The sequence below is a fragment of the Ochlerotatus camptorhynchus genome, unplaced genomic scaffold (assembly GCF_037179485.1).
Source record: "Ochlerotatus camptorhynchus isolate MF236.1 unplaced genomic scaffold, CSIRO-AGI_Acam_v1.1 ptg000151l, whole genome shotgun sequence".
Taxonomy (NCBI): domain Eukaryota; kingdom Metazoa; phylum Arthropoda; class Insecta; order Diptera; family Culicidae; genus Ochlerotatus; species Ochlerotatus camptorhynchus.
The window spans coordinates 1,107,228-1,179,316 of record NW_027040641.1 but is presented as its reverse complement, the minus strand read 5'-3'; the positions used below and the strand labels follow the sequence as shown (position 1 = coordinate 1,179,316).

Below are 72,089 nucleotides of genomic sequence, written 5' to 3'. Positions count from 1 at the left end.
TGGCACCAAAGATGATCCTTGGACAGCCCGTGTCTTTGCTGGTATTGATCGGGATCGTTCTGGTTCTGCGTCAGAGTGAACGTTTATAAATCCGTCATTCTTTGCTCCACGACTTCTTTGCGTGCTGGATACAATTGGCATAACTGCACTAGCATCTTCCGCTATTGAATACAGCCACTGACTGAAGTGTAATAGGTTTGGTGCTGGGTTATTCCTAGAATATTTTGCCCAATCCAGCTTCAACCTGGGGGGAAGGCGTTCCACCAGTTCAACTTTCAAAGCCACATTGTAGATGAAATCCTCGACTCCACATGCCTCAATCGTAGCTACCAAGTTTTCAACCGTTAATGCAAAATTGACCACCATGTCAAGCTTCTCTACTTGTGGCGATGGTAACGAACGGATCTTGCTGATTGATGCCTGAACGATTGCTTCTGGTCTATCATAGAGCATTTTCAATGTGGACATTACACTACAAACGTTTGACGGATGTAGTAGTCGGCATCGAACGGCCTCTAAAGCCTTTCCCTTCAGACATTTCCGAAGCCGAAGCATGTTTTCCTCGTTAGAGAAGCCGCACATTTGCGTTGAGGAAGTGTACATGGAAAAGAATAACGGCCAATCTTCAGGATTTCCGTAAAACTCCGGTAAATCCTTGGATACAGCCTGACGTGCTGCCACCTGACTACGGTTGAGGATGCATATATTCTCTTCAACATCGCGATAGTCTTCGTTAGGATTTCTGAAATTGTGGTGTGAAGTTGAATCTCCATGATGAATTTAATTCGCTGGCACTGAAGGATTTCGATACTGGTTTTCCGTGGTGAATGACGGTTCAGGGCAGAAATGGCTATTTGGAGCAGCAGCTACCAGTCGAGTACCCTGGATTCCTGCAGCTGTAGCTACTTGAGGAGCAGTCGAATGATGGAATTGGACTCTTTGATTTGGAATCGACCGAGGGTCCTGTCGCTGATAATTTTGCGCTGAAGCAGCTCGAGGAGCTTGCGGCTGGAGGAACTGGTTTCCTGACGCTGGAGCTGGCAGTGGAACCTGAGATTGGTAGAACTGGTTTTCTGGAACAGCAAGTGGGGGCCTTCGAAACAGACCTTCTGGAATAGGTGCTGGTGGCCGATATAACTGATCATTTGGAACAGCAGGCTGATGAAATTGCTTCTCTGGAACTGGTGCCGGTGGTTTGTGGAACAGGCCTTCGGAAATTGGTGATTTACCTGGAGCTTGAAATACTCGGTTTCTCATTCTAGAATCCATTAGAACCCCCAACTAACAATTTTAGCTGCAGATTAGCTTATGCAGCCAAAAATTGGCTTATACAGCTAATTTTTGCCTGTATAAGCTAGTCTGCAGCTAAAATTGTTTGTTGGGCCGCCTCTTGAGGTGTCGACCGTTGATTGGGAGCAAAACCGTGTAGAGTTGATCGCGGTTCTGCCTGCTTAGCAATCGGTGCCTGTTGAACGTTGGGCTGCAACAGATCGTCGTTCATGTCTTCTTCAACAAGCCCTGAGTCATAATCTTCACCACAATTATCGGTATCTCTCAGCCATCCTCGTACTTTGGAAATCTCTTCGGATTCCACGTCATCATCACTAACCACAGTTTCATCGCCGTCATCCACTTCATCCAAAATCCGGTATTTTTCATCCAAAAATTTCTGCTCCAACTGCTTCTGCTCTTCTAGCTTCTGCAACAGTCGATCGACCTTCCGTTGATTACTCCGATTGCTGGTGGACTTTCCAGTAGACTTCCTTGAGTTGAATAGATTTGGGGGTGGATCTACCGTGTAACCAGTTGGTTACAATCCGTGGATTTTCGTTTGTATGAGTTGTTGTTGTTTGGAAAATTCACGTATTTTAATTTAAAAGACAGAAGGCAACACACAGCAGCGAGAGGGTTAGTACCGCTGCAAAAACACTCGAACGATACTAAAGGGAGGACAATTAAGCTAAAAATGGAGAATGATCGACAAAAGGCATGCGAGTGGCCATGTTGTAAAAGAAAAAAACCTTCTAATTGGGAGAAGTAACCAGGCGTCCGTGTAGACCAGTTGAGTGTTAAGTGTAGTGCATATTTAATACAACACCCCCCCCCCCCCCTTGTGGGGTTTGGGCTAGAAAGCCTACCTCCGTTCAGGACCTCTTGTGCTTTTGTACAACATGTACACCTCGTACCGTAAGCAAAACGGTTTTACACGGCTCGGCTCGGAAGTCAAGATGGCTTCCGAGCCTAATAGTAAATGATCCTCGATCGTCCGTCAGGGACGATTCCCTCAGGCCGGTGGCCTTAATTGCCAAGGAGGGTCCCGTCTCGGCTCGACCAAGGTGGCCATGCCACGGTCAGCCGATTTTGTCAACGACGGAAGACGCCTGCCAGCCAAACGAGCCAGCAACGCCTGCTGAGCCGTATGTGGCTGATGAACGCCACCAGATCCGCCATTCTCCCAAAGCGGCAACTACACTGTCTGCAGCCCGCGCCGCAAGTTTCCGGCCACACGGTAGTGCAGGAGCAGCCGTGTGGGCCAACGCCAGCGTCGCGACGCCGAAGGAGAATCTGCTGCAACAGTGAGTACCGTACCGTTAACTCTCGCATACACGCCACATTCATGTGAAAACCCACACCCACACGCCACAGAAAAGGGCAAATAAATATGTTAGAAAATGTGAAGATTCCTGTGTTTCATACTTTGTCCGCGTAGCCCCTCCGAATACCCAGTAACATGCCGGCCCTGCGACACAGTTCAAGGGTCTCATGCTACTGAGCTAGTTACCCGGGAGTGTCTGGTTATGCCATAGTCACAACCGGTTGAGCCTGTTGGGGTATTGGTGTATGCTCCACTTGATTACTGGCACCGAAATGCATATATGGACACTTTGGACATATCCAACTTTGGTTTGCTACGCCACCAGTCACTTCCACACAAGACAAATGATACCACTTATCGCAACCATCACACTGCACCATTCTACTAGAATCACGTTCACTACACAATTCGCAATGATTGTACCGAGTTATGTGAATGCGTTGGTTCACATCTAGTCGCGCGTTGGGTCTCGTGTTTATGGCGATATTCGTTGACCGGACGGGTTTGACATTAATATTAGCACCAGCCTTTATTTTGGGTTTGGCTCCCTTTACATGAGCCTTCATATGATTGGCAACGTCAACATTTACCTGAGAACTTGGGTGGGGAGGTACTTCCTTTACCGCAGACGCATGGCTTTTTGCACTGGCTACCGTTTTCGTCGAGTCCTTCGCTCCGCGTTTCGCGTTGGTCACGATTGTGAGACTGTTGATCCCGGTAACTACATCTGTATCGGTTGTTGGAACTCCCGTGTTCTTGTCTGTCGCACCACCAGTGGTACTTTCAGCAAAGAGTCGACTCACAGCACCCGTGGCAGAACTCAATTCCGACCTGGAACCAGTAGTTGACGCCTTGCCAGACATTTCTCGATGTTCTTAAAGAATTTTGTAAGATGTTGGGTGGTGGTTGAGCAAATTTGTAAAGATTCCGTTCCGAGTTCCGGTTTATTGGTAAATTACAAAATTCCTATCGAAATTTCAACATATTAGCTTATACATGGCTCCGACGAGTAGGGTTGGTAAAGAAGTTAACGTCATCGGTAAACTGCAAGATCTCATCTTGTAGCTGCCTGTCCCTTATGTCCCTTCCTATAGGATGGATTGTAAAGAAGGGGGCGTCAATCTCACTGAAACTGTTGAAGTAGAATTCACACCACCACAATCGAATCGGTAGGATAAAAAAAATTATAGTGTTTATTCCCCCCTAGACTCCGGTTATCATACCACTCCATCGTCCAGTTCCAGGTCAAATGATACCCTGATGCTCCCTCCCAACCCAGTATTTATTTATATAATGAAAATATATGTTATGGAGAATTGAAATATATCAGAACATTAAATATGAAATAATGAATATAAATTTATATAGATAAAATAGTTGATCTTGGGCAATGAAAATAATAATTATTTACATATAATAAGATACAGCTCTATGTACAATACAATAATATAATATATAATATAATATAATATACAATATCAAGTGGATGTAACATTGAAATTTCAAGGTTATATTAAGCAAATTTATATTTTTAGCTCTAATTACTAATAATGTAAGGATGTAGATGTAAAATATAAAGAGTGATGTATGACTAATATGACTTACAATAAAATGGGATTACGAGAAAAATAAAGGAAAGATCTCACCCGATATGTTGCAAAGGAATCAATGGCATCACGATGATTTCAAAGAGCTCCAATAGATATGCTGCCGCTACTTCTTCAACCGGTGTTAAAACAGCACTCTCGTCGTTCGGTTCTCACACAGCAGCGCAAACCCCATCAACCACGAAATACACTCTAGCTGCTCCAACTAGAGGGATCTCAGCAGAGAAAAAAAAAGACTGCATCCACTTTCCATCAGCAATCACTCGTGACGCCAGCTCCTCACCGGCCGAATCAACTCGCGACAAACGCCGAAATCAGAACCAAAAACTCCAGCGACCGTTTTTTTTTTTGCCATTTAAATGATCTTTATTTCTAGTGATTGTGTGGTTTACATGTATGAATTTGTTAAGTGACACAGATGCGTCTTTTCAACTTTGGTACATTTGAGATTTTAATTATTATTTACAGTTCCTAGTCCTATCAGGCCTATTTTAAAGTATGACCACCTTGGTGGGATTGGTTTGATTTGAATTGGAAAAAGGAGACTACTTATAACTACTATTTACAACTACAACTAACCTACAACTACTATATACACCTAACCTACTATATACAAATTGCTTATCAAAGCATGTTCTGATAAATTACATTTTTGTGTAAATTTAGTCTTAATTTCGTTAATTTTGGAATCTATTTTGGCAATGCCTGCCTCTTCATGTAAATTTGTTATTCTAGTGTCGAAAGGACGATCAAGAACCATCCTCAGCACTCTATTCTGAGCGACCTGAATTTTGTTCCTGTGAGTCTGTGCACATGATTCCCACACCGGAGCTGCGTAGAGGATCGCAGGTGCTACGATTTGTTTGTAGACGGCCAGTTTGTTCACCCTTGAGAGGCGGGATCTGCGGCAAATCAGCGGATACAGACTCCTAACCAAGGCGGAACACTTGACTACGGTTTTCTCCACATGCGAGCGGAATAGAAGCTTTTCGTCAAACAACATCCCGAGATAGGTTACTTCGGCGGACCACTCAACCCTTGTGCCATCCATGATTACAGTACAAGAGGGAGTCGGTTTTAGTTTGGGTGATTGCCGATGGAGGAACATGATTGTTTGTGTTTTGGAAGCATTGATTTTGATTTTCCACGTGGTGGCATAATCAGCAAAGGCGTTAAGGCATCGTTGAAGTTTGTTCGTTATTTCGCGAGGCATCCTTCCTTTGACGGCTATTGCGGTATCATCTGCGAACAGGAAAAACACGCAACCGTCTCCAAGGGGAGGAATGTCGGAAGTGTAAATGCTGTAAAGCAAGGGTCCCAGCAGACTGCCTTGCGGGACTCCTGCTGGGATGGAAAACGTGTCGGAAAGACAACCATTCAACGATACCTTAAACGACCTTTGCTGGAGGTAGCTACGGGTGATTTTAACCAGATGTAATGGAAAGTTGAAGTTACAAAGCTTGTATACAAGCCCATTGTGCCAGACATTATCAAACGCTTTCTCAACGTCTAACAAGGCCATGGCTGTGGACTTGGATACAGCTTTGTTACTTCGGATGTTATTCATCACCCGCACTAGCTGGTGATTGGTGGAGTGCCCCTTTCTGAACCCAAACTGTTCCGGAAGGAGAATGTTATTTTCCTCGACAAACTTGAGCAAACAATTGAGAATGAGTTTCTCGAACAATTTGCTCAGCGCTGAAAGGAGGCTGATTGGTCTGTAGCTTGAAGCTAGCGTTGGGTCCTTCCCGGGTTTGCGGATAGGTATGATTTTCGCTGTCTTCCAGATACTTGGAAAGTAGTGCAGTTCCAAGCATCTGTTGAAGACAGCAGCCAGCAGAGAGTGAACCTTCATGCTGAGATTTTTCAACACTAGGTTGAATATTCCGTCAAACCCGGGGGCCTTCATGTTTTTGGTGCATTTCAGCGCTGAGCAAATCTGTTCCACTGTGATTCTATCCTCCGGAGGGATGGCACAAGGGGAGGAATCAAGGTTGAGTACGCATTGCTCAACCTGAACTTCGAGCGGACTTTGGATGTTGGAGCCAAGCAAGTGCGATTTGGCAATATGCTCACCAATCGCATTTGCTTTCTCCTGAGGGGTGATTATGAGCCGATCGTCATCATTTTCATCTTTTAGTGGCGGAATGGGTTTAGGGTGCGTCTTTAAGACCTTGGCAACTTTCCAGAATGGTCTGGAGCGGTCGTCCAGATTCTGGACAAGCCGCCCGAAACTTTAGTTCCGGAGTGAGACCATTCTGGAAGCAATCTCCTTGTTCAGATTGGCCATTTCACTTTTCCTCGCTAGATCTCCAGTCCTCTGAAACTGGCGTCTACGAACATTTCTCAGGCGAATTAAGAGTTGGGTGTGGGAATCAATAGCAATAAACTTACCCCTCACAGGAACTCGTCGGACGCACGCCTCGTCAGCCACGGTTATGGCTTGGTGGAGTACTTCCAACGCTCGGTCGATGTCCTCCACGGAGTCAAGCGGCGGGTTGTCGATGATGTGCCTGTCTACCACGCGTCCAAACTGGGCCCAGTTTACGCGATGGTAGTCCTTGCGCAGGCTTGGAGCAGCAGCTACGTTGTATCCCAGTTCAGCCACCACCGGTTGATGGTCGGAGCTGAGTTCGTTTAAGGCTACCGGCTTGGACAAGCCGGTATTTGAAAGAAACAGGTCTAGCGTCGATGGGTTGCCTGCCGGTGAGATGAATGTTGGCTCGTCCGAGAACCAAACGGAGTACAGCCCATGCTGCGAATGGTCGAACAGCAGACGACCGTTCTGGTTCTGCTGGTAGTTCCGCCATGCCTCATGACGAGCATTCAGATCTCCTCCAACAACGAAGCGGGAACCGGTACGGGTGATGGTGGACAGGTCCTTCTTAAATTTAGCCGCTAGTCCACTGCTGGCGGCACACTGTCGAGGGCAGTAGACGGCGATGAACTGGACGTATCCAGTCGACGACTCCACCTCCACACCAAGGGCCTCGATGATAGAGGTGCGAATATGGGACAGAGTGTGGTATTTTATTCCTTTCTTGACGACGACCGCAACACCACCCCCCCTGGAGCTGGTGCGATCAAGCCGGATAATGTTGTGGTCAGGCAACCAGAAGCTGTCGCCGGACTTTAGATGGGTCTCGGTTAGAAGGCCCACGTCGATGCTGTGCTTGCGGAGGAAGTCGGCAAGCTCAATCTCTTTTGCTCTTACAGAGCAAGCATTCCAGGTGACGATAGTTAGCGGTTTAGACGCCATACTGGATGATGAACTTACCGAGCACCTGGATCTGTTCGGGCTTATTGCGGCACTTACGAAGAGCACCGGACATGTTGACGAAAATTTCCATCAGTTCATCCGCTGAGAACAGATCGGGGTTGTTGTTTTGCGCTGTTGGTTGTCTCCAGAATCCAGGGGGGGATGGAGAGCTTTGGCCAGCAAAATCACCGGAAGCTTCTTGAGGGGGGGCGGGTTGCACCCGCGAATTCGCTTGCCTTTGCTGGGGAGCACGAAGAGGCGGAAAATCCTCCGTCCTGAATAATGGGGTTTTGTCCTTCTTGCGTCCTGGTTGATTGTTGCTTGACGCCTGTTTTCGGATGCGTTTGAAGTCCTCGCGTTTGGAGCACTGTCTGTCGGAACCTTGATGTGCACCACCACAGTTAGCGCATTTTATCGCCACGGCTCCATCCGCAGGGCAGTTGGAAGTGGCGTGTTCTTGAGCGCAGTTGCTGCAGCGTGGCTTGATGTTGCAGTTGCGGGTACCGTGTCCAAAATTGAGGCACCTCATACACTGCGTTACGTCACGATGGCCGCCACGGTATGGCTCCCACCGTACGATGATGGAGCAGATTGATCGGATGGCTTGTAGCGCATTGAGCGTCACTGTCCCTTTCTGGAAGTGCACCAGGAAAAGACAATCCGGGTACGTCTTCACGTTTTCGTCTCTCCTTGTCATTCGGAAGACAGCGATTGGGGCAAGCTTGTACCGGTTGATTTCAGCTTCGACCATCTTGGGGTCGAAGTTTGGTAGACCCCTGATGACTACCTTGAAGGGCTTCTCACCGGGGATGTCGTGCGTGAAGAATTCCGCCTTGGTATCCTTCAGATGTTTCACGGCCACTTCGTACTCCGCTTTTGTTCGGAGCATCACCTTGGTGCCGATCCTGCCGAGCTTAAACTCAGCTGCAACGCCCAGCGATGAAAGATCGCCAATCAGCGTGTTGAGTGGGACTTGCTTCACCACCAGTGGAGGAAGCTTCATTTTTGCTGCACTCGGGGTGGCAGCAGTTTCGTTGTCGACGGCGTCGGCAAAATCACCAATGACGCTGACGTTCGTCGCGGTGGCATCGTCCCGTCCACTCGCACCATCGGACTGGCCTTGATTTTTCTTCCTCTTCTTAGACCGTTTCACCGTGGCTGAGGTGGGATTCCCTACATCGGTGGGAAGAGTAGCGTACCTATTCGAAATAGGTACACTCAAGCTACCCTCACCGCTGTTCTTCTTCTCCGTTTTCTCTCGGAGCCTGCTCCGGGAGCGCTGTCTTCCCATCACACGAAGCGACCGACACTACTCGACAGAGCGAGCAAAGACCGAACTGTACTGCTTGACGTTCAAGCAGAGAATGATGATGGTTGGCTCCAGCGACCGAAAACCCACGCGTCTAATAGCGACCACGGCACACTTCGATTGCATTTCTGAAACACAACCTCAACGCACTAACACGACGATGACAACATTCGTCCGGGAGGCGGAACGCCAGCACTGCTAACGTTGAAACCCAAACGCGAACTGTGCTAAGTACGTTAGGGTGGTTAGGCATAAAATACAGGATGCAGTGCAGTCTGTCGTTGACAGGGCAAATAATGTTGGGTTTGTGATTTCCCCCAAGAAATCCAAACTGTTGCACGTCTGCTTTGGTCACCATCACAGACCGAGTCTGCCATTCGTTAGCATCGGTGAGCATGCGGTCGAGGCCGTGCGCGAGATGAAACTGCTTTGTGTGACTATTGATAACAAACTCCGATTAGTTAAGCACGTCAAGTTGGAGAAGGATAATGTCAACAGCAAGTTGAATATTCTTCGGACCTTTCTTGATTATTTCAGGACTTACCCGAATTTCTAAGAATTTTTATAAAATTCCTGCAATTTTCCTGAAGTTATTGGAATTGCTCACCCAAACGATCGCTCATAAGGGTCATGGGAAGGCTGGATGTTTGTTGGTATCCAGAAAGAATAAGCCAATTGTTAAACGTTATTGGCAATTTCACAAAGTTACAATTCTCTCAAGTGGCTGTAACCTGAAATTGAACTCACGACCGTCTGCTCGTTTGACAGATACTCTGAAACACCAAACCCATCTAGGAGCGCATGAGCGATTATGAATAAAATATAACTGTTTCTTGATTACTTTTTCGAAGGGACGTAACTGGTAGCTCGGCCATGCATGCTAGCAATACCATCAGATAGGGGAAATTTCCCCTACCTGATAGTGGTGTTATTTAGTATTTGTGGGTGAGCTACCAGTTACGCCAAACCGACGATCAAATGCATAATTTACAAAAGCTGATACGTCGCTTCGAAAAAATAGTCTAGGTTTGGATCTTATGGGGAGCGATTGGGTCAGGATCGAGTCGAGGGGAAAATAATTCTCCACTCTGCGTTGAGTCTAGAGCAGAATCGACGTTCTAAGTGAAATTTAAAGCTCGCCGATACTAATTATGATCGACTTTAATAGCACACCGAACATGAATTGCAAAACCCCCCACTATCGTCAGGGCTGCAAGCCATGCAACATGTTTATCTTTCAATAACATTCGTTGGCCACAAAACTTAACATCAAAACAATCAACCGTAATTAACGCGTCCGAAACTGCCCGTGCTACGTGCCTACGCAGGATGCAGTTCGTTGACCGAATTCGCTTCTGATAAGTCACGTGCTTTTTCAAGCCCCAAAAATTTCCATTTGCAGAACCTCTTTGGTATAAATAGAAACAGCTACCCAGCTGGAGTCAAATTTCAGTATTCAAGTGTATTCAATTCGGTCAACATGTTCCGGGAGCTTTTCGTAGTAATTCCGCTGTTCTTTATTGGAACATGGTCGTTTCCAATGGAGAATATCAATTGCACTAGCTCATCGGAAGTCAGCAAAATCCACATAGTGATCGAAGTTCGGACGCCATCGAATCGAACCTGTGCCAATAAGGAGATCCGCGTGTTTCAAGCTGTTGAAGCATCTGAAGAATCGTCCGGCGAAGCAACTGAAACTGACGAACTTAAATCCACAACGCTTGAGGCGACGTTCCCATCGACGACAACGACGGAGACGCCGACGACGGCGCCCACCTCGACTACCTGTCCGGAATATTCGGAGGAATTGCGCAAGGAAAGTGATTCAAATTACCTGGAATCAACCGAACGGCAATTAGAAAGTAGGAAGCCAGTGGCAGTCCCCGTGTCTAGCACTAGAATCAATGCCAAGCCGCTGCCAAGTGGAGCGCCGACTAAGGTGGACTTCTTGAAGCGTGATCTGCCTCTTCCTGCGTTTGCTCCGCCCAAAGAGAATTCCATCCGGATGGTTCGTCGAACTGCGGCGGAGGCTGCGGCGGTGGCAGCAGCAGAGGAAGCAGAATCATCGTTTGACTCGGGATTCGAAGTGGTCGGGACATTCAAGGAAGCCACTCTTTAACACATAACAGATGGCTGTGCCGTCAAGCTCAAGAGACTATAGTGCATTAGGAATTGTCGTAAAAATAAAGTGAACAGTTTTAACTACATGTGTGATGTTGCTCTTTTCTTTTTTGCTGCGTTTGCATCTGTTCATGGTGCCGATGTCTTCGCGGTTGGTGATGATGCAATTTGTGCAATTAGCGTTGAGTGTATCTTTTTGCAGAGTTTGGTTTACGACTGCATTGACCTGGTGGGGGTAAATTGATTCCCCGCTGCTCGTTGTTTCATCTCAAAGTTGTTGCATTTACTCATCAAATGGCTGTTGCTTTCCGCCGTAATGGAATTCCACATCCCAAACAACATAGACCATCAAAGAGCATAAACTCCCCAAGGGAATCAACTTCCGTCCCTCAATCAGTCAGCTGTCACGGTGCAACTCCGCCCAAATCATTTCACGCGTCCTCTGCGGAGTGTGACATTTAAATTAAATTTTTGCCACATGAACTTTCCAGCAGCAAACATGGATTTGGTCGGCCGTGAAAGTGCGGTTTGCTTTCCCCCAGGGAAAAAGTGGAAATTCCCCCCTCCCGAAACAGTGCTCGCATTCAGAGTTCAGAATCTGATTCATTGCCCTGCGAAATGCGGCGTCAATGACCGCAGAAAAAAAGAAGTTCATCACTCTCGCTCGTCGTATTCTCGGCGTTTGTCACAACAGTTCACTCGCGCTAATCCAAATTGGAAGTGATGTGGGGGTAATTGAAAATTGAAGAAGAAATTGGCCCCTCTCGGTTATTCGATGTGTTGGAGATCTCTTTTGGGCATACTGACAATGTCTTGACGTTCCCATCGAACTGAATTTGATGGGTTTGCTGGCCTCTTTTTGCTCTCCGGAAAATTGGAACATGAGACAATATTTCTTACACGCAAGCAAATCCCCTTTTGGGGGAGGGAGTCGTCATAAAGCATATTGACGGTTTGTTTTCAATGGTGAGTCATTCACCTCCGAGACAAATAAACAACATTTTTACTTGAGGGGAGAACTGGTGACTTTAATGACTGTGTGGATCATCGCTTAATCTTTTCTTATTGGGACTAAGAAACATTTTTTTAACATTTTGACTTGATTTGAAGAATTTTCCAAAATTCTGGTAGGGAAACATAATTAAGATGCCAAACCGTTAACAATTTCCAAGATTATTAATTTAAGATTTTGTACCTTAAAAAATGTCAAGGCTCATGGGAAGATCGAAGTAGGCTATGGTCACGAGTGGAAGTGTTTGTTTTATTTAAACTGTCATTTATTTTCCGTTTGAAACCCTTAAATTTTCAAAGTATTTTAATAGTCTCAACTGGTGTCAACAAGTCAACAAAAATATTTGATTTCGCACGTGGATAAGTGAACATTAAGATCGATCACGTTTTAAGAAGCTTTCTAGTGATATTGTAATTAACGTGAATACTCTGGGGCAAGAATTTTTTTTTCGAGTAACTGTGTTGCTGTGGTGTCGCGTTGGTCGGTTTTTCTTTTCCCTTGTTTTTGGTGCTTTGCCTCCCTCACAAGAAGAGTTTTACCGGGTATTTTTTTTCTTTACTTGGTGCTGGCGTTCTGCCTTCCGGAGGATGCACGCGAATGAGGGGTTAGACAAAAATTCGGTACAAATGAATTACTTCGCATGTGTTTCAAAATGTTCGGTGTTCGGTTGTAAAAACAATGCGGAAGATTTTTTCGATTACCGCGAGTGCTTTTTCGGTGGCAGAATTTGGTGAGATCCATCTGATTATAAATCAATTATGTATGCATATATAACTAAATACGTGCTAGCTTTCGAAACATCACATTTCGAAATCTGGAACTCCCGGACTTTGCTTGCTTTAAATTATGACATCAAGGATTGTTGTAAGCAAATTTCTTCCATAATACCGCTGCCGGCCAGTGGGGGTTAGATTGAATACATACACATTAGACTGCCAATGAATGTATGGGAAATATTTGACCATCAAATTTTGCTAACAAACCATATAAAAAATGTTTATTGCCTCGAAAAATGACCCTATGCAAAATTTGAGCTCAATCGGACATGATTTAGGGGTGGCGCAAACGCGTCAAAGTTTGACTTTTTCACTCTCGAAAATCTCCCAAATGTCTTAAAAATGCATGAAACGTCGAGATTTGGTGTTATCTCGAAAAAATGTTTTTTTTTTTTCGAAAATCGACTTTCTGGGACTTGGAATTTTTTTCATGAGTTCTATATGGAATATAGAAGATTGATGAGTCGGCTTTTAAAACTGTTCACAATTGTCTCCAACCTGCTTATTAGACTGATGCAAATTTTGACATTTTCGCTCCACAGTGCTCATACGGTTCAAAATCGGGTTCTGACTAGCCTCCCAAAATTTGAACTCATTCAATAAGAAACTGACTTGGCACAAACCATTTGACGTTTATATGGAAATAACTATGGGAAAACCTAATGTTTTGTTCATATCCATCAAACAATTTACCATATCGCTCTGCTTTTAAAAATGATAGCAGCAAATTTTCTCAGCTACAACTTTGTGCAAAACCACTTTTCAATATAATGTAAGCATCAAAAGTTATCAATTTTTTTTTTGGTGTTTCTGGCGCATAGAATACAGCACAAAAATCATGGCTACTATGTCACACTGCAAGATACAGTGTTGCTCACAAAACAGCTGCTTGATCATGCCATAAGATTATCAATCTCTTAAGCAATTAATAACTGTTTTATTTGACGTTTGGCTCATCAACTATATTCTGCAAAGTTGTAGCTGAGAAAATTTTCCATAAGTATAGTTTTTGAATTTTTGAACAGTGCAATATGGAAAAAGGTAAGAAGACAATGAACAAAAAGTTTGGATTTCCCATAGTAATTTCCATATAAATTTCAAATGGTTTGTGCCAAGTCAGTTTCTTATCAAAGGAGTTCAAATATTGGGAGACTTATCAGGACCCGATTTGGAACCGTTTGAGCACTGTGGAGCGAAAATGTCAAAATTTGCATCAGTCTACTGCTTATATATCGAATTAAACCACCATTTAGGATCTAATACGAAATAATTCACTAGGGTCGTCCAATTATTCTTCATTAGGGTGGTCCAAAAATCAAAATAGGTATGTGTTCAAACTTACTCCTACGTTGTGTGTCACTTTTCTAATTGTGGCCACAGCACGGCCCAGTGTGCGCACAGAGAAGAAAGTGCATACGATGCACTTCAGAATAGCAGAGATGCCAGTAATCCGAATGTCACTGACAAGACGACCAGAGCGATACACACACTTGCAGTTTTTGGATTGCACAAAATTGAACAAACAAGAGTTCTTCCACACCTTTTATTTCACCAGAAAAATCTTTAATTTAATTTAGTTTAGGTTTATTCACTTCGAGCTACTGATAATGACTGACTGATCTAAATAAATGATGATGCTACCAAAAACTTAACATTATGTTTCATCAGTATGTAAAAACCATTACTTTTTACCAAACGCATGCATCTGAAAATATCATCATGTTGTGTTTTGGAATTTTTAAGAATCCAAACTTCAAAACATTTGATGAGTAATCTGAGTATCTGAGACCACGTAAAATAGAAGCATAGACAGACATAAATCGTAGAATAATTCCGAAAATTGTACAGGACAACCGTTAGTGCTGTTTAGTTTACAGTACAATCTGACGAAAGTACAATGACTTTTTAACATATCTACCTAATACGGGACAACCCTTTAAATGTGTTTCTTTTTAATTCCTACCCTATAGAGGTGCCAAAAAAGTACCCGCATAAAGCATATTGTTTATCTGGCTTCCTTTTTAGTATTAATTAAAAAACACACACTAACAGTGTTCTCCTACAGGCAAGCAACGGTCTCAAGTACTTATTTCTACGTAAACTATGCTGTAGTATAAAAAAGGATGCGATCTGAGGATGTATGATCAAACAGTAGTGCGTTTGAAGAAGACAACAAGCAGAGAACTGATAGAGAATAGTACGACAGTTTGTTAAAAATGGTTGACATTTGGCTAGTTGGAGAATATCTGCCGTCGTTCGGCCATTCTGTTAACTTGTCGACGTATAGTGAAGTTTTTTCGTAAATATATGTTTCTTTGCGTGCTGAAAAAAAAAGTTGTAAGCTTAGTGCCTTCCTAACAATAAAGGAATTAAAGGATGCTTAGAAGAAAAAAAGTAGAAGGGTCTGTGCCTAGGAGCACCAACGGAAGCTTGACGTAGGACCACTAGTGGACGGAACAAATGTGAACATTTAGTTTTTTAATTGATTCAATCATCAATTATCTTAACTCTTTCTGTTTTTTATTTGTAAGCGTATCAAATTTGTAGTATTTATTTCAAAGAGATAGTTGATTAAGAGAATCCAAGGGACTGTCAACTTGAGTATTTTCGATTCATCTACCCCGACTTTAAAAGGTGTATTTTGATTTTTTGTTATTTATGAATTTTTAAGTTTTGTGCATTTTGGTATTAAAGTGTATTCAATTCACCCCTCACAGGATTTCCTTCCGAATTATATGAATGTGGCTGGGCGGAAAGTATCGTTTGTGCAGAATATGTAAAAAAGGAGGAACTTCGAGAGATTGAACTCGTGGGAGCTTATTTTCTCACAAATTTGATTTTATTGGCTTTCTGGGGACTGAATATACACCCAAAGCGAATTATTCCCACTTCTCTCAAATTCTATATGGATTTTCAACACTTCCTACCAGCGTGTTCTGGAAAATGGTCGGAAGATGATTAATCTCACCAATACATTTGGGCCTACAATTCCACACCTTATATAGAGACCAGGTTGAGCCTTGATAGCTAGCTGCTTGCGGGAACTGATGACCTTGACAAATGTCCAAATAATACTCTTAACAAATTTATGGTGGTCCTGAAAAGGACCGTTTTGTAGTGATGGTTGAGTAATGCTGAGCTGAGCACGACGAGCTAACTGATTCCGATCCTAGCCTAGTGGTGGGACTTCTTCCTCCTTCTCTATGGTTGCTCATATGAGCTCTGCAGCTCGCTGCTTGCAGGCAGCCTTTCGTTGTTGTTGTTGTTGAAAGCACTCCTGCTGCTGCTGCTACTGGACTGGACACCACCACTTACGTTCAGTGGAACCGCATCGAATTCGATTTTTAAGTCTGTGTTAGGGAATGCGCTGTTTTCAGACATTTGGTGAAAATTTTGATCACCATTGCAACAGTTGGACGTATGGTATTTTTCAATAGTGACCTATTGAAAATTAACTAAATCTTCATTTAAGCAGGTTGGTAGATATATTTTCAACCGTTAGGCTTGTTTAGAATGAAAATCTATCTGCTATTGATCGAAACCTGACCTCTTTTCGTAATGCTGTGCATTTTGGTTTTTTTGAAATTGCGTGGATTCTATAGATCCTGTGGAGATCTATCTAACCCTGATGTATGTGTTGGTAGAGGGAAAAATGTAAACTTTGCGGGAGACGATGTCTTAACACTCGAAAAGCAATTTCACTTATTTATTTGTAAAGTCGCCGGGAAATACCAGCGGGCGATTTGTTTTTTATGATTACTCCTTACTTGAAAACAGGCAAACACTCACAAACAGGCTGCTTTATCATGGTATCGAACATTTAGTGGCAAACCATTCATAAATTTTGGTAACATACAAAAAAAATCTACAATCCAAATTAAATTTCATATGTAAGCGCCGATTGAAACAATCTTTTCGACGTCACTACAAGGGCGATTGATTAAACGAAAGAAACGAATCGTGCGCAATGAAAGCCGAGGAAAAACTAATTGCACCAATATATTCAGGATTACAATTCCACACCTTCTATAGACAGGTTGAGCCTTGATTGCTAGCTGCTTGCGTGAACTGATGACCTTGACCAATGTCCAAATAATACTCTTTAACACATTTTTGGTGGCCCTGAAAAGGACCGTTTTGTAGTTCTGGTTGAGCTGGGTGTTCAATACGGATAAGGCTGTCGAGCTGTATGTCGTTTGGAGCGAGGGTGACACGCTTGGCATAGATGACCGACCCGCAGCGACTCACGAAGAGCTACTGATTCCGATTCATAGCATAGCGGTGCAGCTTCTTTCTCCTTTGATGGTTGCTTATGTGAGCTCTGCAGCTCACTGTTTGCTGGCAGCCTTTCGTTGTTACTGGAGAACAATTTTCAACGCCACACGCCGAAAGCACTGCTACTGCTACTAATTTCGACGACCGAACACCACCACACAGTGGTGCGGTCGTTGGGAGCGTGTGGTTCTGAGTACGGCGATGAGTGTGCAAAATATTACGCAATTCCATCCTCCCTATTCGCACGCGCCCGAGGATCGGAGGCGAATGCCACTTCGACTTGTTTAGTCTACTTACTACTCTCTGACGACTGTGCTGGGGAAGCAGCATATGCATGTAGGTAATTGGTAGATTTGTTACTTAATTCGACGCTTTTGGACAATGCTAGACATTTACCAGTTTTTCAATAGTTTATTGTTGAAAATCAACATTCAGAAGCATTAATATCGATGCGTAGCCATATTTCTGATCGATTGGTGATAAAATTATTGAAATTGGACCAGGGGCAGCTGAGTTATTAACGTTCAAAATCTTTCTTAATTTGTTACATGTTCCATTTTCGGTTTTAACAAAGTGTACCCCCATATAGAAATCAAAGACGTAGTCCTACGTCAAAAACTTAACACATTTGGTAAATGACATAAGCATAAAGAAAAAACTGTTGCTATTTTTCAATACCTGGAAAGCCTTATTAAAATGCAAACTTAGAATGGCTAAGAAAGACGTCGAAAAAAGGAACACATTTCATGGATCATTGCGGAGTTTGTTTGATATCGGGAAGAATTTTAAGGCAAAAACCCGTGAAGAAAAGCAGGCGATGCAATATTTGCAAAAACAGCGGGAACAAGCTCATCTTCAAGAAGAAACTGAGGTTCTCCCTACCAATGAAACAATTTCGTGTAGCGATTTTGAGGAAGAAGAGTCAAGCCAAAGACCGGATCAAATTTGTAGTGCAACCTCAATTGAAACATCATCACAAAACGACAGCCAGGCTGGGTCAGTGTACTCGCCTAGTACATCCGAAAGAGCTTCTCCAAAAACAGGTACGTTGTGATGTTTTACTAATGTTTTTTTTTCTTTTCGGTTATAGGGTTAACTACCCCATTTCCGGCCTATTAAGCACAACTTCGTTCGGTAGCTTTTTAACTAAAGTATCGTACCAAACGCATAATTGACTTGTTGACTCTGAAATCATGGATTTATTTGAAGTTTTCTGCTCGATAGGCCCAAAATGGGCGATTAGGCCGAAGTAGTTCTCTACCCTACACCCATATTAATATATTTTGAACGTTCCAGGTTCTCCAAAACAAGCTTTGACACCAAAATCGCAACTGATACGAGTTGTTACAGTTGAAGTAGCTGCTGCATTGGACCGCTGTAAAGTGAGTGATCGAAATGCTGTGTTTCTAATATCATCGATCGCTAAAGCTTTAGGGCACGATGTTTCATCATTATTGTTGAACAAGGAATATGTCAGAATCGCCAGAGCAGGAATTCGCTTACAAATGCAACATGATTTAAAAGTGTCGTTTAAGCCAGATATAAATTTAACAGTACATTGGGATTCTAAGCTGATACCTAACATATTACCATCCAAATCTCTACCAAAAACCGAGCGCTTGGCCATAGTTGTATCAGGCGAAGGCATTAGCAAATTATTGGCTGTTCCACCAATCAAAAACTCTACGGGGGCACAACAAGCAGAAGCGGTGTACAATGCAGTCGTCGAATGGGGGCTTGCGGACAGGTATGATCTTAAATCTTGTATGTTCACCTCAGAATTCTGACTATTTTATCGTTTGTTTTCAGAATTATGTTTACATCTTTTGATACTACTGCATCAAACACCGGTAGAAAAAAAGGTGCGTGTCAGTACCTGGACAAATTGTTTAAGAGGCAGCTTATAGGCCTCCCTTGTAGACATCACATACATGAACTGCTACTTGGCAAAGCTTTTAAAATTCTGAAATTTGAATGTTGAGATTTTTAAGGAATTCCAATCAAAATGGCACATTTTGGAAAGGACTTCATTCCACTCAGGTATGGATGATGATTTTTTTTAAATAGCTTTTTCGGAAATATAAAGATTGGCGTTATTGGAGTTTTATGAAAAACAAATTCGAGAGCAACACCACCGTGGTGATTACCGAGAGGTTCTACAACTTGCCATTTTATATTTGGGTGGAAAAATCGATGAAAAATTACAAATAAGAGCTCCTGGTGCGTTCCACAATGCAAGGTGGATGGCCAAAATCATTTATTCTTTGAAAATGTTTATTCTTCGGCATGAATTTGCTTTACCAGATAAAACTAAAAATCAACTAGCTCGATTTTGTGTGTTCATTGTAAAAATTTATTTGAAAAGTTGGTTTCTTTTTCCGTGTGCTGCGATGGCACTCAACAACGATCTGAACCTGTTAAAAATATTGAAGGAATATGAAACTGTTGATGAAGACGTTGCGAAAGCAGTACGTAAAGGAATTTTAACTCGCTTGCAATATTTGGACAACAGCCTTATCGGACTATGTCTGTTCGACGAAAATGTAGACCTCCCGGTTAAGAAAAAGGTCATCGAAGCCTTACTTCTATCAGGTAAATGATTTAATTGATACATTTGCATTTAATTTTCTAATGATTTTTTTTTTACAGATACTTATAAAAATATTACAGCCAGATCCATTGGTGAATCCAACGATATTTCAACGATTGAACTACACTCGTTTGTACAAGGCAGCAGTGGTATTGAAAACTTATTCAAAGCTCTCCAAATTCCGAAGTCGTTGCTGAATGTCGATATGGAGCAGTGGAGTAGTTCCATCGAGTTTAAAAAATGCCAAAAGACGGGTTCAATGTTTGGAAGTAGTTAATGATAATGCAGAGCGTGGTAAAGGATTTATTAAAACATACAATTCAAAACTATCAACGGATGAAGATCAAAAGCAGTGCATTTAACAATTAGTTGAAGATCATCGAAAAAATTATAAGAGTACCAGGAAATCTGATTTGGTGTAGCTAATAAGGAAATATATGGCAAAGTATAAAACAAGTATTTGTTCATCTTTTCCGGCAAATGTTCTTCTTGTGTAAAACTCATGATTCCCAAAAAAAAAACAGATTAACACAATTCAAGATATTTTTACAATTGATTTTCGGAATTTCTGATGAAAAGTTGTGGTTTTCATATATTTTTGAATTTTGGACCACCCTAATGAAGAATAATTGGACCACCCTAGTAAAATAATTTCGTATTAGATCCTAAATGGTGGTTTAATCCGATATATAAGCAGGTTGGAGGCAATTGTGAACAGTTTTAGAAGCCGACTCATCAATCTTCTATATTCCATATAGAACTCATGAAAAAAATTCAAAGTCCCAGAAAGTCGATTTTTGAAAAAAAAAACATTTTTTCGAGATAACACCAAATATCGACGTTTCATGCATTTTTAAGACATTTGGCATCAAAAAAAATTTTGATTTCCTTGGGGGATTTTCGAGAGTGAAAAAAGTCAATCTTTGACGCGTTTGCGCCACCCCTAAATCATGTCCGATTGAGCTCAAATTTGGCATAGGGTCATTTTTCGAGGCAATAAACATTTTGTATATAGTTTGTTAGCGAAATTAAAAATAACCATTTTCGCTGGCAGTCTAATACACATACACACACACTGTTGATCTTAATCGATGGAAGTATATTTTCGATGCAATTTCACTCGTTTGAGCTGTGTTTCGGTTTTCCGCTGTTGTTAGTTCCGCTGGAACATTTCATTGTCGTATCGCATGTGCTCCATCTTGCATCTCTTCTTTCACTTTTACTTTGTTGACTCCATGGTACCGGAAAAGATATGCATATATACATTAATAGCAATGATGTGATATAACCAAAACGGGATGGCCGTTCAGAATGGTTCAAAGGATGTAAAGACCTTATGCCTTATGAGTGTACGAGTGACGGGGTCTTCCAACCTTCTACCTCAGGCAAGTATACATGTTTTCAATCAAATTCTTCGCCTAATCCGTGTCCACGTTGCAGCATTACGCCTCCAGTATGTGACTGTTCTGAATCTGCCAAACCAGAACGCACTGCCTGCCACCTCAAGGAAGTCCCTGAACCTCTCAACCCAGTCATGCTTGCTGGTTCCTGCCGTCGAAGTCGTTCTGGCCATGTGGTTGAGAATGGTGACGGGTTCTTCCAACCTTCTACTTCAGGCAAGTATTGATCCATTATGGGCAATTCTCTTCCTGATTTGTTTAAGCTCCATAGTTACGGGAGATCGCGGCTACAAATGAGTTATCGCCACTCATTAGTGAGCCGAGTTCAGCGTCCAGCTCTTCAATAAGACAACAACTGACAGATGGCATCACCCCGGAACGCTAGCAACAAGGCATCATGGGAGCCCTCGTTCTCTCTGATCCAGTCGAGTCAATTTCCTACTCTCACCAAGCATCTATCGCATCCTGGCATCAAAGTCGTTCTGGCCCTGTGGTCAGAGATAGGGCGAGGGTCTCCCGAATTGTAATTCTTCTACTGACGATTGTCTGGCTTTCTGCTCAACACCCACAATCACTCAAAATGCATCTTTGCCATGTGACGGACTAAATGCTACTGGAACCGCTTCGAACTGCGGACGAAGATCGACTCCTTCATTCTAGCTGCGGATGATTCAGAGTATGATGTTATCGTATTAACTGAAACTTGGCTCGACGATTGCATCCTATCTACTCAATTATTCAACGGATCATACACGGTATTCAGAACAGATCGAAGCCCATTGAAAAGTCGAAAAACTAGGGGCGGCGGATTGCTGATAGCCATATCATCTAGTTTGTGCTGTTATATTGGTCCGGCTCCGATTAGTAAGGCTCTTGAACAGCTTTTGGTTAAAATCATGCTTCCCATGTCGTCAGCGTTGGAGTGCTTTATCTGCCACCAGATCGTAGAGATGATCTGTTTCTCATCCAGCAGCATATTACATCTATCGATTCCGTTTTATCGTGCTTGAAGGCTCATGATGCCGCTTTCCAGCTCGGTGGCTATAATCACCCTCAATTGCATTGCATACTTTCAGAAGATGGAGGTCGCAAAGTAGGTCTCGACTGACGACATCTAGTAGTATGTTGTACGATGCATTCTGCTTCCATAGCCTGACACAGGTAAATGGCGTTGTGTATTCCAATTCACGGATTCTCGATTTGGTACTCGTTAACGATACTGGGTTACAAAACTTGTTGTGTTACCGATGCAGCCGAATGACTCGTTGATACTGACACCGCACACCCTGCTATTGATGTCACCGTATATATATCGTTACCGGTGATTCACAAGCCACTTCGTAATTCTAACCAGTTTGATTTTCGTCGGGTAGACTACGACCTGCTAAACGATGCACTGTCCTCAATCGATTGGGAATTTGTGGATTCTGAGCTGGATCTGGATGAAATCGTTGGTGTTTTCAACACGGAAATACGTCACGTCATCGAAGCTAACGTGCCTCTTCAACGTCCTCCATTGAAGCCGCCTTGGTCAAACTCCAGCCTTCGCCAATTGAAGCGCCGTACACGATCTGCGCTTCGCAATAGGTCTCAACAGTTGAAGCATCGCTTTGTTCTTGCTAGTAACAAGTATGCTCGGTACAATCGTATTCTGTATGCTCGGTACATTGATCGAACGCAAAGGAACTTGCGTGTGTATCCGAAAAAATTCTGGTCGTTTGTTCGTACTAAACGTAAGGAAGATGGATTACCTACATCCATGTACTTTGATCTAGGTCTAGTACCTAGACCTTGTCTAGTAAATGTGAGATATTTGCCGATCACTTCAAGAATGCCTTCTCGAACACATTGACCACGCAAACGCAGATCGATGCGGCCCTCAGTAATAATCCGTCGCACAGCTTTGAACTTGGTATTTTTCAAATCACTGAGGAGCACGTCCAAAATGCTCCACGTAAGTTAAAAAATTCGGTATCCCCTGGTCCTGGTGGGATTCCTTCAACCGTACTGAAAAAATGTTCAAGTGCACTGCTGAAACCATTAGTAAAACTGTTGAACCTCTTGTTTCAAAGGAAAACATTTCCTGCTGGATGAAAAACTTCATTCCTGCCTCCGATTCACAAAAAGGGGGACAAATGTAATGTTGCCAACTACCGGGGAATTACTTCGTTGAGTGCCTGCTCTAAACTTTTTGAGATTATCGTTAAATATATTCTGTTTGAGGCTAGCACGAACTACATATCCTGTTCTCAGCATGGATTCTTCCCGAAACGATTCGTCACTACAAATCTCACAAGTTTACTTCACTCTGCATACGCTCGATGGACGCTGGTACGCAAGGAGATGCCGTGTACACAGATTTCAAAGCTGCATTCGACCGAGTGAACCATGATATCCTACTTGGAAAACTTGAGAAACTTGGACTTTCCTCCGACCTAGTAAACTGGTTTAGATCGTACCTGACTGGAAGGTCTGTGAAAGTAAGAATCGGCTCTTCATATTCAGATGAATTTTTCATTCCTTCCGGCGTACCGCAAGGAAGTAATCTAGGTCCGCTTCTCTTCTCGTTATTCATAAATGATGTTTCATTTATTCTGCCACGCGGACAGCGAATATTCTATGCAGATGACGTTAAGATATTTATGGTAATCATTTGTATTGAAGACTGCTTGGAGTTGCAATGGTTATTGGATTTAGGATTTGAGGACTGGAGCAAGCGTAATCATCTTGATTTGTGTATAGCCAAATGCAACACGATCTCATTTAGTAGAAAGCGTCAACCGTTATATTTCAACTACAAGCTATCTGGGCAAACTCTCGAACGCATGGATCAGGTGAGGGACCTTGGTGTGATATTGGACCGTGAACTCACTTTCCGACCGCATTGTGAAGATGTGTTAGCAAAAACTAACAAGCAGCTCGGGTTCATCTTTAAGCTTGCTGATGGATTTCGCGATCCTCTCTGCCTGAAGTCCCTCTACTGTGCCCTAGTATGCTCTATTGGGGAATCTGCCGTAGTAGTATGGTGTCCATACAATAGAAATTGGATCGATCGCTTCGAGGCTGTACAGAAAAAGTTTGTGCGCTTAGCCCTCCGACACTTACCCTGGCACGACGCACTGAATCTTCCTCCATATGAACATCGCTGTATGCTGCTGGGAATTGATACCCTGGAACAAAGAAGATCGACTATGCAAGCTGTATTCGTGGCTAAGGTGTTGATCAACGATATTGACGCCCGAGATATTCTCGCTGAATTGAATATATATGTTCCAGAACGAACCAGAACTCGTTCAATTTAACAAAGACTGCGTAGCCGTTCAATAAAATATATAGAATAAATAAATAAATAAATAAATAAATAAATAAATAAAGATATTACGAGGTGGCTTTAAGTTTAACTTCATCTCATGAGCCAACTGAAAAGGCCTTATATCAGATATCTCTTGGGCCAATCAAGACGGGGCTGATGAGTTGAATTCATAGAGCTGCGCATAGAGTAAAGGCTGACTAAAAGTAAATTGGTACCCACAAAAGACCTGTAATTCGTGATTCAACAAGTTTAAAAAGTCCATTAATGGTTGCTTTTCAGTACTTTTTTTAAAACTTTAACGTTAAGTTAGATGGTTAAATTTCTCCAGTTCGAACGAAATCTCTAACCTTCCTCTTGATGGAGCTCATCAGCGCCCGCACAGTGGAAACGGACACGGAATCAGCGCATTTCTTCCATTTTGCCCGCATATGTCCTGGATGTCCTTGACTGCCCCGCCGCTTCGTTGAAGTCGCTTCTTTGAAATTGCCCAGTATTTTTCGATTGGTTGAAATTCCGGGAAATTCGGAGGATTCATAAGCTTGGGGACAGAATCGATCTTGGTGGTAGCATACCACTCCAGAACCACCTTGGAGTAGTGGCAGCTGGCCAATCGGGCCAAAAGATGATTTTGCCCCTATGCTTGCGGATGAATAGCAATACACGCTTTTTCAGGCATTCTTCGATGCAAACTTAGGATGTCATCGTCAAGGATGTGATGAATGGTTCCGTTTTCAGGCCACAACTGCAAATCGCTTTCCAAATCATGGAACTTGTCGGAAAACACGAACTTGAATCTTCCCGGCACATCCAACGTCCAGTCGCGATGTAAAACATTTGACCGGGAAGCTGCTTAAAATCGTGTTTGACGTATGTTTCGTCATCGTTCAAAGTGCAGCTCTTGTGTTTCTTCAAAACACGGTCGTACAAGAGCCTTGCACGCTTTTTGGCCACGGAATTTTGCTTCATGTGCCGGTTCGGATGTTTACTGGCTTTGTACGACTTGTATCCTTGTTCTGCACCGTTTGAAAGTTGGCGTTGAACCTTCTGGCCACATCTCGGCTCGAAAGACGGGGGGGGGGGTCGTTAACGTACCTCAACACCTTGCTACGCAGCTGACGATCCCTGGTTACAGTTTTTTCGTAGGTCCGGTGATTCCTTTCCACACTCAGGGTTTCCTTGTAAGTTTTGAGCACTTGACAAATTGTTGTTTTCGGCATCTTCAGCAATTCAGCAACGGATTTTCCAGGTGTTTGTGCACAATATTTTTTCTTCTTTCGAGTTCCATTTGACGTAATTTCTGAACGCGATCGACTACTTTGATCAAACTTGCACCAGTTGTTCTCTATAGAAGTGTAAACAAACCACTGTCAAATGTTTTCGATTTCCAATACTAGAGACGTGCTAGCGGCGCGCGAGGGGCGTACCAATTTACTTTTAGTCAGCTTTTACCAGACGACTTAAGAGGCCATTCCCAACAAACAATTCGAGTTGATAAAAATCTGAATTAGTCTTTTTTTAAGCTAAAGAAGCAAATGTTTCGCTGAATACGCCGAGGGGGGCGACACATCTTAATCTCAAGTTTAGATAGTCAACAAATCTCACTCTAGCGAATCAATCTTCGAACAATCTTCTTTCATTTGTCACATCTACTTGCATCGCTCATCAATTTTTTGCAGGAAATCTTCAGAATCGTCATCAATCTTCTTTCTATCTACTCAGCGTGCGCGCAGCTAGCCACAGCAAAACACAATCTTTTTTGCATCTTAGATAGAGTCGCCCCCCTCGGAATACGCCCACATTCAGCTTTCAATGTTTGTTGGGTTATAAGCCAGGGGTGGTCACTCTACACACTTATTTTGCGCGAACATTTTTCTCAGTGTACCTCAGTGTGCCGCAGCTGTACCGGCAGTGCCAAGAAATCATTGAACTGACTTTTGTTTGCTTGTAAATAATGCCTTGTTTGGAGTTCGTGTTTCGCGTTCGCGGTAGCATAGTAAAGTGCTTATAAAACGTTTTGTGTGGTTTTGGAAACGACGGAAGTAGGTACTCGAGTTTCACCGGAAGTGTTCCTTGAATTGCGGTGATCTGTAACAAAATAGTGATTGCATTGAACAAAGGCAAACACTTGCTATTGATGGATAAAATAAATCTAACCTGAAAAGATATAATCGATAACGGCGTGCCGGAAGGACTCCTTTTTAATGAAAAAATCAGCATTTTGTGGCAGGTATATTATTTAATGGAAAAAAAAAATGTATCTATAGATAGACGGGGCAAGATAAGCACCCTTTAAATGAACATCTATAATCTTAAATATGTTTAAACTACTCATACGAGACCTTACAACAATGATCCTAAGTTTGTAGCGTTCTAAAAAATATTTAGAAATATTCAATTAACTGATTAAAATTTGATTAGCGGATAAAATTCTCAATTGTACAACATTTTGCGGAAAGCCGCAAGTCGATTTCGCGGTATGTTCCATTTCGTGGAATTCCGTGAAATGAATTTCATTTCATACACATTTTGTATTAAAGATTACGAGTACAGGAAAGGAAGTGTGCCTTGACCGCGATTAAACGTGTTTGTTTTCTATTGTCGGGATTTTTTTTGCGATAATCTTCTGTCAGCGTTTTGGCTGGTGGCGCTACGCCATCCGGAAGAATTTTCGTTTGAATTATTTCCAAATGTATAGTCCAGTTCAGTTTTTACGTATTCAGTAACCGTGTTGTACCAGTGTTAGTGATTTAGACCGTGAAATCAGCATGGAAAGAATAGATTCCCATTGGTTAAACCCTGTTAAGCCATGCCGTTCTTTTCTGGATACTAATTTGGTGAGCTCGTTCCTTAATTTTTGTGTTAATTCTATCGTAAATATTTTTTTTAAATCATTAAATACGCGTCAATCAAATTTTGCGCTACTGTTTTATAGAAAGTTTCAGTACATTATCAGCATCGATACTGTACCGGAGCGGGGCTTATTGTAAGCAAAATCTTCGGAAGCATGCGATCTTGAAATGGGCTAATGGGTATACGGTAAAGCTATCACCTTCGAACTCCAGAGTTCAAACTTTTTGCAGTCATAAAAAATGGTTACAGGTAGATTTTATGCATAATACCACTGCCAGACAGGAGTGTGATTGTAGATACATACAGTACATACAATAAATGAACGAATGAAAAATTGCATCAGTCGAATGTGTCAAAATTAGTCTGTTTTTTTTTTATAAAATCTTTATTCTGTCTTCCTAACATATAAACATGTCTTACAAGCTAAGCTATTCTAAACTAATTACAGGCATTTATTTCCAAGAAGAATTTGAAGCTAGGCAAGGAGATCATATGTCGTTCTGTTTCCAAAATATATTGACTAAACTGAACAAATTTTCTTAGAATCATAATTTTGTCATCCCTGCTAAACTCTTCTAAGGTTGGAGCTATCAAACTGGAAAAGGTTAAAAAGCGCATTAAACGAGGATCAAATCTGTTTAGTAAATGTCTAATAAAATAGTTCCATGACTGATTGACCGAAAAACGTTTACAAAATATATGCTCAAGATCTTCGAGGAATCCGCATGATAAGCAATTAGGGTTGTCAGCAATACCTATGCGATACAAATGAGCTCTGTGATCAATTTTCCTATTATAAAGTAAATAAAGAATAGATTTTTCATTTGAGTTCAGGTTCTTTAAGTTAATATTATTCCAGACACGTGGCCAATTGTTTTGTTCTTTAGTTTCAATAGTTGGTCTAGGCAATGATCCAATTTTATCAGAATATAGTTTTGTCATAGAAAAAGGTTGTGTTAGATCATGTTCGTAAAACAAATATGAATATAATTTTTCAACAAACACGTGTCGGTCGAATTAGGATTTATCCCAGGCTACTATTGTAGAAAAACGTAATTGATAGATATTGGGCGGAACGCGTCGGAATGTTTAGAAAAATAGGGCGCACGCTTGATCCGGTTTAAGATACATTGTTGACTGCTTTCGGGAACGTGATTTCATTTTAATAACTTGTTTACTTGTTTAACCATTAAACGTCGCGTGAAAGTGGAACTTAATGAAGGCATCAGTGCTTTTTCGTAACTTTTAGTTTTCGGATTTGAAAAATCATCGGTTGCAGGACAGTGTTACCGATTTATATTGGATAATCCAAAGTAATGTTGATCATTATAACATTAAATTTTGAATAACAAATGATAAGACAATCTTATTCAAATGTCGTAATAATACCTCTGACCAAGGAAAAATGATTTATATAGTTTTCATAAAAGTTGACGATACCAATACTAATGAGGAAAGGAATTCCGCATTTCCTTTTCCCAAGTCCTTTTCCTCTCCTTCCCTTCCCTTCTTCTCTTTTCAGAAAGCGAGTAATGGCGCTATAACCATATGCCATATAGGGCTAGGACAAGAGTTTGTGCTCAGGTCCCAACCGCTAGAAGAAAATGGTAGCGAGCAAGGGCGCTATAACCTAGGCGAATACAGCATTCCCTCCGTATAGGTTACGTCCGCACACCGCTCTCTGTTGTCCTTCGACTGAGGTCGGCTGGATCGATTGAGGGATGGCAGTGGGTTGGCGGTGCCGTCCACGCTTGTACGGAGGGAGGACTGTACGCTCGAACACAAGGGGTAAATACCTGTGTTCCATCCCAGGAGATCGGACAACCAAGGAGTGTACATTAACTTTCTTAGCTCTGTCACTCCCAACGATTTATATAGCCTATTTTCAAATCCTGCATACGGAGCGCTTGGTACGGTATGTCCCCGCTCTTTGATTACCTGTGGATTAAATGTTAACCACTGTCTATACTTATTAAGTAGACATGGTAAACATTCACTTCCACAAAAATTAACTAAACGCTACACAGTAGGCCTGGCCGCTTTATTGTTTGTTTCACATCCTTGATGTGCAGCAGGCATTAATAATGACAAGAAAAATGATAGATGTATCATTTTCCAGGATTCTTTCAAGTACTGGCTGTGTATGTGTAGACTAGACTATGTGTGTGTAGACTTGTAAATAATGCCTTGTTTGGCAACCCGGTATTTTAACAGCTCTTGTTTTTGTTTTGTTTTTCAATGTTTCAATGTTTCAACGACACGGACTCCAGTTGGGACTACACGCTGGATGCATCCGTCTCCAAGGATGCCTGCAACGGACGAGCTCCGTTGCTACACGATCCTTCCATCTTCGGCGGAAGGCCGACCCTGCACAACGAACGTCAATCATTAGTCAACCAACTCTTCTGGGAACTGGCGGAGGAAACGGATTTGCACCGAATTTTTCACCGCCCGAGTATCATCCGTCGGAAAGCTGGAAACCAACCCGGCCGGAACACACGTAGGACTGATGAAGGACGCACCGCTGACCAGAAACGGACCAGTCAACTTCATTCAACCGGGACAGCAACAGGGCGCAGTGATGATGGTCAACAGACTCGATAACAGCACAGCCGGACTATTCGATCAGCTTCAAGGTCTACAGCGCCTCCAAGAACAATCGCTTCCCAGGCCAGCAAAAAACGCATTCTCCACTTCTTCAATACCCTACCCGTATGCCGTCCGAGGATCTGCTGCTGACTGCATTCACCACCAAGGACTGCCACCCGAATGTTCCCGCTGAAATCGGAAAGTTCCTCCTCCGGATTGGTCGAGTTCCCGAGCGTAACCCTGACGGTGAACGCCATCATGAAGTGCAACCACAGCGCGATCGATCACAAAGGCACAAATTCCCGCTCATTATGAAGCTGACGAAGAACGGTGCGTGGAGCATCGAGAACATCGAAAAGACGTAAGCTTGGAAAGAGCGGAAGCTTCTTTTTCTGAGAAAAGAAAGGATTTTCCTGTTTCTGTGTAATTAATGTTATAATTCGTTATTATAATTTCTTATTGTGTTAGTTGGAAGTGCAAAAAGGCAGGAGAGTAAAAATAATGTGTTGAACTATTTGAGATTTTACCAAGACGGTTCTGCAACATTACACATTACTGCAACAATGTTGGACGATGGAATGGTTGGTATCAGAGATGCCAGATTTACGGAAATCTCCGTAGATCTACGGATTTTACAATTTTTTGCGGAAATACGGATCCGTAGGCAACATCTACGGAATTCGGTACAGTTTCTACGGATTTTTCTCTTCAGTGTACGTCTCCCTTCAGTATCGAATTTTACAGTCTAGAGCATAATCTGATTCTGAAAGGAAAGAAGCATAAAGTAAAATACACCTCTGAAACTTGTCAACCGTTTTCTTGCTCAATTATCTGTCATACCACACTGTCGACCAAGGGCATCACGAATGTATGTATTTTAATTTTTCTCGTAATAAGAGCTGCTGATGGTGTGCTTGTGTGAATTCTGAAAATAACAAGCAACGATGTCATAGTAATAAAAATTTTTGATCAGAAATGGTTTAATTTACACCAAATTGAGGAATTAGAACGAAATCACATATGTCATATGATAGTTTTTTGATAATCTTCTTTTTGCTCGAATGTTGTTCTACCGTTTGCGTTGTGTAAGAAAGACGCCCCGTCAGCTTGATGATGATCAGGCCTTCAACTTGTTCATCAAATGGCACCTCACTGTACCACCGCTACAGGATCACAATTGATCAGATTGCCATAGATGGTCTTGAAACCCCTGCAGTGGATCCTCAAATTGAGCTGGAAACCATTGCCGTGGATAATGAGACAGAATTGCTGCTTGAGCACCGAGGAAACGCTCCTTTGGAATGAGGACAAATGCCTGGAGATCGCTCCCGCGCAAAACAGGGTTCCTCTGTCATTAATTTATGACGAGCACGGTGAAGAGATAGCTTTGCCTGCCATATGTCTCGGCCATGTACGGAAATTCAAGTCAGGGGTTCGGGTGACATATTTCATGATGGCATCCAGTGAAACTCGTCGTCAAGACAGGCGTGTGGCCAAACCACAACATTTGTTGTATATGACAATGAAAGTTCATCGCCTTAGAGTTTCCGAAGGCTTGCAATTCACTTTTAAGTGCACGGGGACCGCAAACTTTATACGTGTCAACCTTAAGGACCGCCTTATTCATCGAGAAGTGCATTGAGCGAAATCTATCCTTCCTCAAATCAATACCGATTTCAGTACAAAATTGGCAACAAAGGAAGAGAAATTTATTCACCATGATGCGACAATTAGGAAAGCCTACGATGTTCCTCACACTCAGTGCAAATGAGATAAAGTGGCACCATTTTTTGAATCTCCTACATCGATTGTCAGAAGGACACAATGGCAATGACTTAACAGATCCTACCCAGGAATTGACTGCACTACAAAGAGCAACTCTGGTCAATGATGATCCAGTATGCTGGTTGACACGATTGAATTTCAGCACCGTGGAAGTCCTCACGCGCACATCTTGCTATAGCTGAACAAGGATCCCCGGGAAGCAATCTGTGAAAGTATGCCAAAAACTACAGGTGCAACAGTATCATGGTATTCATGCCTGTACTACCATCGGCCCTTTTCAGGGCCACCAAGATTTTCCAAAAGAGTTAAGTTTCTGAACATGTCCCAACTAAAATTCATATCAAAGGCTTCTTTTCAGGGCAATCATAGTCATACCACAAAAGAAATGACAGACGACTAACTGGCGAAGAAATCCATTTAAATAATGTGGTTCACTGTAATAGAATTTTCTTGGAAGCTTGTGCCATCATCCAACAGATGGGTTAGTTTTTTTGTTTTGATTTGAACAAAGTTGATTTTGTGTACAATGATTCTTTGACACTGTGCAAAGAGTGCGTATCATTTTGTCATTTTTTTTATGCATTTCAGTTTTGAGTAGAGTGAAAGAGATAGAACCAAAATATTCTAGTAAATTTGGTGAAAATGCTAGTTCAATCTAGTAGTAGTGTTGCCATGTGGTACAATCCAGTAGTAGTTGTTGGCGCGCTCCTTGGCACCAAGGCGGTGAATTCTCCTCGTCAAGGCGGAAAACAAGCAGAATCGAGTCAGTTGGTCGACCAGTCCAGCGAATGCGGTTTCGAAAGCGGCAGAATAAAAGGAGGACAAGTTTTAACTTTTTATCTTTTATTCTCCGATATTAACCGTGTGCAATACAAAAATTAACTGAGCTCATTCACGAATGGGCTGCTTTATTTATACTTATTCACCGATCCGACAACGTACAATGGGAGGAGCGTTGCGCGCTATTCTACGGTTTCTTCTTGTAGGTTGCCTTTGTTGGTGTGCGTCGCTTCTACTGCTGCCGCTGCTTCTGTTGGTGTGCGTCGTTTGGTTTCATTTGGCAGTCTTTCCGGAGCGAACGGTTCGGTCGCGAACATATTCCCCCCAGGCTGGGAAGAATTCACTGAATCGATGTTTTGGTCGTCATTGTCAGCAATCGGAAGGACGGATAATTTGGATACCGCTCGTCTATAGATGGAACCTTCGACGTTGATGTCTACCGCTCGCACCAAATTGTCGGAACCTGGGTAAATCTGGACGACCTTTCCCATCTTCCAACATTGCGGTGGGATATCCTTCTGCTCAAGCAGCACGATCATACCAGGGCGAATGTTTGGTTGTCTTTGGCGGTTTTTCCCCCTCAGTTGCAGGTTCAACAAGTAGTCCCGGCTCCATTGTCTCCAGAACTGCTCACGGAGGTACTGTAGATACTGCCATCTTGACAGGCGATTGGTTGGTATCTCATTGTAGCTAGGCTCCGGCGTGGCTATCAGAGGACGGCCAATCAAAAAATGGCCAGGTGTCAAAATTTCGTCGTCTGGATCTGGTGTTGAACAGAGAGGCCGGGAATTCATTATAGCCTCCACTTGGCTAAGGACTGTAGCATACTCTTCAAAAGTCAATTTGGCGTTTTTTAGAGTCCTCTTCAGGTGATACTTAGCGGTCTTCACTGCGCTCTCCCAGAGGCCGCCAAAATTAGGAGCTTCCGGTGGGATAAATTTCCAGGAGATCTCTTTTGGCTGGCAGAAGGATGCTATCTCGTCAACGGCATTGCGGCTGCGAAAGAGGAGATATAGATCATGTAATTCGGATTTGGCTCCCTTAAAGTTGGAGCCATTATCTGAATAGACCTCTCGGCAAATGCCCCGTCGGCTGACGAAGCGCTGAAGTGCAGCTAGGAACGCGGCGGTAGAGATGTCGGAAACTAATTCCAAATGGACAGCTTTCGTTGACATGCAGATAAACACCGCGATGTAGGCCTTGACAATTTTCGGTTTGTGACGACCTTCCTTGACAAATACTGGTCCGGCATAGTCAATGCCAGTTTTCAAAAACGGTTCAGCGGGTGTTACTCGGCAGGGCGGCAGATTTCCCATCAGTTGAATAGAACCTTTAGGCTTCGACCGGAAACATGTGATGCAGCTCCTGGTAATCTTCCTGACGGACGACCTTCCATCCAGCAACCAAAAACGTGATCGGAGAGCGGCTAATAGGGCAGTTGGACCAACATGCAGGTTCTCTTCGTGGTATGTACGGATGATTTGATCGGTGATCGGATGTTTAGGAAGTAATAGTGGATGCTTGGTTTCAAAAGGTAGCAGGGAATGTTGAAGCCTTCCTCCAACGCGCAGCACTCCATCGTTGTAAATCGGATTCAGAGCAGCAATTTTCTTACACGGTTCGTTGGATGTCACACGATGAATTTCGTCACCCAGAGATTCAAGCTGAATGAACCTTACAATCAGCTGTAAAGCCGAGCGTAGTTCTTGGATTGTAGGATGACGTTGGAGGACTCGTTCGTTGCGAGATTTCAGTCGACAGTTACGGATAAATCGCTGGACCAACGCGATTACCCGTTGAAGCTTTCTGAACGAGCTGAACCTAGAAAATACTTCCATCTTCTCCTCGTTAACGACTGGAATGGCGGTTACATTTACCTTTTTCAACTCCGGAAGATCTTCATCTGCGATGTCATCGGGAAGTTCCGACTGGTACTGGGCGGTGCTTAGAAATGTCGGCCCATTCCACCAAAGTTCATTGGTGCTCAGGGCGTGTGGAAATTGACCTCTGGATACTAAATCTGCTGGGTTTTGTTTCGATTTGATGTACTTCCACGTGTAGCCTTCGGTGCTCTTCAAAATCTCTGCTACGCGGTTGCGCACAAACACTTCAAGGGATGATAACGGCTTCCGCAACCAGGCAAGTACCACCTGACTGTCGCACCACAGAACAACTTGCGATACATCTAGTTGAAGGGAGTCCAGCACTTTTACGAGCAGCCGGGCAAGTAGCCGGGCACCGAGTAATTCTTTGCGTGGAATGCTCAATTCAGCTATCGGGGTGACCTTGGACTTGCTGCACAGCATGTTGAGTCGAGCCTTACCATTCGGTAGGATACAGCGAATATAAATGACCGCTCCGTAAGCAGCCGCCGAGGCGTCGGAGAAGCCATGGATTTCGATGGTGGTGGCATCAGAAGAAATGGTGCATCGAGGAATCTTGATTTCGCTTACCAGGAGTAGGGCTTCACGGAATTGTTTCCAGGATTGTAGAAGTTCTCCTTCCAACGGGGTATCCCACGGGAGACCGGATCTCCAAATCTTCTGCATGATCATTTTGGCGATAATGGTTACCGGCGTCACAAGACCCAGTGGATCGAACAGTCTGCCAATTTCAGATAACACCGTTCGCTTCGTAGGATGGCTTGCTTCTCGATCGGTTTGATTGGTGCTGAACACAAATTCATCTCGTTGTGGGCTCCAGATCAATCCCAATGTCTTCATAACGTCGATTGAGGTGTTGTCCAGACGTACTAATTTCTCACGGTCGGCTTCTGGAACGTTTTCCAGAACTTCTGTTGTGTTAGAACTCCATTTGTGGACCGGGAATCCACCTCGTTCAAGTAGCTGTTGAATTTGGGTTTGACTTGCGATGGCTTCCTCTACGGTGTTCGCACCTGAGATGACATCATCGACGTAACAATCTAGGCGGATGATTCGTGCAGCGAGTGGAAATGAGTCGCCTTCATCGTCACAGAGCTGTATCAAACATCTGGTCGCCAAGAATGGGGCTGCAGCTGTCCCGTAAGTAACGGTTGTGAGTTCCAGGACACGGAGGGGTTCTTCCGGGCTTGACCGCCAGAAAATTCGTTGGAAACACGCGTGAAGTAGTGCCATGCGTATCTGTCGAAACATTTTTGAAACGTCAGCAGTGAATACTATCCTATATTTCCGAAAACGTAACAGGATACTGAAGATGTCGCTTTGCAGTGTTGCTCCAACTAGAAGAACGTCGTTCGATGACTTCTCGGACCGGGATGCCTTGGCAGAGGCGTCGAAAACAACTCGAATTTTAGTTGTCGAACTCGATGGACGTAGGATGGCTTGATGCGGGAGATAATACACTCGTTGATTGGGAATATCATCGGCTTCGTTCACCTCTTGACAATGCCCCAATGCTTCATACTCATCGATGAATCGACAATACTGTTGCTTTAGCTCCGGATTTTTCTTGAATCTTCGCTCTAACGAAAGGAACCGATGCATGGCCAAGTTTCGGTTGTCTCCTAGCTCGTGCACCGATTCGCGGAATGGCAAACTCACCTCATATCTGCCGGTCTCATCTCGACGATGGGTAGACTGGAATACTTTTTCGCACTCATCTTGCTCGCTGGGTTGTGTTACTGACTCAGAGATCTCTTCCAGCTCCCAGAATTGGCGAAGGACTTCAGAAATAGGATCCGTCAGGGCAGCTAGACACTGCTGGGAGGTTGACACGTCGTCGATGTCTCCTGCAACTACCCATCCTAAATGGGTTTCTTGTAGTTCAGGTAACTTATCACTCAGTTGAATACGGCCCGTCTTTAGCAATTGCAAAAAATGGGAGATACCGATTAGCATATCGATATCGGAAGGAGTGTGGAAGTTGGGGTCTGCCATAAGTAGATCGGTGTCGATTGGCCACGCCGAAACGTTGATTTTCGTTGCTGGAATCGCTCCCGTTATCTCAGGAACTACGAGGCATTCGATAGTAGTACAGAAATCGGAATGCCTGGACTCCACTTTCACCATCATCTTCTCCTTGGCGTAGGTTTTGGACCCACCTATTCCAGCGATGGGTACATGTGCAGGTCGTCTTTCGGTGGCCAAGCGGTCAGCCATTGCCTTGGATAGGAAGTTGACTTGCGAGCCGCTATCCAACAGAACACGGCAGGGAGTTGTCCATCCACGAGAATCCTTGATTCGCACCACAGCGGTCATGAGCATAACGGTTTTGGCAGCTTTAGAATGGTTACACGACGCAACAGTTTCGGTGACTCGTTGAGACTCCGAGTGGTTCTCGGAAGAGGTTTGGCAAGCTGGTTCTTCATTTTGGATGGTTGGTGCTACCTCCACTGTATTCGAATCTGCTTCTTCATGCAACAGAGTGTGGTGTCTTCTCTGGCAGCGAGAGCACGTCTTTTTGGATGAACAATCAATGGCTCGATGACCAGGGCGAAGGCAGTTGAAACAGATTCTCAACTCCTTCACTTTTTCACTCCGTTGAGCCGGTGACATTTGATGGAACTTCGGGCATTCGAAATGGCGATGGTAGCCACTACATACCTGGCAGGAACTGCTGGAGGTCACAGTCGTTGCAGCGTGGGCTTTCTGGTTAGTTGGTTTCGAACCCTGTTGTTGCCTTGGAAATGGCTCTTTTGCCGTCATCTGGTGCCGGTTTTGGAACCTTTCCAACACCTGGCATTCGCTTCGAAGAAAGGCCACAGTTTCTTGGTACTGGGGCAGCTTGGCATGCTGCTGTGTCCTCTCCCATAACTGGAGTGTTTGATCGTCCAATCGTGAAGTGAGGATCTTCGTGAGGATGAGACCAGATAGTTCATCAACTTCCAGTCCCTGGTACTCGAGACCGCCAACATGACGGATGAATGTCTTCACTAGCTCGAGTAAATCTTTATGGTTGCGGGTGGTCATCGGTTTCATCTCGAGCAAACCTTCGAGATGCGTATCGACGATTACTCGTGGGTTTTCGTACTGGTCACTGAGCTGTTGCCAGGTTTGCTTGAAGTTGTTGTCAACGATCATTTTTGCCGTAATCCAACCGGAGGCATCACCCGTTAGCGCCTTATCGAGATGATGCAGCTTAACTGCATCCGAATCGGCGCTCCGTCCGACAATATCCTCAAACATCATCCGAAATTTCGGCCAATTCTCTACCTTCCCGTCGAATGTGGGAACTGGAGCTCGCAGTGATTGCTGCTGGATGATCACGGATTGATTTACACCTCTAGCACCGGGAGGGGAAATGGTTTCGGTGAGCAGTTCAAGCAAGGCAAGCGTGTTGGTATGGAGAGCGTCGAAAATATCCAAAGCATCATCTTCCAGTTCAATCTCATTGGAGGGTGTGGAAGCAACTATTGATTGGTGAATTGAAATGAACTCGTTGTAATGAAGTTCAAGCTTTTTCGAAAACACTTTCAAGAGCGATGCACAAATTTTACTTGGAGTATCCTCAGCTTCTTCAAGTGTGCGACTTATCGTTGTCACCTTTGCCTGAATTTGGCGACGCTGGTGAACTAATGCTGCCTTGGCATCATCTTCTGCCTCCTGCTTGGTAGACTTTCTCGTTTTCGGCATTTTGATCCACTTTTTCCACACTAGAATTCAATGTCGACACGACACTGGTTGGTTATCCGGCTCGAAGGACCATATGTTGGCGCGCTCCTTGGCACCAAGGCGTTGAATTCTCCTCGTCAAGGCGGACAACAAGCAGAATCGAGTCAGTTGGTCGACCAGTCCAGCGAATGCGGTTTCGAAAGCGGCAGAATAAAAGGAGGACAAGTTTTAACTTTTAATCTTTTATTCTCCGATATTAACCGTGTGCAATACAAAAATTAACTGAGCTCATTCACGAATGGGCTGCTTTATTTACACTCATTCACCGATCCGACAACGTATAATGGGCGGAGCGTTGCGCGCTATTCTACGTTTTCTTCTTGTAGGTTGCCTTTGTTGGTGTGCGTCGCTTCTACTGCTGCCGCTGCTTCTGTTGGTGTGCGTCGTTCGGTTTCATTTGGCAGTCTTTCCGGAGCGAACGGTTCGGTCGCAAACAGTAGTGGTGTTGCCATGTAGTACACTGAAAAATTGAAATAGCAGGTTAGTCACCAAAGTTTTCGAGCCGCTCCGTCTGTCACTTCGTTTGTGGTCATACTATAGTATAAACAGAGAGAACCCCGCTCAAATTCCTATTCCAACACAAAACACAAATTCCTGCAAATAACATTTATTATATAAGACCACGTAGTCCTAAGTCACCATTGCGTACAACCCAAAGGGCTGTCCCTAGTTATTCAAAAGTTCTTTCATCGATTTATCATTGAACGTAAACAAAAAAAAAATATCACCTCCGACTAAAAAAATCCGTAGAAATCCGTAGATTTGAACAAGTCTACGGAATTGCATAGAAATAAATCTGGCATCTCTGGTTGGTATAGCAGCCACCACCATGGATGTATTCGAGCAGTTCAAATGGTCGGATGGTATAGTTTTTGTTTGGTTTGGATTTGGTGGCATCGCTTGGATTGACCGTACCGAGATTTCCAGCGTCGGCCACACGAATTAGCGATGCAGCTCCCACGGCTGCGGCTGCTTCCAATGCTGCTGCTGCTTCCAATGCTGCTGCTGCTTCCAATGCTGCTGCTGCTTCCAATGCTGCTGCTGCTTCCAATGGTGCTGCTGCTTCCAATGCTGTGCCTTTTGCTGGTCCGTCTCCTCTAAAATTCATAAAAAAAAAAAGACGGACCAGCAGCAGCATTGGAAGCAGCCGCAGTCGTGGGAGCTACATCGCTAGTTCGTGTAGCCAAGGCCGGAAACCTCGGTCAGGTCAAGATACCGCTGTCAGCTGTTCTTCGTCTGAGAGGAAATGTGGATGCGACTGCCGTCACGGGTGTAACGATTTTGAGAATCCATGGCGAGACTTGGTGGAGATTCACGGTTGTTTTGAAAATAATTTGAATAGGAGTGGCAACGTCAATAACAAATTTTGACACATGCACACTGCGCAGGCGCAGAAAAAGTTCAGCGTTGCCAGTAACTTTGAAGATCATAAAAATTGTAACCATGGGTGCCAAACAAAGTCAATGACTGCACCCCGATGTGCCCCAGTCTGATTTTGGCACACTGTGTAGAGTGACCAACCCCTTGGTTATAAGTCAACTTCAGAAGATTTAAGTGTCAACCCAATAAATATTTTAGCTATGGCTGAAGCAAGTATGGATGTGCAAATTTCATGCTCGTAATGTTTTAAGAGATTTACTCATTAGTTGAAGTTGTAGGTGAAAAGCCAGGTGATTTAAATGCAAAGATTACTTATTGGAATACAAAAAAATAATAATGATTCAGTGCTTGAAATATATTTATAATTATTTTATTAATATTCATTACACTATCCGATATAAGGGGTAATCAACTCTGTACACTGTGCCGAAACACTGTTCGACACGATAGGGCACACTTTGACAAGTAGGACACAAACAATATAATATAAAATGGCATCACTGTTGAGTGTTGACGTTTAGCCAATCGTTGCCTACTCGGTTGACTACTCGGTTGACTACTCGGTTGGCTACTCGGATGAATACTGTGTTAACCGGTTTCGAGGATCGTTCGAAAAAATCTATAAGTATTCTCTGAACCGTGACCGGTTGAGAGTGTGTTTTTTTATTTTATGTATTTATTTACTTGTCTTCGCATAATAAAAACGCGCAGACAGAATTATTAATGTCTAGTTAAAGAACTAATCCTATTTTTACACATGGTTTTCGAAATATTAAAATCATAATCTTCACGCGATTCGTTAAAACGACGGCAGCAAACATCCAGTGGATTGTTTTGACCGTAGACTGTACGATGCTGAGGAATACGGAGAAGGTCATTTTGTCGCGTCTGCCTAGCCGGTGCATTGAACTGGATTTTCCCTAGAAGTTCAGCACAATCTACATTGTTGTCCTAAATGTCGAATATGAACAGCCGTTGCAGAAGAATCCTTCTATCAGCCAATGTTGAAAGACGAATTAAAGCACAGCGATCCTCGTACGGCGGAAGAACAACCGGATCGTTCCATGGTAACAGTCGTAGAGCGTAGCGGACAAAGTTACGTTGAATCTTTTCAATGCAAAAGCAAAGCGTGACGTGATACGGTGCCCATATTCTAGTGTGCTACGCACTAGCGAACAATATAATGTTTTTAGACAGTATACATCCTCAAATTGCTGCGTGTTGCGCTTGATGAATCCTAGTATCGCATATGCTTTGGCGGTGGTTGTTGCAATGTGCTCGGTGAATTTCAGCTTACTGTCCAGTATTAATCCAAGATCCTTGATTGATGACACACGGTTGACACTTGAAGCGTTCATCTTATAATCGAAAATGGTAGTTGCCCTAGATCGGTTGAACGAGATGATGTTACATTTACGAATATCCACTTCCATTCCGTTTAATGAGCACCATTCAAGAAGCGAGTCGATATCCATCTGAAGAGCGCAACAATCGACCATGGAGGTTATCAGGCGGAAGAATTTCAGGTCATCAGCGAACATGTACTTCGGTGATCTGATGGGTCCGCACAGATCGTTAACAAACAGCACGAAAAGTAATGGTCCCAAATGACTTCCTTGGGGAACCCCGGAAGTAATTGAGAACGTTTCAGATGAGGTTCCACTGAGGCGTACAAAAGCCCAACGCTCAGACAAGTACGATTCAATTCATTGAGTAAGCCACTGAGGGAATCCCATGCGTTTGAGTTTTTCCACTGCCAGTGCATGCGGCACTTTGTCGAATGCTTTGGAAAAGTCGACATAAACTACATCGACCTGTTGTCGCTTTTCAAGGCTGTCCACAAGAGAAGAAACGTAGCACATCAGGTTGGTTGTTGTTGACCGCTTCCTGACAAATCCATGCTGACTCTCTGATATCACATGTTGAAAGTTACGATACAAAGAATCATGGACAAGACTCTCCAAGACTTTAGGAAAGCAACTCAAAATCGAAATTGCACGATAATTTTCGACGTCATTAACATTACCACTTTTATGAATGGGAGTGATGGCTCCAGTTTTCCATTTGTTGGGAAATATGCCCTCCGAAAGAGATCTGTTGAAGAGTATGCTCACAGGCAAAGCGATTGACTCCGCACACCGATTGATGACAGACGATCTGGACCTGCTCCTTTAGAAGTGTCGATAGAAACCAGCTTAGCAAAAACATCTTGCCGAGAGAAGTTGTAGACGGTCACGTTCAAGTCGTAGTGCGGCATATTGCTCAAGTACGATTCAGTTAAAGGTGATCGGTTATTACTTTGCACACTTCGAAAGAACGCCGAGAACAGATTTGCAGATTCTGATGGAGATTCAGCTGCCTCACCTTGGTAACGAAGATGTCGAGGCATTCCGTTGGATCGCTTACGGGTCTTCACATATTGCCAGAATTGTTGGGGGTCCTGTTTCAAACTTGCTTCAGTACGATGAATGTAGCAGCGAAAGCATTGTGCATGCAAAGAGTTATATTCGCTCTCTAAGTCACAGCTCAGCCTTATGCTGTTCATTCCTAGACCGAAAGTAACGTTTCCTTGCCCTGCGTAGACGATTTCGCAGCCGTTGCAGTTCATTGTTCCACCATGGTTGTTTCTTCCTGTGGGTGTCGATTCGTTGTTTTAGAGGCACAACTTCGCTGATGATTCCATAAAGCTTGTCGTAGAATATCGATACCGCTTCGTCGACACTGCAACCAATTAGAAGATTCACCCATCCAACGTCCGAAATCATTGAGCTCAAAACTGCAAAATCACATCGCTTGAAGTCAAAATCTAACGGATCAGTTGCTCGGGAAATTTCACATTCGCTCGCAATGGTTTATTATGTTCATCAACACGCAGTAGCGGTGACGGGGGCTCCACAAGCTCGAGTACATTGATATCAGAAGAGAAATCCAAATCTAGTATCAAAGATGAATACTAAGATGAAACTGTCGGAAGAAAAACTTTCTATTTTAGTGTCTTCTTTCACGGTCCCTTTCATCCAATGAGAACCCCTTCGTATTCAAGGTAATTTTGTGGTTTTGCTGCCCCCTCGGAAGAGATGAAATTTTGCGCTCATTTTTATCAAAACAATCACACTAAAATCAGAGATGTCCCATTTTTTAATTACTCGATTAACAACTAATCGATTATTTTTTGTTCGCTGTGCTGCCATTTTTCCACCAATGAGAGTGCAGCACATGTTTGAAACGATCGGTGATGATCCTGTGGAGATGTTAATGCTTATATCGGCATGATCTAACCGATTATTAATAGTTTACTTTTCGGTTCGTTAATCGATTAAACGATTATTCGAATGAAAATCGGACATCAGTAGATGAATGTGAAACGTCATTTCAAATATAAAGCCGTTCATAAATAATGATACAATTTGAAAGGGACCGGGGCTAATCACAAATTACGTCTCCATGGTAACTGAAATAAACACGAGTGTTCACCGGTTGCTAGTATCCTTCCATTCGCATTACCATAAGGATTCAACTGATGCAGACCATTAGCGATGAACGATTCAACCACAGTGAACTCCTGCTCAGAAGACGTATTTGTGGGTAGCAAAGTTCGCAATTCATCATCATGGTCCCAATTCAAGAAGGGTAGATTGTAGTCACCAACAACAACAACCAAACCACGATCACCCGCTTGATCCATCAGTCTATGAACACATGAACAGTGCTGTTCATACAATGCATTGTCGCTGTTGGGAGGGAGATAAACAACAGACGACAGACGACGAGTTCAAATGTAGGCAGCTTGATCCGAACGATTATTTGCTCCAGACACTCGGTACCAGCAATCGAAACAGCGGCACTGTTCAATGCATTACGGACGCCGACCAAAACACCACCACCTCGTCGAAATTGGCTTGTTGTAGCGTTGCGATCACAGCGATAGATTGTATAGTTGTGCGATAATTCAGAATTTGAAATATCAGCACCGAGCTAGGTTTCGGTGAAAGCTATCACATCGTAGTCAGATTGGGATAGTGCTAGCAGTACTTGGTTTGTTTTGGTGCGTAACCCACGTACATTCTGGTAGTACAGCGTGGACGTACAATGTATATTGTTAGTGAATTGCTGCTGGCTATCAGTGGAGTCTGGATGTAAAGGAGTAGTTGTGTTTCGGGACTGTGTTGTTGTGGTTATTGCCATATCAGTTGAACAGCTGATCATCTGTGAGGCTGCAACGATATCTAGGGCGCCCAGTGAACTACTGTGTTGTGGGTCCGAAGCGAAAAATAGGCCGATCCGACGATGATTGCTTGGAATCGAATGGACGAAATACTATTCCTTGTTGCCTCGTCGATGCAAAGAGGGCTTGTTCCTGCAAACCAATTCCGACTTTGAAGGAAACAAAAGTAAGTTCGTTAAGATTTTTGCCTTTGGGAACTAACTTAGTTACTTCAATGTCATCATCAGTGTTAATACGGCAGTCAAGACGGCTGAAACGGGTTACCTCCAGCGACAATTGGTCAAAAGTTTGGAAGATCCGGTCATCCAATACGACGGTACAGTTCGGAATGCGATCGGCGAAGTCGTTGAGTCTTCCTATGGTGCAGACTGGTTGGATCCCATAATCATGAAAATCAAAACCAATGCACGTTCGCAGTACATATCAACTCAAAGCAAAATTAAGCCGGCTGCGGAGGAAATTTTGAAGAAGTCTGGCTGAGTAATGCTATGGAAATTAGAAGCTGCCCAAACTGGGGCTTACCGACCGACACGTTTTCACGATTGAGGATGGAATCATAGAGAAAAATGCCCGCCAGTTGCTTTTGGTGATTAATTTGCAAACAATCTCATCAATATCAAACAAATGGATTCCCTATATGGCAGGGATTAACCTCGAAAAACCCTCACATTCTTTCACCAAAGGTCACTCAGGTTTTATTCCACCGTGGGCAGCCAATCTCGAAGCGTACAACGAAGGATCAGACCAGGATTTTCTGCGAGAATTGAGGTACATTTACAAGTTTGTTATGCAGAACAATCAATAAATAAATAAGAGCTTATCAAACGAGGGTGGCCTGATTCGAATACCGGTCTTGCCAAGGATCATCCACAATGCACATTTTCACATTTTCACCTGCGTTTTCTCTCGATTATTCTGGCCAGTCGCAATTGGTATGGACTTCAATAGGATAACCACAGGACTTTATTAGGATGTCCATGCTTGGCACACAGTTGTACACACCAAGTGCTCATTTGTTAATAGCTTTTCACTTAGTAGTTGAAATTTGTTTTTCTTTAAAATAATTCATAGATTATGATCATAGTTTACTATAAATATGCAAAGAGTAGGTAAATCTTATCATTTGAATCAACACCAATGAATTTTTACACTTAAGGTCCAAGATGTGCATTTCTCACTTCAGTTTTACAACGCAAAAACAAATATAGTTTATTACTAGAATTGAAATTGACTTTTTTTTTTAAAGTATCTATAACAACCCAAGTAACAATTCAGTAACCATTTGGCATCCACTCTGATTTTTGATGGTTTTATAACGAACAATCCATTTAGTATAAATACAGCATTTCAAAGTGTAAAACATTCATGCTGAATAATTCAGTTTTTTGCTGTTTTAAAAACCTTTTATAGTCTGGCAAGAAAGTCAACAACTGCCTTGTTTTAAAAATAAATTTAAAACACTTCTCAATCCCTCCTTAAAACTGCTCTGTAATTCAAGCATAAACGTCATTAGCAATTGTTTATGAATGTCTAGATAAAATTATTTATTAACGTGTTCTATCATTATAAAAGCAACCATAAAACCATTAGGTTTTGCATTAGAGCAAAAAGCATTTATTGTTGCTTTTTAGGCTTTTTATAGTGCATCATAAACTCCTCAATTACCATGTTTACATTGAGCTTAAATATGGTTCCTCATAGTTAATAAAAGCCAAATTTATGACAAGGAAAACTCGAAGGATAGACGAGGTAGGATGAAAAATTCAAGTCGATTTCAGAAAAATTCACTTCCTTAGAAGAACCAGCACACCATCAACAACTGACCATCTGGCGGAGAAGAGTAAAGTAACCCCGGGCCCTCGAGTTCATAAAACATTGTCGAAAGTTGAAAAACATATCAGCCTTTTCCAGATCTTGCGAAAAGATGACAATCGAAATAACAACCGACAGCAAACCACTGAAACTGTTAGTAAGCGGAGATTACCTGGTTTCTGATCCATAGCAGCGATTTTATTCGGCGAAAGAATCAACTCTTCGAAAACTTCATTCAAGCGTACATCCCTGCATCGTTGGATGGTGCACTTCTGTCACCATCCGGAAGGGGATCTTTTCGGGACCGATTGCGCTTCCAGCTGTATGAATTGCGAAATGTTGTAAAAAAGTATCGCAAACTATCTGAGTAACAGCTCCCTATCCATCGGGAGAAAACCGCCTGGAAGAATCCTGGATCACCCAGCGCAACTATCGAAAGATAAACAAACTTTGACGATCAACTTTTTGCAGGCTACTTTGCCTTCATAAATGCTGCGATAAATCTGAACGGGTTAGCATCAAGCAAAATGGCTTTAGATAAATTCAATTCAGCCTGCAAGTTTTCTTCATAAAAGCCATTTTAAAACCTTATGAGTTTGTTAAGGATTTCTTGAAAGCAAAACAACTTTTTCATAAATGACCCATGAAAATCAACTGTTATGCCACCACCATGTTACAATTAGTTTGCTTGTTTTTTACAATCTTCGATTTTCAATCTATATTCCCTATATTTTTGTAAATTTAGCAATGAGCAAACATTTAAATGCGAAACTCATAAAAAAATCTCGGCCAAGCCCGATCTGACCAATCATTTTTTTTTTCATTGTAAAATAATTAGTCAAATCGAAGTTTTACGAGGGCGGACTTAATATTTTCGATGTTTTCACCTACATTTCACATAACATTTAAGAAGGCACATAAAACTAGACCATTTAATGAGAACTATTGTAATAAATTTGGATATTCAACAAGATTTTCATACCATCAGTTTCTATTTTAATTATTTTGATAAGATTGGATTCATAAATCCATTTCTATCTTGATTGATGCTTTCCTAGTGGATTCAGCAAGAAGCTAGGGGAAATGCCTCGCAAAGGGGTTTTATTGTTGCTAAATAGCTTTTGTTGTAGCTTTCAAATGTTTCTCAATGCGTTCGTCATACAACCTTTTGCAGTAAATCAATCTTAAAGTGCTTCGAGAATACACCCTTCAGAACCTTCTCCAGGGTGGGTCAACTATACATATTCTAGTCTTAATGAAGTTTTGGTGGATGCATTAATGACAAAACAGCATTGACCAGAGTTTTATGAATGTTGTTTTATAGTTGCTTTGTAGTATTTCATAAAACTTAAAATGTTACTTGGGAAGCTTAAACTCTATTCTATCTACTGCTTCAAAAAAAAAACTATGTTTCGGCAACTATGTGCAAAGTTATTAGCAAATGAGCAGTTCGTGACCAAAACTGTGTATGCTAAGCAAAAGGATGTCCATATAATTTTGAAAGAAGTTCCAGTACTGCTGTGGGAAGTCAATACGTATTAACCCCACATACCTATTCCATCAGACCTGGACTGGTGTACGATTGCCTTAGCGCAATAGCATAAGATTTATTGGAACGGATCATTGCAGTAAAAAATGCAATTACATTCTACTCTATCAAGCACATCCCCGTCACCAGATCCGGTTATTTTGCAGATGCATCGTTGGCACTATCCTTCTGTAGAACGAGCTCGTATGAAGGGTCCTCAGTGCGATGGGTTGCTTACCCTTGGTCATTACTGAAAAAAAAATGTTGCTCCTAGGATCGAGAGAATTTGATATGCAGCAGGTATCAATTTGATCCATCATTGATCAAGCTACGCCTTCGTTTCTGTACATCTGCAAGGAATCAGCACTTCATCGATCCGGAATATGGTGAACGGGTTCAATTTGCTTGAACACTGTATAGGTTTGATGGCGTTCACTTCCTCTTCCACTTCCCGAAGGGAAGCTGATTGCTTTCCATGATCCATCAGAGAAATTGAAAATGTAAACATCATCACAAAAGTCGTAGCTTTCGGGGTTGCCAAACTCATGGATTATTGACACCTTGATAGGCACACTTTGATTGACCCTTGATAGACATGTTCGGCACAGCTCAATCACTCGGTACCGATTTAGATGGGCAGAGTTGAATACCCCTTGATCCGATACCATTAAAAAGCCGGATATCCTGAAATTGTTAAACCGTAGATATCCGGTTGATCCGGATGATGGATACCTGCCGGATATTTTTATCCGGATAGTCCCAACAGTACAATGTAGTCAGCGACGAACATGTGCAGTTTTTGTTATCGCCTAAATTAGTTACGAAATTAAATTAATGATGCAAAATAAATCCATGAAGCTGTCAAAGTGAACTAGCATCTACGTTCATAACAATAACATTAATGTGAATAATATTGCATGAAATTACATCTGTGACGAAAAAATTAATTAGACTTTGTTGAAGGTTTATGTGAGGGTCTATTCTTCCTGTGACATTGCCAAAAATAATTCTGTCAATATCGCGTGCAAACTTTCAATGACAATCACAATTCTCGGCACTGGTTGCTAATTATACAAGTCCTCGATAGTATAGTGGTCAGTATCCCCGCCTGTCACGCGGGAGACCGGGGTTCAATTCCCCGTCGGGGAGATAGCGTATTTTTTGTAGATGTGAATTTGATCGTATTGAATTAAAAAATAATCCTCCATTAATGCAATGCGAATTTACTATTTCAGTTCATAACATCATTTAATTTCGAATAATTTCTCATCATGTTCAAAACGGTAACATCTCTTCAGAGCAACGCGGCACTGTCACCTGCTCCTCTATCCATAAATAAATTATTACAAATTATTCTGCAAGCAAAACTCATTTATCTTGGCTCATCTATAGTGACACATAACTGATTATCCTACAAGGGATAACATCTAAGCACAATCACGATGCACGATGACAATCAGCGAAATAAAAGGGGTGTGAAAAATGAGCACCTTTTGTCTCAATTTCTGCACGCAGCGGTTCGTTGCGTTTGTTCGTTGGTTGAATCCGAACCGCCACGGCGGTGAAGCCATTAATTTTCGAAATGAAAAAATTACTCTGGCCACACCCCTTTCTTCCTGGGTACGTGGATGGTTTTCTTCCCGCAAAGTTTTTTGAGAAACAACCCTTTTGGGAACATATTTTTCTCCGATCGAAAGTAATGGAAGCCCGGTTAATCAGACCCGTAAATTTGAACTACCATGCAATAAATTTGCAACCCTTCCTATGCTCGCTTCGCAACGGACGCAATGCATTTGGGTGGAAACAATAATTCCCTTAATGACTGGTGTCACGAAAACGACACCAGCAGCAGCGTTGACGTCGAAGAGGTATAGTGCTCCAAGCATGTGGCGAGGCGAAGCAATGATATTGCGCCATTTTTTAGAAGGTAGATAGTCACGTCCGCTAGAACTTGGCGTTGATGATAAGGAGGGGATTACTTCAATGTCGTTTATTGATAAGGAGGGGATTACTTCAATGTCGTTTATTATATGGCAAGCAAGGCAAAAAAAAAAGTGCTAATGCCGAAACCCGGGATTGAACCGGGGACATTTAGATCTTCAGTCTAACGCTCTCCCAACTGAGCTATTTCGGCTTGATGCTTAAGTTATGAAATAAACAAATTAAGATTTATGTTTAATGATTACATATTACAACTAGAATAACGTTAATAATTCAATTAGTAACAGGGGTTTTACTCTGAACGTAATTATTCGTTGTACTGATGGGGCCAACAAACTTAGCTCACTGTTTACATTGATGTGGTATCAATGAGATAATACATAAGCTTCGTATTATTTGTCGATATGTAATCAGTTCTCTATTAAAAATGTATTTCTATCTGAAACTAGGGGAAGTGCACCAGTATTGGCCATAGGTTCCAGTATTGGCCATAGGCGAGTAAGAGAGGTGCCACAGTCGGAAGAAGTGTTAGTTTGTTTACTAAAATGAACCGCCCATTTTGTTATGGCAAGTTTTGCTATATGAAATGCTCCTCGTGTTTATTAGCAAAATTCACATCAAAGATTGATTAATTGCGTAGGAAATCAGTGTGGCACGGCATTTGTGACCAGCATACATCTTCCGGTCGTATGAAACAGGTCAAAAACTGTCCAAATCCGAAGATAATTTTTTTGTTTTGAATTTCTGTATGGCAAAATAGTGAACTTTTCGTGAACATTAACGGCAAAGAACTCACCAACACTGGGAGACCGTGAGTTCCTGCCCACCTGTAATTTCCAGTCTCGGGTTAGATAAACACATTCTCAGCATTTGTCTGTTCTCCCGCTGAGTTGAGTTGGAATATTTTTGTTATTGCCTCTGTCCTATTCGTAGTGAGAGCCTGGTTGGAAAATGAACATTTTGAGTTGTATCTCTCAAATACTGGTACTGAGTTTTTATTGATGCAAAAAATGTGCAAAATTGCTTCTAAATAACCACTTAAATATTTTCGCGTTCATCACAGTAACACCACACGTTTACTCGAAAACAAAATGTTGAAAGGGAAACCAACGTCTGCGCTCTAGGCGAGTAAGAGAGGTGACACAGTCGGAAGAAGTGTTAGTTTGTTTACTAAAATGAACCGCCCATTTTGATATGGCAAGTTTTGCTATAAGAAATGCTCCTCGTGTTTATTAGCAAAATTCACATCAAAGATTGATTAATTGCGTAGGAAATCAGCTTTGGCACGGCATTTGTGACCAGCATACACCTTCCAGTCGTATGAAACAGGTCAAAAACTGTCCAAATCCGCAGATAAAAATTTTTGTTTTGAATTTCTGTATAGCAAAATAGTGAACTTTTCGTGAAAATTAACGGCAAAGAACTCACCAATACTGGGAGACCGTGAGTTCCTGCCCACCTGTCATTTCTCATCTCGGTCTGCGCTTGGGTGTGAACATTGATGTTTGAGCACCGAAAAACACGAAGTGCGTGCATAAACTTCAAACATATGCTCGAGCTCATGTTCATTTGACTGAGTGCATGCGTGAACACAGAAAGAATGTTCTTCTGAGTACGAAAACCTCTTTGCTCACAAGTGCCATGCTCCACCTTGAAGACTGTGCTGCCCATAAATGAGAAATTGGCTAATAAGCCATTTTTGTCAAAATCGAGAAAATGGTGTTAGTTGATATGTGGCACTTTTGTCAAGGTCCCCACTGCATACAATTTTGAAAAAATTGATTCGTGCGGATAAACGACTTGAAAAACTAGATGGCTAATGTGCAATATAAATGAGAAATTGTCTAATGTGCATGATCAGTCTGAAACCGAGCGCAGCAACCAGTGTGTTTTTAATAGGGAATTTTTTTTAACATCAAGTAAGATGGTTTTATAGTCAAGTGGTCACAGGCATTAAGTTGAAAATCGGAAGATTCAGGATTCAAAACTTGTTTTATGTTAAACCTTTATAATTTTTTTTTTAAATAAATGTTAAAGATTCAGAAATTTTTCGGTTTTACAGCTTATCGCAAGACTCTTTAATTAAATTTATTATGGAAAGAATGTTTTTATTTATTTATAACAGCTTTATTGATGTATAATAAATGGAAAGAGCAAGGGAAATGAAAATGGTAAATGTTACAATATAATCACACATTATTATTATGCTCCTTCATTGGTATTATGATTCTTTATCCGATATGTCATCGTGGGTTGGAAGGTTATACCAGTACATTTTTTTGTCGGGAGGCAACAACGGTAGAATTTTTTGTATTATTCCTTGCTTACGTGTAAGTTCGACTCCTTTTGGTAACATCCGGAAATGCATCGTAGATGAAATGTCGAAATCAGCTGATTGAACTTTCCTGATTTGTTCTCTGGTGAAGAAGTTGCACGATTTTGTTGCTCCAGAAAATTCATTGGCGTACGTAAAATTATACGATCCTCTTGAAAATATGATAAGCTCACCTCATTAAGTTTCGGTCGAGGTCTCAGCTTGGTTGCCGGTTTGCATGTCATATCACAGGTAAAAAAATCAAATGCCTGCATTTTCACTGCGACGGAATTTTCTTGAGCAATGTTGACACAAGTATAAAAATCTTCAAATGTATGAACTTCCCCTTTATCAGCTGATTTCATTCGTTTTTCAACAGCATGATGGAACAAATCAGCGGACATAAAGGTGTGTCCAGGTTCAAAATACTTAAGTTCAATAACGTTAGTCTCAAGCAACGTTGAATTTACAAGAAGGATCATAAATAAGAACAGATTCCAGTTCTTATTCTGACTACTACAATTATCTAGCCAAAGCACAATATGCTTAGCGCTCCGCTCAATTTGCAGATATTTTAGAAAGCAGCTCGTGATGTCTGATGCCTTTCTTCCGCTAATGGATTCATCCCAAACGAAACCATAAACTAAACCATGCTTTGCTCCTCCAACTGGAGCAAACGTTTGGTGCAAAATGTTTATTCGCTTCGTGAATATGACGGTTTTATAAGAGTCCATCCTTGGTATTTGAACCACCTGTAATAAACATCAATACTCAATAAATATTCATGTGTTGTTATTGAATGCAAAAAAATACCTTTTGCAGATCAACGGACATAATTATTGCTTTCTTATTGGTTTTATCCTTTTGATATTCTTCGCGAGATGTGCGTGCCCGTAGATTATGATCGTGCCACATTTTGCAGGCTTCACAAAGATCAATTGCTGGTTCGTTTGTTGGTGAATCATGATTATGGCCAGTCTCAGCTACATGCTGATGGTGAATTTCACATACTTCGCATTCTTCTAGTCCAAGCTTGGTGAATTTGATGTTCATAGCTCGAAGTATGCTGTAGTAAAAAATATAATTTTTTAAATGTCCACAGATTTATACAAGAAAACATACCCGCAGTAATATTGGTATGAACACTTCGTATTTTCATCGGTCTGCTTTGCAATATATGCATCAAACAAGCGTCTGGCTGAAAGGTCCGAAGGCAAGTATTTAACATTTGGAGCATGGATCCGTCGATAGTGAGATATCGTAGGATTATGTAATAGTATGTCTTCCGTGACCATCTTTTTCAGATCTCTGCTCTTTAATTTTTGAAGCATACCCCTCTTATCAATATTCCAGTCATGCGATGCTTCTTTCGTGAACGCGCGAGAGATAGTATTACTAAAATTTACAATTGATGTACTACAAACAAATACTACGCCTATTAAGAACAGAATTCATACCTGCAAGATTTTTCATACCCAATTGTGTTCAGAAAAAATGTTGCACAAACGTTCTGCGAACTGAAAAAGGAATTTTTCAAATGATATTTATATGTAAAACATTTCCCATGCACAACGGCACGTATGCGTCTACGTTTAACTTCGATCTGCAGAACCCGGATAAAACCTTTTTGATCGGCAGGCGTCTTGTTCTAATAGCCGCATTTCTCTATCTATTTTAGATTCACAATCCAGAGGACATGCTGCACAATTTCCAGGCACCACTGTGTGTTTTATTCGCTTAATCGTTTTAGTCTCCAGAGCTACTGCTTCTCGCTTTGTGGGTTTACGACGCGGAATACTGTCATCTGGCTCCTGCTCACTTTCACTAGTGGTTCCGTATTGTTGTAGATAATTTAAAGCCATATCTAGCTGGAATTTACACCACAATAAACGAGAACGTATGCACGTTAGCCAAAACAAATGACCGTTTGGCGAATTTCCCTGAGATTGTAATTGAAAAAATGGCTACTATGATTAAAAATCAGCCTTTATAGAAAATGGCTATTAGTTTCGTTGTTTTTATTCAACGGCATGTTTCCGGCATAGGCAAATACTGTTATGTATATTTTAAAAGACAATTTTATCTAGTAAAACTTATTCAACCAACAAAAATGTTAAAATTGCATTTTTCTCGATTTCGTGCTTCAGGCACATTAGCCAATTTCTCATTTATGGGCAGTGTGTGACTGATTATCGGACGACATGAAAAACAAAAATTGTTTGAAAAGTAAACAAAAATCACTTATTGTTGATCATAAAATCATTCGACGTGTTTTTCATTCAATCTCAGGAATCATTAGTTTTGCTTGACGCTGAATGAGATTTCATTCAACGGTAGGTGGATGTTTTGAAACCAGTGCGCAAAACAGTCAGGTTCAATGAGTCATTTTCATATGAAATGAACTGCCATCTGCTTCATCATTCACTGCCTCGTGATAGTCTGAATCAAGGTGACTACATATAGGTGTTCTAATGTGTCAAATTCATGATTCAACTATGTTGGATTTTTGTATGGGATAGCGACCGAGTTTGTTTACAATTTGCTCTAAAACCGCACTCCCCTCCCCCCCGCGACCTCCTCGCCTATATAGTGACAAAGCTGTATCACCATTTATATACCCACCATGGTCTGAATGATAGAGAGGTAAACGAGTCACTGACAGCCGAGCACTCAGTCAGTAGCTCTGTCAGCACGTTTATTCTTCCGTGATGGTACCCAATACTTGTTTTGAATGACTGAGCGTACAAGTTTTGTATGGAAAAATCCCTCAATTACATGCTGTGTGAGCGAAGGCAAGCGGTGTGAGTCACCAATTCGTGGGTGACTGAATGTTTTTGTTGACTCTTTCATTGCCTTGTCCTTTGCCGTTTGGTACAAACGGTTTCCACAGAGCAATGGATTGAATAGTGCAGTTTTTTTTTAAACTCTTTATTTGTTCCAAATTCAAAATAAATTACATTTCATTTTAACCTAGGTGCTCCAGTTACTACAGTAACTTACCAGCCTCAATTGTTATGATATATATCTAAGTATTTTTACGTTGTTCCTGTCTTGGACATTCAGCATTTTAAACAGGTTTTTTAAACCTGCATGTCAGTATAACAATTGATATCTTAAAACTAAAAACTAAATCTAAATCTTATCTAAGTATAAAGGGAATTAGTCGTGTTGCAATTGAGGATTGCAACGATTTTTGTTGGACATTTGTTCTAAAGTCTCAATATTCGAAATTCTATGTACTTCGGTAGTACTGTACCACGGAGGCAACTTCAAAATCATTTTCAGAACTTTGTTCTGAATCCTTTGAAGTGCTTTTTTCCTGGTAGTGCAACAAATAGACCATATTGGCACAGCTTAAGCCATGGCCGGTCTAAAAACTTGTTTAAATATTAGAAGTTTATTCGTCAGGCAAAGTTTGGATTTCCTGTTTATAAGAGGATACAAACATTTTATATATTTGTTACATTTGGCTTGAGGGCATGTGATCTTTAAAAGTTAATTTATGGTCAAGTATTAATCCAAGATATTTCACTTGGTTTGACCAGGAAATTGGAACTCCGTTCATAGTGACTATGTGACTACTACTTGGTTACAAAAACGAAGGTCTAGGCTTGTGTGGAAATATTATAAGTTGAGTTTTGGAAGCGTTGGGAGAAATCTTCCATTTTTGTAAATAAGAAGAGAAAATATCTAAACTTTTCTGCAGTCTGCTGCAAATAACACGAAGACTTCTTCTTTTAGCGGAAATGCCTGTGTCATCAGCGAACAAAGATTTGTGGCAACCCTGAGGCAAATCAGGGAGGTCCGAAGTGAAAATGTTATACAATATAGGCACAAGAATGCTCCCCTGAGGAACCCCTGCACTAACAGGTAGTCGATTGGATTTGGATGTTGGTAATTTACCTGCAGAGTTCTGTCAGTTAAATAATTTTGAACTAATTTCATAATGTAAAGTGGAAAATTAAACTTTTTCAATTTAGCAATCAAACCTTCATGCCAAACACTGTCGAATGCTTTTTCTATGTCTAGAAGAGCAACTCCAGTTGAGTGGCCTTCAGATTTGTTTGAACGAATTAAATTGGTAACTCTTAAGAGTTGATGAGTAGTTGAATGCCCATGGCGAAATCCAAACTGCTCATCTGCAAAAATTGAGTTCGTATTGATGTGAAGCATCATTCTATTCAAAATTATTTTTTCAAAAAGTTTACTTATTGAAGAAAGCAAACTTATTGGACGGTAGTTAGAAGCTTCAACTGGATTTTTATCCGGCTTCAAAATTGGAACAACTTTTGCATTTTTCCATTTATCAGGAAAGTATGCCAAATGGAAACATCTGTTAAATAATTTTACCAAGAAAGACAAGGTACTCTCTGGGAGTTTTTTGATGAGGATATAGAAAATTCCATCATCACCTGGAGCTTTCATGTTTTGAAAATTTTTAGTTATAGACCTTACTTCGTCCAAATCAGTCCCCCAGGAATATTAAAAATATTTTCCCGAGAGAAAATATTCAGATAATCCCGAGCAACCTGATTCTCAATAGGACTAGTAAGACCCAAACTGAAATTATGGGAACTCTCGAATTGTTTAGCAAGTTTCTGAGCTTTTTCCAAATATGTGATCAAAATTTTACCACCTTCTTTAAGCGCTGGAATAGGCTTTTGAGGTTTTTTAAAATTTTTTGTGAGTTTCCAAAAGGGTTTGGAACTCGGGTCTAATTTAGAAACATTATTTTCAAAAGTTTTGTTCCTCAGGGCAGAGAATCGCTTTTTAATTTGTTTTTGCAAATCCCGCCAGATAACTTTCATGGCAGGATCGCGTGTTCTTTGATATTGTCTCCTACGGACATTTTTAAGACGGATCAAGAGCTGAAGATCGTCGTCTATTATAATTGAATCGAATTTAACCTCGCATTTTGGTACTGAGGCAGCTCTTGCTGCAACTATAGAAGTAGTCAGAGATTCAAGAGCATAATTAATTTCATCTTTGGTTTGCAAAGGAATGTTTGGATCGAAGTTATATTCCATAAATGTTCGATACTGCTCCCAATCAGCTCTATGGTAATTGAAAGTAGAGCTGTTGGGATTAGACATTATTTCTTGGGATATTTCAAAAGTTACTGGAAGGTGATCAGAACCGAAGTCAGCATGGGTAACCAATTGGCTACAAAGTTGACATGAATCAGTTAAGACCAAATCAATAGTTGAGGGATTTCTTGCAGAAGAAAAGCATGTTGGGCTGTTTGGATATTGAATAGTGTAATAACCTGCAGAACAATCATCAAACAGAATATTACCATTGGAATTGCTTTGAGCATTATTCCATGAGCGGTGTTTTGCATTAAAATCACCAATAATGAAGAATTTAGACCTATGACGGTTAAGTTTCTGGAGGTCACCCTTGAGAAAATTCTTTTGCTGGCCTACGCATTGGAATGGCAAATAGGCAGCTATAAACGTAAGTTGTCCAAATTTTGTTTCAACAGAAACTCCCAAAGTTTCAAAAACTTTGGTTTCAAATGAAGAAAGAATTTTATGTTTGATTCGTCTATGAACAATGATGGCAACGGCACCACAGGGTCCATCAAGACGATCATTTCTATAAATTAAATAATTTGAGTCCTTCTTAACCTTATGGTCAGGTTTAAGGAACGTTTCAGTTATAACGGCAATATGCACGTTATGAACTCTCAAAAAGTTGAATAGCTCGTCTTCATTATTTTTAAGAGATCGGGCATTCCAATTTAAAATATTTAAAGCTTTAAAATCCATTACTGAATTTTAAAGTCATGACAATATTATTTGCAAATTTTACTCCAGTTTGAATAGCATCAAACATGGAGTTAGATTTAAGCATATCAGAAATCATGTCAATTAATGATTTCTGTAAAAATTCCATTTTAGGGGCAGTAATGCTTCCTAAGTCAAAATTGTCAAAATTTCCGTTAGAATTACTTTGGCTAGTATTTTGATTTCTACCCGCTGCAATAGCAGCATAAGTAGCTCCATTAACTCGCTGAACATTGTTAGCAGCGAGGGGAGTAGGTACAGATGAAAAATTTGAAGCAGGGGTGATATTTGTACCTACGGGTACGAATGTAGAATTTGTTCTTCGCTGACCGTTGTTTACAGCGTGGAGCGTTTCTTACCTGTCGGTTAGAACGAGATTGTAGGATCGCTTTGCGAGTCTTACATTCCCAAAAATTGGATTTGTGGTTTTCACCACAATTTGAACATTTAAATTTCTTAGGATCTTCCTTCACAGGACAGTCGTCCTTTGCGTGAGAGCGATCACCAAAATTCATGCATTTAGCTGGCATGTAGCAATTTTTAGTTCCGTGACCCCATCTCTGGCACTTACGGCACTGAGTGAGGTTTTGGAAAATTCCTCCAGTCTTCCTGAAGTGTTCCCACTTCACTCGGACATGGAGCATAAGGCTAGCTTTTTCCAAGGCCTTAAGGTTGTTTAGTTCAATAGACTTGAAGTGAACTAAATAAAAATCATTAGAAATCCCGTTGCGCGAATCGCCAGGACGGGATTTCATTTTCATTTTGATTACTTGGAGTGGCACAACTCCAAGTAATTTTGCCAGTTCATCTTTGATCTGATCCAGGGATTCACCACTGGGCAGTCCTTTCATGACAACCTTGAACACACGTTCAGTTTTGGTGTCGTAAGTAAAAAATTTGTGCTTCTTCTAAGTAAGATACTTGAGAAGACATTTAAATCCGTCCAAGGTTTCAGCCAATACACGGCATTCACCCCGACGTCCAATTTGTAGTGAAAACTTAACTTTCACGAAATTCAAAAGTTCCATGCGAAGAGCATGGAAATCGGAAGTGGTTATCACAATAGGGGGAATCTTTTCCTTCTTGGCATTAAGCCGGGAAAGTTTACTAGAATTTTTCTTGGATGATGGATCATTCTAATCATCCGTGAGCAAATCAAATTGATTGCTCAAATTAATTTCATCAGAAGGGGGGTCAAGAGTTTGCCCTATTCTTTTGCGTTTAGGCGCCATGGCGGCAGTAAATTTTTATCCAAATCGACTTCCAAGCTGATTACTATAAGAATTTGAAGGATCGAAGAGGAATTTTCCAAATCGATATCCAAGAAGGATTACCTCGGGTAGGGTCCAAACAAGGATCGAAGAGGAATAAGAGTTGAACCAGGTAGAATTTTTTTTACAGGTTGAGCACTGAAAAGTGCTGTTTAAATTTGTTGTAGCTTTAGGTAGTAGTAACACTTCCTTAAGCAAAGAGCAAGAGAGACAAGAGAGCACGATGCGGACTCATGAAATAGTGCAGTGCTTTCATACTCAGCCTTAGCAGTCAATAATTTCACGCTCTGGTTGAAACGGTTGTTGTTATTGACTTTAAAGTGGTATGTTTCATTAAACTAAGTGTAAATGAGCCTGAATTTACAAAAAAAAGTAAGAGGTTGTATCCAAGACACGACCGTAGATTTGACGCAGGATTACGAAAGGTAGTTATGATGGCATAGCAAAAGTATAGTAAATATTAAATTGATTTCTTAACTCGTTGTCAGTGAAAAATTAAGATTGGGGAAATGTAGGTAATGTCGGCCTACATGTCCCTAATTTGGGCCCTTACATAAATTCAGCAATTGACTAAATTTTCAATAGCGATCAAAAATATCCATTAGTACCGTCCTAATGACGCGTTCATCTAGATAAAATTGATAAATAGCAGACTTTTAGCGATGGGCCCAAATTAGGGACATGTAGGCCGACATTACTTACATTTCCCTTAGGTTGAAATTCGGAAGCAATTTGAGAGTTATGTTTGTGAGGTGCTCTGTCGATGTTCATGTAGTACAAGCCAATCCTGGACGATATGTCTTGGATTCAAGCTCTTACTCTTTAGTTTAGTAGTAATTTGTGGTCCTGAAAAGGACCGATGGATTGGAAGCTAGTTAAGAACAATTTTGGAAATGATAGCGGTGCGGAAATTAAATATGTAGGGGGAATAGATGTAATGTCGGCCTAAATGCTCCTAATTTGCAATCGACGAAATTTTCAATGGCGACCAAAAATATCCATTAGTACCGTCCCAATGACGCGTTCATCTAGATACAATTGAAAATAGCAGATTTTTAGCGATGTACCCAATCTAGGCCAACATTAGAGCCATTTCCCCTATTAAGGGAAACACATCAATCACAGAATATGAGCCTACCGGACGGTACCTACGTTTATACTTTTGATGCAATTTTGAAGCCCCTTCTTTAAGAGAATTTTGCAAGGTTATTTTTTGGCATAATGCTCTTAAAGGGTGATACGGTCAAAATTTGGTCAAGGGAAAACGCGTGTAAATCGGTGAAATCGTTTATTTAAAAAATCAAATTAAATTTCTTTTTCAAGTTCAATTAGTATAAAATTCAGGAAAAATATTCAGTTAGGCTTCCGCTTTTCCAAATCCGAATTGCCGGGCCTTACGCTTGACCCCTGCCATCAGATTTTGTACAGCCACCTTGTCCACCTTCTTTGCCGCAGAAAGCCAGTTTGCCTTGAACTGCTGCTCGCCCTTAGCAGTTTTTTTGGTCTTCTTTAGGTTCCGCTTGACAATAGCCCAGTATTTCTCAATTGGGCGGAGCTCTGGCGTGTTGGGAGGGTTCTTGTCCTTGGGAACCACCTGCACGTTGTTGGCGGCGTACCACTCCATGGCCTTTTTACCGTAATGGAAGATGCCAAATCCGGCCAAAACAGTACGGAACAACCGTGTTTCTTCAGGAAAGGCAGCAGACATTTATTCAAACACTCTTTCACGTAAATGTCTTGGTTGACAGTCCCGGAAGCTATGAAAATGCTGCTTTTCAAGCCACAGGTACAGATGGCTTGCCAAACCAGATATTTCTTTACGAACTTTGACAGTTTCATGTGCTTGAAAACATCTGCTACCTTTCCCCTTCCTTTTGCCGTATAAAACTCCTGTCCCGGAAGTTGCTTGTAGTCGGCTTTGACGTAGGTTTCGTCGTCCATTACCACGCAGTCAAACTTCGTCAGCATCGTCGTGTACAGCCTCCGGGATCGCGCTTTGGCCGTCGTATTTTGTTTATCATCGCGATTTGGAGTCACTACCTTCTTGTAAGTCGATAGTCCGGCTCGTTTTTTGGCTCGATGCACGGTTGTAGACGATACACCCAGCTTATTTGCGGCATCTCGGAGAGAGAGGTTAGGGTTTCGCTTGAAACTACCGGCAAATCTCTTTGTCGTCTCAGTGGCTTCCGGTTTTCGATTCCCCCCCGATCCAGACTTCCTGGCTGTCGACAAACGTTCCCCAAACACTTTAATTACATTTGTAACGGTTGATTTGGCAACTTTTAGCGATTTTGCCAACTTTGCGTGCGAGTAGCTCGGATTTTCGCGATGCGCGAGCAAAATTTTGATACGCTGCTCTTCTTGCTTGGACGGCATTTTGACAACTGAAGAGTGAATTCCAAAATCAAAATAGGAGCAACATTCTACACAAACACACCTTCAAAATGAGGGGTGTTCAGGTTTTTTAAATGCAAAATTGAAAGAAATACGTCAAGTTGATATTGACCAAATTTTGACCGTATCACCCTTTAATAGGAGGGGCTTAAAATTTGCACCAAAAGGCATAAAGATCGGTACCGTCTGGCATGCTCAGTGCTTGGTATCAATATTCGGTGACTGTGTTAGGGAAACCACTTTTCCCATCATGGAAACGTCTCGTTTTCTTATAACAACATTACGCATTTACGAGCACAAAACGCACGGAATTTTTGTTTTATTCAATAGATAATAAAAAAAAAAAAGCGAATATTGATTGGAGGAATTTCTTGCTCAAACTTTTCCAATCGCGATCAATCATATAAATCGAGATTTTTTTGCTTTTTCTAGCGTCCTGGAGAAAACCTTACGAAGTGTCTCTGGTTAATTGGTCATGTGGTATTCGGTCATTGCGAGATTTTTTATGTACCACTTCAATACTGTTACGCATTTGACGACAAACGTTTGGTTGCTGGGTACAATATCAAAGAGCTTTGGGGGTTATGTGGCTGGCAGAAAGGCGAACGAATGTTCAATGAAAATGAACTCTAAAACAACAATAATTTATGGTGGTCCTGAAAAGGACCGTTTTGTCGTGATCGTTGAGTAATGCTGAGCTATTAGGGTATTCAACGCGGATAAGGCTGACGAGCTGTATGTTGTTTGGAGCAAGGGTGACGCGCTTTGCTTAGATGACCCACAGCGACTCACGAAGAAACTGATTTCGATCCATAGCGGTGCGGGTTCTTCCTCCTTCTATGGATCCTCATGTGGGCTCGCTGCTTGCAGGCTGCCTTTCGTTTTGTCCTGGAGAACAATGTTAACGCCACACGCTGAAAGCACTGCTGCTGCTGATGCTGATGCTGCTACTGCTGACACCGACGACCGGACACCACCACACACGGTGATTGAATGAGCACCGTTCAGTGAGACAGGATCGAATTCGATTTTTTAATCTGTGTTAGGGAATGCGCTGTTTGCAGGCTAAGGTGGTAATTTTGATCACCATTTGATCAGAACAGTTGGACATTTGTGTATTTTTCAATAGTGACCTATTAAAAATTAATAAAGTGTTCAGTTTAGCAGATTGGTAGATAAATTGCCAATTGATTGGCTTGTTTAGAATTAAAATCCTTCTGCTATTGACCTCTTTTCGTAATGCGGTCGATTTTGGTTTTTTGAAATTGCACCCCCAATATGTTGCCGAAAGACGTAATCCTACGTCAAAAATACGGTAAAATGTTTTCAATTTTGAGAAATCAATGGTTTTCCGTTAAATATACGGTGCTTTTTAAAGAAATTTTGTACATTTAGGTGCAACTATTAATTGTAAGAAATCTTTTTTCATAATTTATGCTGAAAATATACATTGCACAAACATTTTAGCATCTGATCCGGATTCAGGGACCGCATATTTAATAATAACAGTTACTACAAATTTACTCGACAGTAATGTGAGGGGTTGATAAATTTAACCCCATATAAATATTTGCAAATTTTATAATTCAAAAAAAATCCTAAAAATAAACAAGACAGTCAATATGATAAGTAATCATGCAGAATGGCAACTGATTTTAATACCATTAGTTTGTCAATTTCGTTTAATGCAGAAGTTTATTCCAATATTTAAATTATTAAGTGATCAATTTGCCCTGGATTACGGTACTGCTATTACAGTTGTTGCAAGAAACATATACAGAATGATGTTAGAAATCCACACTGACATTTGATGTTCATACCATTTGTTTTGTATGCAGGGACATTCTTTTCGCCAATACACTGCTTCAAGCACACATATCACACCTTATAAAACGAATTCTTTCTTTTCCTCGGAAGAACACCTCCAGCTGTGCCCACCATGATAATTAAGGTTATTTATGAAGGCAATTTGAGAATTTCCTTTTATCCATCAACTCGTTCGTTCCAGCTCTCCTTTCCGAAGAGCACACATGTGCCTGCATGGAAAAAAAAATAAGATTTCTTGTTTATCGAACAAAAGGATTAAAGTGAGAAACGTTCTGCTTCGGCTTGGCAGCTACAGAAAAGGAACATTCCAAACGATATGTGTTTGCCACGCGTTCCGACCAGTTCCAGTGCTGACTTGACGCCATAAATTACCTCAATTGTTAATAAACCTTCCATCCTACTTTATACGTGCGAGGAAAGATGACGCATTCTAACAGACATATGCGCACAACACGCGTATCGAATTTCCTACAGTGCTACTGTAAATCCGAGAGATTACATCACGACGAGAAAATGATTCCTAAAAGGATTGGTTCCCCCATTTTTTCGGATTTCGAATGTGATAACCTGTTGCCGAGTCATGATTGCCTACATCTTTTTCTAATTACGTAGCCCATTAATGGGCGCTCCGAATTCACATAATTTATTTAGACATCACGGGGCCAAGGATCTGTAAGATCTTTATATGCCGGTTAACCGCAACGCCTTAATATCCTTCTCTCGGTGATTCAGAGATACGTATGCAGACCACAAACACGAGGCGACCGAGGACAGCAACAATGGCGTTAGAGGGATGTGTGAGTGTATGCAACGACCCCCTCCCCCCCCCCGTCCGTGTGCAAGAGTCAAAGAATAATTGCTGTAATATAAAACTTATGCTCTCTTGTGTGTCTCGATGGAGAGGCATGGCGAGACAAAAAACCTCATCATCGGCTCTGGCTTATTCGGATTATTGCGTTTCCAAACCTGCTAAAGGTGGAAATAACCCTATATCTATATACATGCAAGTTGAAACCATGAGCTATTTGCTCGCATGAGTGCAAAATCGGATCACCATGGGCCCCATTCCACCGAAAAGCTTAACGGCTAGTATTTATAGGGCGAACCCGAGCAGGTAGAGCGGCTCCTAATGAAATTTTATGATTATTGCAAAGCTATTGTGCTTGTTTTCCCTCCCTTGCTTCTTTTGAACCATTTGAGAGAAATTCCTTTTTGTAATTAGATTATTCTAAAGAAGCTGACTGACTTGCGGTGCGAGGATGCACGGCGTGTTTTACTGTAGCGTTTTTTGTTCTAATTAAAATCAATAAAGGGCTGTTGTGAAAAATTCATCTGAATTATTTATTTCATTACGTTGGACTTTCAATTTGATTAAAATATAATGCTGAGAATCCCAAACTGCGGCTTGTAGGGCTCCCCTATCTAGAAAAGAGAAAATAGGCAAGTTGTTGAAGGGTTTTACATTTTGATCAACAAACATTATCCCATACCATTCCATAACATAAATATTGTTAATTACATTCCATAACATAAATATTGTAAAATTCGGCAATAGCATGGCTAAGAAAATCACCAATGCATCAAAACTTTATGAATGCATTCTTTCTGCAATGCTTTTAAAAAAGTGTATTACAGGGGTGGTAATTGAATGGCAACCAACTTCAAGGTGGCAATACAGTCAACTCTCCATAACTCGATATAGAAGGGACCATCGAGTATCAACTTATAGAATAGAACAAAAAATATTTCGTCAATAATTTTAACCAAAATCCCGAATTATTCCATTTACTATAATGACTCGCTTCATTGACCCAATTAAATTCAAAAAATTGGTAAAAGAACCCCTTAACATTTCTGAGGAGGCAATTCATAATATTAAGCCAATTTAAACAAAAGACAGGTTCTTTTTTTTATAATTACTTTATTTGTACAGGATCAATCGAATAAACTTTACAGAGCCGAGCTGTCCTTTGCGTTCTACATTATTACTGTCTTATATTTAAAGTTAGAGGAACTGGACCGAGTACTCGCGGTTGTCTCGAGGTTAGTGAATATTTACAATTTTTTGGATGGGAAAAGGGAAGAAGGAGGTTTGAAATGTGTTTTACAATACAACTATTTAATTAATCCTAAAGCATGAAATTACTTCTATTCATCTTGAAAACAAACGTTGAAAAAAAAACCCACACGTACAAAATACAAACTAAACACAAGGTTAATCATACTAACAATCTTAGGTTAGTATCCTTAAAGTAAACATATATGAGTTTCATAAACTTCAGATCGCGTCTAGCCAAAATATCCCGAACTGGAACATTAGGTTGTCTACCTCGAGCCCGAAGGGAATCATAAAAATGTGATCTGACTCCACGATACTCCGCACAAGACCAAAGGATGTGATCAGCGTCCTGGTAACCTTGTCCACATTCACAGAGATTGCTGTCTCCCAACCCCACACGGAACAAGTGAGCGCTCAGACAATAGTGATTGGACATGAGACGAGACATCACGCGTATGAAGTCTCGACCCAAGTCCAACCCTTTGAACCATGCAAACTTCGACACCTTAGGGATAATTGAATGTAGCCATCGTCCCAAGCTCCCTTCACTCCATTGATGTTGCCAGCTAACGAGTGACTGCTGACGATAAATAGAGAAAAATTCACTATAGGCGATTTGTCGATCATAAATGTCGCCTTCCATAGCGCCCACCTTCGCAAGTGAATCCGCTTTCTCATTGCCCAAAATTGAGCAATGCGAAGGGACCCACGCGAAGGTGATGATGAAAGAGCGCACGGATAAAGCACTTATATGTTTATTAATTTATTTGATAAGGCTCAACCGAATTAACTTTACAGAGCCGAGGATTCTTGGTCACTATACAATACATCTTAAAACTATAGTCAAAAGGTACAACACAATAAACACTTTATCTTCCGCTATCCAAAAAGCCTCCTCGATCAGAACTGGAGCCGCTTCTAGTAGTTTCATTGCATGGCAAATTGTTGTACGCCAACGAGGGTCAGAGCGCGTCCATTGCAGCAATGGACGCAAAACGTGGTCAGCACTCACACACTCATCACGAAACGGTTGATTTCCAAAGTCGACGACGCATCGACCGAAAGAACTGCTGATGAAGAACAATGAGGAGGACCACACAATGGTTGCTGCCGAGAAAACAGACGATCGCGTAGCACACATCGAGAGTGGCCTGCTTTTGTCGACAGCCGAGTGAACTGGATAAAGCACTTAACAACTCTCATATTTTCAAGAGAAAATACGAGAAGTGCTTTACCGGCCTAATGGAACGGATAGCCTCGACAGAACTGAGACTATCCGTAAAAATAAAGTAGTGGTGCGGAAGAAGTGAAGCAATAGTTTCCAAAGTGTAGTGAATTGCTGCCAGTTCAGCCACATACACAGAACAAGGAGCTTCAAGTTTTCGAGAGGCGCTATGGAATTCATTAAATACACCAAAACCAGCGGACTCTTCTATTAGAGATCCATCTGTGAAAAACGTTCTTGCAGAATCAATATGGCCAAATTTTGCAGCGTATAATGACGGAGCAATCATAGGACGATGATGCTCTGGAATTCCGCGGATTTCCTGCGTCATAGATAAATCAAAATTCACTGAATTGCCGAAATCGGAGAAGATTACACGATTGGGAATATTTCTTGAAGGGCTGACATCCTGTGTTAAATATAGGTAGTACAAAGTCATAAAACATGTTTGAGGATTTAGCTCCAGAAGCTTCTCAAAGTTTTCGATCACCAGTGGGTTCATTAATTCGCAACGGGTGAGGAGCCTCAGAGATAACTCTGAAAAACGGACGGATAGTGGCAACATGCCCGCCAGCACTTCGAGACTCATAGTATGAGTCGAGTGCATGCATCCTAACGCGATACGAAGACAACGATACTGGATCAGTTCCAGTTTGATGATGTGCGTTTTAGACGCCGACTGGAAGCAAAACCTACCGTACTCTAAAACCGATAAAATCGTTGTCCGGTACAGCGTCAGAAGATCTTGTGGATGGGCTCCCCACCACGTTCCGGTAATTGATCGAAGGAAATTGATCCTTAGTTGGCATTTTCGTCTCAGATACTCAATGTGGGATCTCCAGGTGCATTTGGAATCGAACCAGACCCCGAGATATTTGAAAGACATGGAATGAGTGATCTGTTTACCCAAAAGTTGAAGCTTTGGTTGTGCTGGGCTATGCTTCCTAGAAAAACCGACCAACTCAGTTTTCTCCGTGGAGAATTCGATACCTAGCTGAATAGCCCAAGTAGACAAATTGTCCAGGGTATCCTGTAAGGGTCGTTGCAGGTCAACCTCTTTTGGCCCTGTGATAGACACTACGCCGTCATCTGCAAGTTGTCTCAACGTGCAATTGTCACTAAGACAGACATCAATTTCTCTAACGTAGAAATTGTACAAAAGGGGGCTTAAACATGAGCCTTGGGGGAGACCCATGTAGCTAAATCGAAAAGCTGTAGAGTTTCCATGAGAAAAGCTCATATGTTTTTCTGACAGTAAATTGCACAAAAAATTATTTATTAATGGAGACAATCCACAAACGTGGAGTTTCTCTGAAAGAACTTCAACGGATACTGAATCAAAAGCCCCCTTGATATCCAAGAACACAGAAGCCATTTGCTCTTTCTTAGCAAAAGCTAACTGAATTTCCGAGGAAAGCAACGCGAGACAGTCGTTCGTTCCCTTACCCCTACGGAAACCAAATTGAGTATCTGAAAGAAGGTGGTTCGTCTCAACCCATTTGTCGAGGCGAAGAAGGATCATTTTCTCCATCAATTTCCGAATACACGACAGCATCGCGATGGGCCGATACGAATTGTGATCCGACGCGGGTTTATCAGGCTTTTTAATGGCTATCACCCTAACTCGTCTCCAATCGTCGGGAACAATATTGAGCTCCAAGAACTGATTGTACAAGTTCAACATACGCCTCTTAGCGACGTCTGGGAGGTTTTTCAGCAAGTTGAACTTGGTTCTATCAGATCCCCACACGAAAGGAGAGCGAGTGAAAGTTCGACCATTGAAAAAGGCTGACTGATTTCGTCTACCGAATTCGCGGTTTCGCGAGGAATCAACTGCGACGGCACGGAATCCGGACACACTTTTCGCGCGAATTTAAGAATCCATTGATCCGAGCATTCCTCGCTTTCGTTGTTAGTAGACCGGTTACGCATTCTTCGCGCCGTACTCCAAAGCGTATTCATAGACGTTTCGCGCGACAATCCGTCTACAAACTGCCACCAGTAACCCCGTTTTTTTGGCCTTGATGAGGCTCTTGAGTTCGCGTTCAAGAGATGTGTATGCGTCGAAATGCTCGTATGTTCCGCGTTTCCGAAAAAGTTTAAACGCGTCGGACTTTTTACGGTAAACCTCCGTGCATTGTTGATCCCACCAGAGCGATGGTGTTTTCTTACGGATTGACGATCGCGGCACCGGTCGTGTTTGAGCTTGAAGTGCGCTGTCGACGATGAGATTAGAGAGGAAATTATATTCCTCCAACGGCGGAAGCTCTTCCACTGACGATACTGTATCGTCTATCGCGGATTGGAACTTAGTCCAATCGATGTTACGGGTTAGATCATACGCGACGTTAACGGATTCTGACGAGTTGAACCCACTGGCAATCGAAATTTTGATCGGCAGATGATCACTACCGTGCGGATCCTGGATTACATGCCAAGTGCAATCCAACGATAGTGAATTGGAGCAAAAGGTGAGGTCTAATCTGCTACCATTCGAGGATGGACCAGCCAAACGTGTTACTTCTCCATTGTTAAGTATTGTCATGTTGAAGTTGTCGCAGAGATCATAAATCAAAGTAGAACGGTTATCATCGTACAGCTCCCCCCAGCCTGTACCGTGGGAGTTAAAATCTCCCATGATGAACCATGGAGCGGGAAGTACCGCACATATGTCGAAAAGTTGTTTACGATTAACAGAGACTCTAGGAGCAATATATACAGAAGCAATACAAAGGCTCTTACCTTTAATGGTAGCCTGACATGCGACAACTTCAATACCGGGGAATTCGGGAAGATTCACTCTATAGAAGGAATGGCACTTTTTGATCCTCACGATCCAATCGAATAATGTTAAAATCATAAAAAGGGAGATCAATTTCTGAAGAGAGCCATGTTTCACAGAGGGCAAATGCATCGCAATTATTGTTATGGACTAAATACTTGAACGAATCTAATTTCGGAATAAGACTTCGACAATTCCACTGTAGAACAGTGATCAAATCCCCGACCTCGTTTGGAAAATTATCCATCGAAGGAGATGATAGCTGCAAGAAGGGGCCATTTTGAAGTCAATTGCTTCAAGAAGGATTTCACAGTGAGAAGCAATGTGAGGACAATGCTTTTCAGAGGATCAGAAATGTTGAGGTATTTGAGAATACCGTCCACAATGTCATCAAATGAGAACAACCCAGATGAAGAAGAGGTTTCTGTTCTTAAAATTGGGGCATCAGGGGTTTTGGATGTCCCCGGAAGAGGTGGAAAATCCTGGGTATAGTCAGTTCTGCGGAATCCAGGAGGTGTAGAAGTCTCCTTTTTTCCACCACTCCTTGATTTGGGCAAGCTGATTTGGGGTTCTTTATTTGCAACAATCCGCGAACGGATGCGCTTTCGTTTCCGTGCAGAACCTTCCGGAAAACTGAAAGAAGTTCTCTCCTCAGCCAAGTCAGGGTCAGTATCGTCATCTGACAAAAGAAAAAAAGGGATTTTTGTCATTGGTCGATGGCGTGGCTGTCTTAAGCATTTCTGCAAAAGACCGCCTGGAACGTTCCTTAAGGGAGCGTTTCATTTTGTCCCCGAGCTGTTTGTACGCCGGCCTCGACGAGAGAGCATGAGGAGGAGTTCCGTTGCAGTACACGCATTTTGGTGCAGTAGCTGCACAAGCGCCATCCTCATGCTTCTCCCCGCATGTGGAGCAGCGTGCCTTGTTGCCGCAGTGGGAGGCCGTATGTCCAAACCGCTAGCAATTCTGGCAGTTCATGACCCGAGGTACAAACAACCGCACAGGAAGACGAAGTTTTCCCAGCTCGATGTATTGAGGAAGGGCAGATCCAGAAAAGGTCACCCGAAACGAGTCTGTGGGGGTAAAACTCTTTTTACCCTCTCTGAGCGATACTGACTTCATTCTATGAACGGCCAGTATCTTTACCGGAGGAAGCAAGGGGTTCTTGAATCGGCCAACCGCTTGCTTCTCCAGTATCTCGGGGTTCAGGCTCGCCTCAGTGAGCACGCCTTCGATCTCCACATCAGAGGCTGGAATGTACACCCTATATTCCAGTGTGAAAAACTGGGAAACAGCAATTTCATTGGCCTGTTTCAGGTTAGCGACGGTCACACGAAGTTTGTTGTGCCTTACTTACCTTACCAATCAGGCTAAGGCCTTGCTGTCCTCTGCTGTCCGAAGAAGTCGTCTCCACTCTACTCGATCCATGGCCACAGTTCGTCAGCCTCGTAGTCTGCGAAGGGTCCGCAGATCACCTTCTACTTGGTCGATCCACCTTGCCCGCTGCGCGCCTCTTCTTCTTGTTCCTGTTGGGTCGCTTTCTAGAACCATTTTCACTGGGTCGTCGTGCGGCAATCTTACGACGTGCCCAGCCCACCGTAGTCGCCCAATTTTTGCAATGTGGACGATGGATGGTTCTCCCAGCAGCTGGTGCAATTCGTGGTTCATTCGCCTCCTCCACGTTCCGTCATCCATCTGCACTCCACCGTAGATGGTACGCAGCACCTTCCGTTCGAAAACACCAAGGACGCGTTGGTCTTCCACGAGCATAGTCCAGGTCTCGTGGCCGTAGAGGACCACCGGTCTAATCAGCGTCTTGTAGACAGTCAACTTCGTGCGGCGGCGAATTTTATTCGACCGGAGCGTCCTCTTGAGTCCAAAGTAGGCACGATTCCCTACCATAATGCGTCTTTGGATTTCTCTGCTGGTATCATTTTCGGCGGTCACCAGTGAGCCCAAATACACGAACTAATCGACCAACTCGATTTCGTCACCGTCAATCTGAACTCGGGGTGGGAGGAAAAACTGTCTACCCTAGAACCTCTTCCTTTCATGTATTTTGTCTTTGATGCGTTGATGGCAAGTCCAATCCGTCTAGCTTCAGCCTTCAGTCTGATGTGAGTTTCCGCCATCATCTCAAAGTTCCGTGCCATAATGTCAATGTCATCGGCGAAGCCAAGGAGCTGGATGGACTTTCTGAATATCGTGCCACTCGTGTCTATCCCAGCTCTTCTGATCACACCTTCTAACGCGATGTTGAACAGCAGACACGAAAGTCCATCACCCTGCCGTAACCCCCTTCGAGATTCAAAGGGACTCGAGAGTGTCCCCGATACTCGAACAACGCACATCACTCGATCCATCGTCGCCTTGACCAATCGCGTCAGTTTATCCGGAAGTCCGTACTCGTGCATAATCTGCCATAGCTGATCTCGATCGATTGTGTCGTATGCGGATTTGAAATCGATGAACAAATGATGTGTGGGCACGTTGTATTCGCGGCATTTCTGCAGAACCTGCCGAATCGCGAAAATTTGGTCCGTGGTAGCAGGAGCACCCTTGAATCCCGTCTGGTATTGCCCCACGAACTCTCTTGCATATGGTGACAGACGGCGGCATAGAATTTGGGAGAGTACCTTGTAGGCGGCGCTCAGCAGTGTGATCGCGCGGTAGTTGCAGCAATCCAACTGGTCGCCCTTTTTGTAGATTGGGCATACGACACCTTCCATCCACTCCTCCGGTAAGATCTCCTCCTCCCAAATCTTGGCAATTACCCAATGCAGCGCTCTAGCCAGTTCTTCACCATCGTATTTTAATAGCTCACTTGGTAGTTGACCTACACCAGTTGCTTTGTTGTTCTTGAGCCGATCGATCTCCTCCTCAACTTCTTGAAGATCAGGGACCGGTAGCCTGTCGTCTTCTGCGCGTGCTCCAAGGTCTGTTGCCGTGCTACCTTCGTTTTCTGCTGCTTCACCGTTGAGGTGCTCGTCATAGTATTGCTTCCACCTCTCAATCACCTCACACTCGTTCGTGAGAAGGTTACCGTCCAAGTCCTTGCACATATCGGCTTGCGGCACGTAGCCTTTGCGCGAACTATTTAGCTTCTCATAGAACTTCCGTGTGTCGTTTACGCGGTACAGATTTTCCATCATCTCGCGATCTCGGTCTTCCTGCTGACGCTTCTTCCTTCGGAAAACCGAGTTTTGTCTGTTCCGCGCTTGTCTGTATCGCTCCACATTCAATCTCGTACGGTGTTACAGCTTTCTCGCCCGTGCTGCATTCTTCTCCTCTACTAACAGTTTGCATTCGCCGTCAAACCAGTCATTTCTTCGGTCCGGGATTGCAGTACCTAGTGCCGCTGCAGCAGTACTACCTATGGCTGAACGGATGTCCCTCCAGCCATCTTCAAGAGAAGCTGCGCCAAGCTGCTTTTCCGTGGGTAGTGCAACTTCCAGCATCTGCGCGTAGTCCTGGGCAACTCCGGCGTCCCGTAGTTGCTCAATGTTGGGTCGCGGCGTTCGACTTCGACGGGTGTTATGCACCGTCGAGAGTTTTGAGCGCATGCATACTGAAACTATTTAGGTAGTGGTCCGTATCTATGTTCGCACTGCGGTACGTGCGGACGTTGATAATGTCGGATTTGAATTTCCCGTCGATTAGAACGTGATCGA

General features: G+C 42.2%; 2 non-coding genes across 2 annotated transcripts; one reads left to right on the top strand and one right to left on the bottom strand.

Moving 5' to 3' along the window:
• The first annotated feature begins 47,896 nt into the window (after nt 1-47,896).
• Nucleotides 47,897-47,968, top strand: TRNAD-GUC (transfer RNA aspartic acid (anticodon GUC)). The gene has a single exon. It is a non-coding gene; the product is annotated as a tRNA-Asp (tRNA).
• Nucleotides 47,969-48,880: 912 nt separating this feature from the next.
• Nucleotides 48,881-48,953, bottom strand: TRNAF-GAA (transfer RNA phenylalanine (anticodon GAA)). Its single transcript has one exon. It is a non-coding gene; the product is annotated as a tRNA-Phe (tRNA).
• Nucleotides 48,954-72,089: the final 23,136 nt, after the last annotated feature.